General features: G+C 43.1%; 3 protein-coding genes, 1 long non-coding RNA gene and 1 pseudogene across 5 annotated transcripts; 4 read left to right on the top strand and 1 right to left on the bottom strand.

Moving 5' to 3' along the window:
- The first annotated feature begins 12569 nt into the window (after positions 1-12569).
- On the top strand, positions 12570-22938 carry LOC146711020 (adenylosuccinate lyase-like). Its single transcript, XM_085453695.1, has 12 exons — positions 12570-12791; positions 18838-19041; positions 19129-19173; positions 19488-19567; positions 19679-19850; positions 19949-19995; positions 20107-20197; positions 20308-20377; positions 20456-20603; positions 21792-21972; positions 22287-22463; positions 22608-22938. The coding sequence occupies exons 1-12, from the start codon at positions 12648-12650 to the stop codon at positions 22692-22694; spliced, it is 1446 nt and encodes a 481-aa protein (XP_085309821.1). The 5' UTR covers positions 12570-12647; the 3' UTR covers positions 22695-22938.
- A 9122-nt stretch (positions 22939-32060) lies between these two features.
- On the top strand, positions 32061-42676 carry LOC146711019 (adenylosuccinate lyase-like; annotated as a pseudogene). The gene is made up of 12 exons (XR_014920251.1): positions 32061-32184; positions 33955-34220; positions 34308-34352; positions 34668-34747; positions 34859-35030; positions 35129-35175; positions 35287-35339; positions 35443-35512; positions 35591-35738; positions 39945-40125; positions 40438-40614; positions 40763-42676. The product of XR_014920251.1 is annotated as an adenylosuccinate lyase-like (transcript).
- A 3290-nt stretch (positions 42677-45966) lies between these two features.
- Positions 45967-53478, top strand: adsl (adenylosuccinate lyase). The gene is made up of 12 exons (XM_085453693.1): positions 45967-46196; positions 47662-47865; positions 47953-47997; positions 48313-48392; positions 48504-48675; positions 48774-48820; positions 48932-49022; positions 49134-49203; positions 49282-49429; positions 51904-52084; positions 52399-52575; positions 52721-53478. The coding sequence occupies exons 1-12, from the start codon at positions 46053-46055 to the stop codon at positions 52805-52807; spliced, it is 1446 nt and encodes a 481-aa protein (XP_085309819.1). The 5' UTR covers positions 45967-46052; the 3' UTR covers positions 52808-53478.
- LOC146711017 (uncharacterized) lies at positions 53210-61279 on the bottom strand. The gene is made up of 2 exons (XR_014920089.1): positions 60938-61279; positions 53210-53502 (listed from the first exon to the last, which is right to left on the bottom strand). It is a non-coding gene; the product is annotated as an uncharacterized LOC146711017 (long non-coding RNA).
- A 4219-nt stretch (positions 61280-65498) lies between these two features.
- On the top strand, positions 65499-70998 carry tmem150b (transmembrane protein 150B). Its single transcript, XM_085455400.1, has 6 exons — positions 65499-65578; positions 68206-68265; positions 68411-68478; positions 68663-68790; positions 68916-69093; positions 70510-70998. The coding sequence occupies exons 1-6, from the start codon at positions 65499-65501 to the stop codon at positions 70719-70721; spliced, it is 726 nt and encodes a 241-aa protein (XP_085311526.1). The 3' UTR covers positions 70722-70998.
- Positions 70999-71262: the final 264 nt, after the last annotated feature.

The following is a 71262-nucleotide window of genomic DNA, read 5'->3' as shown; positions in this document are numbered from 1 at the left end:
CTAACTTTAAATTTAAAAAATTCCCATCTGTGTGTGTAAGTACCAATTGGTCCATCATTGCAAATGTTATGGAGGAGCTCTTTAACTATCTTACAGTTTTTTTTTAATTGGTTTGGCGCAGTTTTCACAAGTAATTGGTACATTTTCAAAACTCTCAGTACTTATATCACAACATATCATCAAAAGTGCACCTTTTTCTTCACACCTCCTCTATTCACCCTGCTCACTCCTCCCCACCCCCAACAACAGCATCCAATACACACTCAACACAAGGCTCCAGTCTGTGTCTCTCAACCACCCAGGTTAGGAGGGAACTGAGGAGGATTAAAGCCAAGAAGGCAGCGGGTCCAGACGGCATCAGCTCAAGGGTCGTCAGGTCCTGCGCGGACCAACTGTGTGGGGTGATGGAGCACCTCTTCAGCCTGAGCCTGAGGCTGGGAAGAGTCCCACAGCTCTGGAAAACCTCCTGTGTTGTACCAGTGCCAAAGACTTCACACCCCAAGGACCTCAACAGCTTTTCTTCTCTTATGTCAGAGCCAGCTACAGGTGGCTCTGACATCCCCCCTGATGAAGACCCTGGAGCAGTTGGTCCTGGCTCAGCTTCGGCGCCTGGTGAGCTCATCATTGGACCCACTTCAGTTTGCCTACCAACCTGGCATTGGAGCGGATGATGCCGTCATCCACCTCCTACATCGTTCCCTCTCTGTGAGAATTATGTTCTTTGATTTCTCCAGTGCCTTCAACACCATTCTTCCCATGGTCCTGAAGGACAAGCTGGAGAACTCTGGAGTGGACCATCACCTCACGACCTGGATTTTGGACTACCTCACCGACCGACCACAGTATGCGAGGGCTCAGGGCTGTATGTCGGACAGGGTCGTCTGCAGTACGGGGGCCCCACAGGGAACGGTCTGGCGCCGTTCCTCTTCACCATCTACACTGCAGACTTCTCCCACAACTCCACCCAGTGCTTCCTGCAGAAGTTCTCTGATGACTCTGCAATAGTCGGCCTCATCACTGATGGGGACGACAAGGAGTACAGAGGAATGACTCAAGACTTTGTGGACTGGTGCCAGCTGAACTACCTCCAGATCAACGCCAGTAAAACCAAGGAACTGGTGGTAGACTTCCGCAGGCACAAACATCCTCCACTGCAAACACTGAACATCCAAGGTATGGACATTGAGGCTGTGGACAGCTACAGGTACCTTTGTTCATCTGAACAACAAACTGGACTGGACTCATAACTCAGACGCCCTCTACAGGAAAGGGCAGAGCAGGCTGTACCTGCTGCGGAGACTCAGGTCATTTGGAGTGGAGGGCCCACTCCTGAAGACCTTCTATGACTCTGTGGTGGCCTCAGCCATCTTTTATGGAGTGGTCTGCTGGGGCGGCAGCATCTCTGCTGGGGACAGGAAGAGACTGAACAGGCTGATCTGAAGGGCCAGCTCTGTTCTAGGATGCCCTCTGGACCCAGTGGAGGTGGTGAGTGACAGGAGAACGGCAGCTAAACTGTCATCCCTGATGGACAACATCTCCCACCCCATGCAAGAGAATCTGACAGCACTGAGCAGCTCCTTCAGTGGGACGGAGAGATTTCGCAGGTCTTTCCTCCCCACTGCTGTCAGACTCCACAACAAAGACTTTTGCGGCTGATCAAACCCTCATACGTGCAATAAGACTGCTATATGTGCAATTCTTTCTCTGACAAAGTTGTATTTTTGTATTTTCTTAATCAGTTGTATATAGTATTGGTATTCTATTTTATTCTATTGTATATATTATTCTATTTTTATTCTATTATATATAGTATTTTATTTTTTACTTTATTTTATTGCATTCCAGTGTTTTCTAATTTCTGCTGCATAACTTTGCACTTTTGCTGTAACAAAACAAATTTCCCACCTGTGGGACTAATAAAGGTCATCTTTATCTTTTATCTTTTCAAACATTTCAGCATGTTTTCAATTGTGTTAGTACAATTCACATAATGACAAAATATCCTTTTCACTATACAAAATAAGTGTTTCATCTAAATAAATGTTTCGTTCACAGTTATTGCCTTTCATAATGTTATCACTATAAATTTTTTGATTTGCATCTCTTATTAGTCAGTTTACAGTTGTCTGTCATTTAATGCAACTGATCTTAATGTTTAATCAATGAATCATTCATTATGTCCATGGATTTTCAACTTGACTGATTGTTGTCTGGTCATTTGTAAGTTACACATTGCTGTAAGAGCTTTCAATCTAGAAATACTAATTGCTAATTGTTTCCCCCTGATCATCACAATTAGTTACCATATAAGTAGAACTGTGTTTGAGACTTTGCACTGTTCAAATATGGAGCAGGATAGACTTGTAGGGAGAGGAAACCTTCATCGAAGAGGTGGTGGTGCTCCTCGACAGAGAGGTGGTCTTCAGAGAAATGTAGGCAGAAGACAACCCACCATCATCTCTAATGAACTCTGGCCCATCATTGTTGACCATGTGGTTAACAGAGGCTTTACCATAGCTGAGGCTGCCAGGTTACAGCCTAATTTACAAAGGTCAACTGTCAGCTCTATCATCAGAACTTTTCGCCAAGAAAACCGGTATGTCTGCTATAGCAACTTCACTTCTAAAATATAGTACTCTATTGTATAGATGAACAACATGTAATTGTCAGTTTACAGTAATGTAATTTGTAATACTTCAATATTGACAGTATATGATTGTCCTCAGAATTAACAGGAAACAACCTGGTGGTGGTCGCCCACGTGTTTTGACTGACCAGCAGGAGTTGGCTGTGGTGGAAATGGTCAGGGCAAGGAAGGACATACGGCTGTCTGAAATCAAACGGGCTATTGAGAACAGCAATGACACCTTTGCCAATGTGCCATCAATTAGCCTTCCAACCATTGCCCGGCTTTTGAAGAAGCCCCTAACCCTCAAGAAACTGACAATTATTAGTTGTAAAAAAAAAAAAAAAACTAACTAAACTAGAAAGTGCATTTTCTGAAGAAACTGCAGTGTGAATGCTTGAATCTGACTGTATGCACTGAAATGAATTAATTGCTGAATTTTAAGTTAAAAATGTTGAATGAGATGAAAAATACAGAAATTTGCACTTGAAAACAAAAAAGCTGAAGTGCTAAAAGCTGAAGTTTACACAGAAGAAGTTGGAAAATAGCCGAAAATGTTTTAAATGTAAATTAGAAAAACCTAAGAAATGAGAAAACACAATTTACAGTCAGAAAACATCTGAATGGATATTAAAAGTTCATACTCTTTAAATCACTGAATGACTAAAATGACTCAAATGTGATCCCTCCACTTGGATCCACACAGTGTAAAAGTTTACATTTCTGAGCTTTGAAAGACACTTTGTTGGAAAGAGAACAACGATGGTGACATTTTGAGGGTAAAATGATGGCTGTAGAGCAAACACTGTGGACACAGCAGCAGTTGAAAGAGCAGTGTTTAAATTGTGTTTTATTTTCAGGGTGAAGTTTAAGAGTAATAATACTGTGATCTGTCAACGAAATTTGGTTCATAAGTGTTTTTTAACACTCTGGGTTTAGTAAAAAAAAAAAAATCACCATCCCTTCAGCTTGTTCGTGGCCAAAAGTGTCCATGTGTTATGTATTTGTTTCTTTACATTTACTGCATAAAGGTTTTTTCATAAATATAAACTAGTCATTACTAGTACAATGCACTTGTTTGAAGACAACCTCAAAACTCACCACCACTACTGCAAATTATTGTACAGTGGTCCCTCACAATGACGCGGTTCACCTTTCGCGGACTGTTTCAATTATTTATTTATTTATTTATTTTTACAGTACATTGTGTTGTGCGTTGATTGCTGTGGACCATTGTCAATCAACCTAGTACAGTGTCTCCTGTACAGCAGCGGTCCCCAACAGGGCCACGGACAGTACCGGTCCATTGAGTTGGTTTCCCTGGGTCTTTTCCCGTGTTGTGGTTGTGTGTCTTATTTTGAAAGAACTATTTACGCGTTACCATAGCGACCAGAGAGTATCAAGAAGCTGAGAGGAGGATGTTACTCTCAATGTTGTTGGCGCGTTTCAGGAGGACGCTGCTCATACAGTTACACAAGTACACAGCCGAATTCGTGTTTATTATTGTATTTACAAACTACCACCGTTTTTGTTTGTATCATTTTATTTTGTTGTATTTATCTGCAACACCTTAAAGGCCGGTCCGTGAAAATATTGTCTGACATTAAACTGGTCCGTGTTGCAAAAAAGGTTGGGGACCACTGCTGTACACTCAGGGCTGGACTGGGACAAAAAATCGGCCTGGGCATTTCGACTAGAGACCGGCCCACCAGGTATTATAGGAAAAACCATAAAGCCTTTGAATGAAAGCAAACGCTGTTGTCACAGTGATGTACACTGTCTTGTTGGTATATATGTATCAATCTAATAAACTTAAACCTACACCATCCTCCCTATTCTGGTATTCTAAACAGTACCCGAAAGTAGTCTGCTTGAGTCTGCTTGAGTTAACCTCCTGAACTATCTAGAACACATGGTGAAAACCTGAAATTAAGACAGAGAAGACTAGAGGTGAGACATGATAATTACAGCATGGCAGGGCAAAATATTTTTTCTAACATGGCAACCTTTAAAAAGTGAAAGGAGACAGAAAGACAGGTGAGAAAGAAAAACTTAATTGACTTTTTGATGGCATTTTACACACAGTACTGGTACAGTATCTAGAAAATGTGGGGAAATGCTGGCATCATAAACAGTACTTAGCTACTTCTGAAGAAATTATGATGGGACCCTAAAAAAAATTACTATGTACAATAATGGATTTCTATACATTTTACATCAGGTGAAAACGTTTGTTGTAAGATTCAGAGCGATAAACAAACAAGAGAGAAAAGCCGATCAGCTGATCACTGATCAGTTTCATGATTGAAGTAGAAACAGGAGAGGGAGGGCGAGAGACTGAGAGAAGAAGAGGCAGCTGTGCAGCAAAGACACAGAATAACTCCAGCTTTGTGTCTTTTTCATTGTAGCTGAAATACGGGACAAACTGTTCCTTTTCACCTCAATACGAAACGTGCAATATTTTCTCTGAATACGAAACGATTCCGTTTTTTACGGGACGGTTGGAAACTCTAATAACTAACCTTATAAATAAGATAAAACAAGTTCAACTTCAGTAATATCATAGCACCCGCCCAGCAGTATAGAAACTCCGTCGTGCTAGCTAGTACGCAGTACGAGTTATTGTAACTGACTGTAAAAAGTCAGCACAACGAAAATAAACTCCACCTAAACTTGGTTTATATCTGACCCAGACAGACTGCAGGTCGTAACTTCTTACCTGAAGTTCAGTTCACCGCCTCGGGTCTCTGCTCCTCCTGCCTTTCTGTCATCCACCTGCCAGTGTGTTGCATCTGCTGGCCTCCACCACTTGCTAATGTTACTGAATCTGTAGAAACTCCGCAATAGCCACCACCAAACAATTGAGTTATTTTTACACATCTCCCTTCATCTGGCCAATCCACCACCTTTCAGTGTTTATACCGTTACGGAAAAAAACGAAGAAAAAAACCCCATCGGCCCATAAAAACAAAAAATCACCATCGGCCCACCGGGCAAATGCCCGGTATGCCCAATGGCCAGTCCAGCTATGCAGGAGGGTCAGATGAGTGGAGACTATTATTGAGTTTCCTGTTTCTGATGTGTGGGGGAGGTCTTATCATGGCACACATCTGGTTGCATGGGGGAAAACAAAAAACTCATCATCTAATAGAATATTGCTGATGTGTGAGGTGTGTGACTGGTGGATGAAAGTTTTGGAGATTTACTGATGCATTTTCCTTTGGTACCACGTTGAACCTGCGAATTAGTTGTGTTTTGATCTATCATTCTAAGAGAGTATGCTTAGACAACTTCTAAAAAGAGGCCTTCATATTTTTTGATTTTTAACAGTGCACTGAGATTTTTTGTTTGGCAATTTTCTCTTTTTCAAGCAGGCCTGCAAGATCGGAATCGAAAGCGCTACACAACCTGTTGAACAGGGCTCTAGACTAACTTTTTGACATGGGCGCACCGGTACGCCTAACTTTAAAAATTTAGGCGTACCGGCACAAAAGTTAGGCGCACTCAAATTTTTCAACCGCATCGCTTAACACCGCAGTTTTACATGTGCACTTTCTTTGGGGGGGGGAAGTCCATACAGACAATATTAATTTCTAAATTATTAACTAACAAACTTGTGCTTAAAGTGCTTTGTCAATATTGTAGAAAATGTTAAAAACTTAATCATCATCTTGGCCTCCTCTGACGACCTGTTTGCTGCTGTCTGCTGCTGAAAGGCCGTGGGGAGAGGGGACACTTGGGCAGTGCATTTACTGCAGCATATAATGTGTTTTCTGGATACACTGTGCTTTTTCAGCATTCAAATATTGATGGCACCGTGTCAGAGCACTGGCTATGAATTTCAGACAGATCAGGCCTTAACTTAACAAAAAAGTTATCAATAGTTCTTTTCATCTTTTCTTATTACCCACAGCTACAGTACATCCACTTCTCTCAGGCCTAGGCTGCTCACTAGGGCTGGGTATCATCACTGCTTTCTATAATCCATTCAATTCCGGTTCTCAAAGTCCTGATTTGATTCAATTTAGCCTCAGACAGTCAGAAATATTATAATTCTGATCATTTATCAGTACTGATACACATGAGACTTCATCAGAATTGTGAAAATCACAGCAGATGCCTTTGTGTGAAAGTAACTGAGAATAAAACACAGGAAAACATGAAGGAGATTTTCCTGGTCTGGCTTTTTATAGCAGATAACCTTAAAAATATTCTGCAATTTTGCATAATTTTAAGAAATTTAAATTTCTTCAGTATTGAACAGCAGAAATTAGGCTTTCTTGTCCGAGGTCATTTAAGTGAAAAAATAAAAAGCGCTGTAAACAACGGTAGACTGGTGGGTAATAAGCGAATGAATAATGCAGAAAACAGATTTGAGACGGGAAACTGTTCCTGAAGTACAGAGAGAGAGAGAGCTGTGCAAGTGTGATTTTTATCGTGGTGGAAGCAAAACAGCAAAAGTCAGAGGGAATTCATGACGACATTGATCAAATGTGAAGCGCAGTTTGCTGCTTCTTTTGCTGCAGGCTCGGTGAATTTTGGTTGGAGAGAGACAAAACCTGCAGCTCAGAATCAGCGCAAAAAGACGTAAACACAGCGCGGACCCGAAGAATCGCTAAGCTCCGACAGCGTGTCCGTGTTCAGGCCGTCGGGTGAGAAAGCCGAGAAAGACGAAGCTGATTCTGATGTGTTGGGTCCGCTCTGTGTTTAGGTCTTTGTGTGGAATCCGTTAATGAATTGATATCGCTTTATTCAAGCTACTCACCTCTCTCTTCCACCTGCACTTTCAACTGGACCACGGCCAATCAGAGAGGTCCCGCCCCTGACTATCTCTGATTGGTTTAGTCCACGATAGGGGCATAATGTGTGTCTGCTGTTGACCACACGGAGAGTTACAGAGATTTTTTTTTTGTTACCGGAACAGTTGGTCGCACAGGTGCGACCAAATATTTATTTTTAGTTGCACCACTGAAAAATTTGGTCACATTTGCGACCAAATTGGTCGCACTCTAGAGCCCTGTTGAAGAATCGCAAGTGAGTTTCTCCAAAATTAAAATGGGCTCGGGAGAAAGCCACTTTTTTGGGACAATCAGAAAACAAGTCCCTGTCAAAAAGGATTCAGCGAGGTAATCCAGTCTAAAATTTTTTTTAATTTGAAATGGCGTCACTGCTGGCAGTAGAAACTTATTGCGTCACGAGAGGTTCTACTGTCAGCAAAAAAAAAAAAAAAAAAAAAAAAAAAAAAAAAGGGGACTGACTGGACTGACAAAAGCTTGACTGACTTGACACCAGTATGCAAGATTGCACCTCCACCCAGAGTGACAAAAGGGTGGATGTATGTATGTATGTTTCTTTTTACAGGAGCGGAAAGGTGATAGCAACAGGTTGCATGGGCTTTTGGGCCGTGCTGACTGAAGCTTTTAATTGCCACTTTCTGTGTCTGTGAATTTACCAGCAGTGTGTTATTCATGAACTTGTATTGTTTACAATGCAAATGTCACTGTGAGAAAGTGTGCATACAGATGCGCTGCGCTAACATCTACATCACTTTTTCCACAGCAAAGGGTTAATCGTGGGATCTAATCACATGATCTACAGCAGGACACACCACTGGCTAATGTTTTTTTCTTACGACGGGGCCTGGAGTGAAGCTACCCCAGGGGAGAGGTCCTGGAATTTTTAAGAGACAATGCGCAACTTTATTGTGCATATCTAATTGTGTTAAGTTAACATATGGTAAAAGAGGGTTTTCCGGGGAGCTTTCATTTTTAAATTGCAGAGACTGTGACATGAGGAATATGGAAGAAGAGACTGGGGTGCAAATGCAGACCATGACTGGGAGAGAAGGCTTCAAGAGGACCAGTGAGAAGCAGGGACCATCTCCAGGACAACTGACAAACGACAGTGGGCTGCACCACTGGGCTTCCAAAAGATTGTCACGAGGAGATTTTGAACAGCAAAATCTTAAAATAAAATGAAAGAGTTTCTACATTGACGTTGAGGAAGACTACAGGAGTGTACGACTTGCTCTGCTCCTAATCTACAGCCGCGTTGGAACAGAAATCGAGGGATGGAGAGAGCATGCCAAGCTCCAAAGGTGACAGCACAGAGGGAGATCAGTGTTGGAATTATGACTCTGTAAATGGCACAGACACCAGGAGCCATGACCATGACTGGGAATGACCACCTAATGCTGTCTCACTTTGTCATGCAAAGTACTTTGACACTCTGGAGAAGACCTTTCCTCTGTGTCATTGTTGTTTCCATTTGCATGTGAGAGCTTAGATTGTGGGGATGATTAAAGATGAACAAAGGGTGGTGGGAGAAAAGTGAAGTGAGGATACACAGTGTGAAACTCCTTTAAGTGAACAATAATGTTGATGTGATATACAGAATGTCAGGAAAGAAATTCTGGTATTAATGTGATTCTTTGATTTAAGAATCAAAGGGTGGGATTGTATAGGAATTTCTTTTACTTATGTATTAATCACATTATTTTATTGTATGATGCCTTGGTGCCACTGGATTTTAACATGTCTCACACTCATACAGTAAGACAAATGGTGGGGGTCTAGTAAGGAAGTTGGGGGAAGCAGACAACTCCACAGGAAGAATCTTTTGTGTCTTTAAGGACTCTGGTAGGTAGCAAGAGAGTGTGAACCTTAAGGTGTGAAACAGCTGTGTACTGTCTTTTGTTCCTGGAGAAGGTATTTAACTGAGAGCCATGCTAGGCTCAGGGAGACTGCTGACCGTCTGCCCCACGGTCATGCAGGCTCTCCACCAACTTGGTTGTCTGTTTCTTTGTGTTTTGATTAAAGAATGTTAGCTACCGCTCACCGCTCGTCTGCAGGCTTTATTTAATCGAAAACTTCCACAACAGCAGTCAACCTCTTTTTATTTTGCGCTCTCACTTCCTTTTAATGTCATTCTTTAGTTCCAATGTCTTTAAATACTAGGGGCTTAAGAGACAGTGTTAAAAAAAGATCAATATTTTTGTTCTGTAAAAATGTAAATGCAAACTGTATACTGCTACAAGAAACACTCTGTGGAGGCAGATGAAAATTTTTGGTCTAGTCAGTGTGGGGAAAGAATAATTTTTTGTCACGGTACGAACAAATCAGCTGGGGTAGCCTTACTATTTAAAAACTTTCGTAATAAAATTGAAACTCATAGGAAAGACAGTCTGGGCCATTGGCTAATTTGTGTACTCAAAGTGGATAACAGCTTTTTGATCTTATGTAATGTTTATGTACAACAATGTAGCTCAGAACAAACTTTTATTAACTGAGATCACCAGTCACCTAAAAGAACTATTCACAAATACTCCACAAACAATCTTATATTAGGTGGAGATTACAATATGGTTTATGACGAATGGCTTGATAGATCACCCTCTAAATTCCATTCCCATCATATAAATTCATTTTTACACAACTTCTGTCTAAATCTCAACCTAATAGATCCTTAAGAGATTAGCAAACCCACTTGTTCCGTCCTTTTCGTGGTTCAAGCCTGATGGTTCGGCTAAATCGAGTATCGATTTCTGGCTAATCTCAGACAGTTTAATGCAGAATAGTGTAGATGTGGGTGTCTCAGCTGAACCTTTAACCGACCACTGTGTGACACATTTCAGTGTTACTCCTCAAATTAAAAACTCTCATAATAAAGGTTACTGGAAGTTTAACTCATCCCTGCTTACCAATGAAAATTTTAGTAACGAAATACTTTGACAACTAGAACTTATTTCAACTAATGGAAACACAAGTTCTTACACAGAAAAGTGGGAATTCTTTAAGTTTCAAGTACGTCAAATCTCAATTAAACACAGTAAAATAATAGCTCATCATAACAAGCAAAAAGAAACTGAAGTTATCAGAGAACTTAATCACATCTGCTCGAAACCCTTTTTTAATGACGATATTTATACTAAAAAGGCTAAAGGAGCATATCTGAGATCCCGAGCCAAGTGGATGGAGGATGGCGAAAAAAGTACAGCATATTTCTGTAGATTAGAAAAGATAAGACAAGAGAGAAACGCCAAAAACAGTCTATCAATTGATAGTCGGCTATGCACTCACCCTCAATTAGTATCTAAAGAAATCTTTACCTTTTACAGTAATTTGTACTCCTCTTCATACTCTAGACCAGACCTTCCCAAAGTGTGGGGCCCACTAGAGGGGGGGGGGGGGGGGGGGGCGCAGCATGAAAAGGGCAATAAAAAACAAAAAACGCTAGGACACTGCTAGCAGGGGCGCCTCTACAAACGCAAAGCAGGAGATGAAGCATAGCTGAATATGTTTCCAAACCAACTTCATTCTAAGCCAAAGACTAGAAAATATGGTGAAGCATATCTTCCCTTTGGTTTCACCTGCACAAGTGCCGAGGTAGGTCTCCCCTGCAGAATTGGTTTTCCCTGCATCAGGAGCAGCGCTGGGCTGTTCAAATCACGGACAAACAGTATCCCACATTCTTGATTTTTAGTTCACAAACACTTGTTGTAATGACTAACTACTCCTGACATTTTGGAGATGTTAGCTCTTTATACAGTGAAGTTACAGTGGGATACAAATAACATCAGGCTGATCCTGCCATGATTTGTTTCCCCGGTTCAAATCACGGACAAACAGCATCCAACAGTTGCGCGAACATTTTTCTTGTAAAACAAGGGGGGCCCAGCAGAAAAAGTTTGGGAACCACTGCTCTAGACCATTGGCTGAGGCAGTTTTTCAATCTATCAAACACCTGATTCCTAAAATTGATGAAAATTTTAAAAAGACCTGTGAGGGCAAAATTACCATTGAAGAGTTAGATAAAGCCTTAAGTGCTTTACCCAAAGATAAAGGCCCAGGTTGTGATGGTTTGACCAGTAACTTTTACAAACATTTTTGGGTTCATATTAGAACCCTTGTGTTTGGAATGCTTACAGAAATATTAGAAAATGGTTCTCTCACACACACTATGAAACAATGTGTAATTACACTCATACCAAAACCTGGGAAAGATCCGACTCTTCTTGATAATTTAAGACCAATTACTCTATTAAATAATGATTAGAAACTTCTAACACATATTTTTGCAAACAGGTTAAAATCAGGCATAACTCAAATTATTTCTGACACTCAGTCTGGATTTATAAAAGGCCGCTCAATCCATAATAATATCCGCCTTATTTTGGACTTGATTGACTACAACTACCTAATTGAAACCAAGGTTTTGTCCTATTTTTAGATTTTTACAAAGCCTTCGACATGATAGAGCATGAATTTATGTTTCAAGCCCTTGATTTGTTCGGTTTTGGAAGTAACTTCATTAATGTAATCAAATTGCTGTATAGAGATACTAACAGTTCAGTGTGTCTTCCACGTGGCACCTCACAAAGATTTAGGATCTGCAAAGGAATAAAACAAGCATGTCCAATCTCGCCATTGCTGTTTATTGCAGCAACTGAAATGCTTTCCATACTGATTAAAAATGCTGAGTTTGGTAAGATATCTATCCTGGGTAAAGAGCTCTCCATCAGCCAGTTAGCCGATGATACAACCATTTTTCTAAATAACCTGAATAAAATCCCCAAAATTCTGCAGATTATTGAAACTTTCTCAAAAGCTTCAGGGTTAAATCTGAATTTAAACAAATGTGAGATCTTACCCTTAACACTAGATTTACCATTGTTGTGAGTGCGCGCTAGTGATGTGCGGATCGATCCTGAAATATCGATTCCTCCGATACCAATCATTTATGTTCTAGAATCGATTCTCACATTAAAATATTGATATTTTAGTAATTTACAGTAAATTTGTAGTTTATCATTAACAGGAACACAGTGGAAAGAAACTGTAACATTCGGATTGTCTACACTCAAAGGAACTACTTCCTCTTCCGCCTTTCATAGTCATGTGCGAAATACGGCTGTATAAATGTGGAGGAATCGCTATTTCAGGATCCATCCGCACATCACTACTTAAGATCCTGTCGCTACCCGCCGGTCTGTAGCCTCACAGTGTTCACTTTTCTAGCAACCATGGCCGGAGCCGAAGAGATGAATAGGTATCGCTCACCTCTGGTGTCCAGATACGCCAGCAAAGAAATGAGCTACAACTTCAGCGAGAAAAAGAAGTTCATCACCTGGAGGAAGCTGTGGATTTTCCTCGCCAAAGCTGAGAAGGTTTGATATAATGATCTGCTGCTACAAGCTTATGAAAGAAATCCGCGACCTTTATCAAGTTTCCTGCTCTAAACATAGTTATAAGGAGGTCTTACGAGTCGTGTGGATGCTACCCGGTGCTGACTGAGCAGACTGCTACCGTACAGTAATCAGTGTCTTTGTCTGGAAGTCATAGGTCATATTTTAAATGAACATTTGGCTGTGTCCACACGTACTCGGGTGTTTTTGAAAACGGAGATTTTTCTATGCGTTTGCACCTTTTGTCCACACGAAAACGGCGTTTTCGGTCATTGAAAACTGAGATTTTATTTGCGTGTGGACGAGGAAAACCGACAGAACGCAGCGTCAAAGGTGTGCGCCACGTTATTGTTTCGGGAAAATGAATTTCAACAATCCTGTTACTGTTAATTGTACTCTCTGCAGTGTCTAAATGCTTACATATACACACACAGTTACTGTCCCTCTACACATAGGACTCGGTTCTGCTTCTATGCCCCATCTTTGTTTACTATTTCCCACCGAGGCTTCTAGACTTCTGATTGGCCAACATTTCTATCGCCAACTGTTGCTTTAGCATGTTCCTAGCAGCGTTTTCCTTCATTTTTGCGTTTACGTGTGGACGGGATTATTTTTTTGAAAACGAAAAATCTGTTTTCAAAAATACCCGTCAACATTATTATGAGATTCTAAAATTGAAAATCTGCAGTTCGTATTTTCTATCGCAGAGCCACGTGAGCTTCGACACGCATGCGTACATGTTCTGAATCATTTGAACAGCTGCTGCTCTCTCGACAGCGAATGTTCCTGTGAACGAAAAGCTCTTCAAGTGGGAAAATTGGTAACAGTTACTCTGGCTAAATGCTGTTGTGTTTGTGCTCTCTTCTCTACTGTGGTTTTATTTGACCAGTCTGACCTATGACCCCTTTGACTGGCGCGAGGTACTTGACTATCTGGAACCTTTCTGTAGTGCTGTAGGAATCACGTGACTACGGTGTCCCAACAGAATACAGTCCAGTCTAATCAGCATATTGAGCGCCTGTGCCTCCTCATGAGGACAGCACATGATGATCAAAACTGGAGAAAAGAGATGCTGACAGACTAATGACTAATGAACAGCAGGCTGTTTGCTATCAGCTTAGCAATGCAAGTCACTGACTTTTACCCAAACATCCTTTCCATCAACAGAAGTATGGAACGCCAGGACTGCCATAATGAATTAATTAAATACACCATTAAATAATTAATTAAATGTGGCAATAATTAATTAAAATTGGAATTAATTAATTAAATAAATAGTTATGATATATGTAATTAATTAATTATTGACACATTTAATTAATTATTTATGTATTTCACGTTTTAATTAATTATTGACACATTTAATTAATTAATTATTGACATATTTAATTAATTATTTATGTATTTCACATTTTAATTAATTATTGACACATTTAATTAATTATTGACACATTTAATTAATTATTTAATGATATATTTATTTATTTCATTTTGGCAGTCCTGACGCCTGGCTCTCATCATGAAATAATTTTATCTGTCAGCCTCACCCATCAAACTCAGGGGGCGGGGTTAACGCTGATCGAGTCAAAACCATTGCTTTGGCCTGGTGGCCATTGTTTCTAGCACACAACCGGCATGTGGAAGCTAACAGAACTGAGCTTTGAAAAACCCTGTTTGTGTGTTACCAAATACAGTTTTAATATTTTTTTAGCCGAGAATGTAGTGGTTTAATCTTCATGTGTCTGGTCGGTTTGTCAAGATACAGCCTCTTTGCAAAAGTGTTTCGATGATTTCGGAGATGTCGTCCCAGTCTCACGGCAAAGCGTGGGATAGACCCGCTCGCCTCACAAGCAATCCCACCGACAAAGCGCAGGCCCCGGTACACAGCTGTAGTAACCCCCGCTGACTTCTTTTACTGAGGTTATATTTATCGGTGTTTTATTTCCTGATGTTCTTATGTGTCCTACGTGTTTCAGTCGCCAATTCTGAATTATAACTAACATTAAAAACATGTTTAAGGAGGAGAGAGAGCAAATAAATCTGTTTAACATCTGATCTTTGGGTTTTTGTTCAGTAATCAGCGTGACCTGTGTATAAACACATAAAAGAGAGAACGTTGGTGTTTCCGTCATGTAGTAACTGCTGGCTTTAACTGTACAAAGGTTGTTCGACACTATGAAACACATACAGACTTCATGATGTTCGGCTAATATTTTTATTGTGAATATTAATCATGCTGACCTCGCTCTGTACACCACGCAGCGAGGTCAGCATATCCACGATATCCTCAGCTCCATGAGTTAACACAAAGTTTCCCAGCTGACTATCTAACTGCCAACTATTCCAGAGACGTGAAAATATACAGCATAAAGAAAAGTGTAAGAGACTCAGCAGCAGATTAGAATAACAGTTTGTGGCGTGAATAAGACACGGCGGGACCACGGAGCAACGTTCAGAGTCATCTTTATTTACATCTCACCACACCACAACACCCCCAAACCCCTCAGTCCCCGTGTTTTTAACTAGGCGGGCGTGATTAAGGATGCCGTGCAGGTGCGTCCGCCCTCCCTGCACGGCACCGCAGACCACGCCCCACCACATACCCCCATCGCCCGATTGAGGCCGGGGAGCCATCCGGCCGAACCTACTCCCCCACCGCCAGTGGGAGAGGGAATCAGCCCGGACAGCTGGCACCCCCAGGCCCCGGCCAAGCGACGGGGAGGTGCGAGTTCAGGCGGCCGCCCGCGAATCCAGCGGCGCAGGCAAAGCTGGTTCGGAAGTCGGACACGTGACAGGTGCACCCGGCGCGGCCGGCACAAGCGTGAGCCCCAGCTCACAGGTGGCTGGGCAGAGGTGTGGCGTGTACAGGCCTCTGGTGGTGGTGAGGCCGTTCTGGCGAGCACGGCGATCTCAAGCGTGGCGCCCGCCTCGCTCGCCAGTTCCACTCGAGCAAGCTCCCCTGGCACTGGGACCTCCAGCTCCTTGCGCGGCCCCTCCGTCACCGCTGTCGCTCCCTGCTGGAGCAGCCCATAGCGCGACTCCTCCGTCACTACTGCTCCCTCCGCCGCCACTCCCGGCTCGAGCAGCCCCTCGTGCAGCTCCTCTTTCTCCAACCGGCGCAGACCCTCGCGCACCTCGTCTGCCGCCTCCGGTTGGAGCGGCTCATCCACCACTCCCGGCAGGAGCAGCCCTTCACCTGGCTGTTCCCCCTCCTCCGGCAGGCGCAGATCCCCGCGCGCCTCGTCTGCCACCTCCGGCTGCTGAGGTGCCTCACGCGGCTCCTCCACCGCTTCACTGTCCTCGGGACACACCTGTGGGGGTGGCGCCCAGAGCAGCGCCGCCAGCTCCCCAATCCTTTCCAGGTGCCGCTCGGACTGGTCCTGCAGCTCTTCCTGCTGGCGACGCACCTCCGCCGCCTGCTCCCGCTGGGCGGCCGCCATTTCGGCCACCCTCTGGGCCAGCTCCTCCATTCCCTGGCTCCGATATGGACCCGCCGTGCTGCCTCCTGGGTTTCGGCACCAATGTGGCGTGAATAAGACACGGCGGGACCACGGAGCAACGTTCAGAGTCATCTTTATTTACATCTCACCACACCACAACACCCCCAAACCCTTCAGTCCCCGTGTTTTTAACTAGGCGGGCGTGATTAAGGATGCCGTGCAGGTGCGTCCGCCCTCCCTGCACGGCACCGCAGACCACGCCCCACCACACAGTTATACATTTAATAAATCACCAAATGAATCCAAGAAACGAGCAAACCTGTTCCGACAATTTGAATTTGTATTCCCTCAGCTGCAGACTCGCTGCTGTTTAAATGTTTGAAAAGGAAGATTAGATATAAAAAACGTCAAACATAGACTCAGTCTGCCTTCACATTTGATATGAGGCCAGCACGTATAGTGGCCTCAGCAGGCTATTACTGAAATACACGTGCTATATCATAAACTATGATATAAACAGGGAGGTCCTATTAACATGTTTAGTTTTAAAGGACACCTTCCTGCCTTTAGTCTCATTCATGAGCAGTATTCGTTTTCTTCTAACATCCAGAAGTCTGCACAATGTGTTTCATAGTTTGTAACAAGCCTTTGACAGGTAAACATAACATGACCGAAAAAGCAAAAAAAAAAAAAAAAAAAAAAGAGAGAGAGAGAGAGAGAGAGAGAGAGAGTGTTGACATAAGAAGAGAAAATGCTCTCAATTATGGAGACAGGAAAATGGTTCATTTATGTTTGATGTGTGTTTATTCCTCCCTAAATATCGTCGGTGAAGTTTGCCATGCACGTCAGATTTTCCTGCGCATTTTTATACCTCTGCCAACAGAGAGAGAAAAAAAATCACATTCTAACAGACAGCTGGTGCTTAGAACACAGTTGAAGAACTATTAAAAAACAGATGATATTTAGATGATAGTTCAGTCTAACACATGTGCCAGTGGTTCATTAAACGTCTGTGAAACTATGCAGTTATGAAACGTAACTTTAACCTCAGCCAAACCGATTTGCTCAGTTGTAAATAAAACAGCGAAGTAAACGTGACCCGACAGACAGAACCTGAGTGAATGAAGTCCAGCGTTTAACCACTGAGAGCTAAAACTCAGCTGAGGTTTGAAAGCTGTGTGCTGGTGATTGGACATCAGCCGCTGATGAAGCTGTTCGCCTATAAAGTGCTCTGTAAGGAAACAAGCTCCAGCAGCTCTGCGCTAGGGGAAAATACTATATTTACTTATCTTGTGCAGTTAAACTGTGACTATCACCAGGTAACGTAGGCGTGTTTCTTGAATTAGCAGCAGGTGTTAAACAGCTGACAGATGAGGAGGAGGATGCATGCAGGTAAACTGAGGGTCTGCTGAGCTGATCGCTGGTTTCGTGAGAAAAATGTCAGCTCGTTCTTTATGTTACAGAAGCACAGAGACACAAGACCAGGCGGAAAGAGACGATCGTTCGGTGAAAATGAGAATCTGCGAATGCAACATGTGGAACACGGAGAGTGGAATATGTAAACAAACCGGTTAATGTACCCCCTCGGTGCGCTCTGCATGCTAACTGTTAGCAGAGCTTGTGAAATCTCTGAAAACATCTGAGCACTTTTGCAAACATGTTCTATGTTGACAACCTGACCAGACATACCGACATTCGCGGCTAAAACACTGTTAAAAGTGTAGCTGGTGACAGAAAAACGGCCTGTGATTTGATCTGCATTCTGGGATAACTGGCTGCCCCAAGTCTACACAAGCAATCGATTATCTAGGATCGACCTGTTTTGACTTACTTTGCACGGCAACCAATCAAATGTTAGAGAAGCTGCATGGGCAGCGTTAACCCCGCCCCCTGAGTTTGATGGGTGAGGCTGACAGATAAAATTATTTCATGACGAGAGCCAGGCGTCAGGACTGCCAAAATGAAATAAATAAATATATCATTAAATAATTAATTAAATGTGTCAATAATTAATTAAATGTGTCAATAATTAATTAAAATGTGAAATACATAAATAATTAATTAAATGTGTCAATAATTAATTAATTAAATGTGTCAATAATTAATTAAAATGTGAAATACATAAATAATTAATTAAATGTGTCAATAATTAATTAATTACATGTGTCATAACTATTTATTTAATTAATTAATTCCAATTTTAATTAATTATTGACACATTTAATTAATTATTTAATGGTGTATTTAATTAATTCATTATGGCAGTCCTGGCGTTCCATACAGAAGAGCCAATACCGCAAATACATGTATTTATAATAAAACATGTATTTACATAAAAACGTATTTGCATTTGTAACTGTTGATAAATATCTTAAAAGTAAAGAACTGTATTATCAAGAGTCAAAAAGCTCCACATAAAAAGCTTATAAGTAAACTCTGAAAATGAATGAAACCCTGCAGGAAATGGTTCAGAATTCATTCTGTAACTACAAGCACTTTTGTTTTGCCAGCTCTAAACTTTACGAGTTGCTTGTAGGAACTCTTCCTGTTTGTCATCATGTCTCTGTGTTCAATGTTCTCCTCCTCAGGCTCTGGGTCTGCCCATCACTGATGCTCAGATTGCAGAGATGGAGAGCCATGCAGAGGACATTGACTCTGCCGTGGCGGCTGAAGAAGAGCGAAAGCTGAGGCACGATGTCATGGCGCACGTCCACACCTTTGCACACTGCTGCCCCACAGCTGCTCCCATCATCCACCTCGGAGCTATGTCATGCTATGTGGGAGACAATACTGTAAGTATGACTATTGCATAAATAAACCCAGCAGTGATGAGTTTTGACTCTTTAAAGCTTCTCATGTTTGTCGTTTCTGTTCTTCAGGATCTCATTGCATTGCGTGATGGCTTCAACATCCTCTTGTCTAAGGTGAGACTCACCTGTTTGTCCAGAAATTCTATGAAAACAGTGCAAATGAATATATTAATATCAAACAAGCTTGTTGGCTAGTTTTTTGTTTTTACAGTGAGTCCATTAAAAAAAACAGGGCATTTTCATTGAATTGAATTCATGAAAAAATATATTTAAAGATTACAGGACAGGCTATCCAACATATTGGTCACATTTATTACGCATCTTCACTGCTTCTGGGAGCTAAAGATCAAAGTTGGCTGTTTGTAGCCCACGATGTAAAATAAGCTTGACACCCTGATTTGATCATTAAAGGCTTGTTTTTCCTGCAGCTGGCCAGAGTCATCGACCGGCTGGCAAACTTTGCAGAGGAATACGCCGACCTCCCCACGCTCGGCTTTACACACTTCCAGTGAGTCCGACTGCAGCTGCAGTGTTTTCATAGGCCTTCATCAGACTGATGGAGCTGTCTAACTTTGATGTCAAACACACCCACTGTGCCCCTCTCCTGCTCTCTGTACAGGCCTGCCCAGTTGACCACAGTGGGGAAGCGAGCGTGTCTGTGGCTGCAGGAATTGGTGATGGATGTGAGGAACCTGGAGCGAGCCCGCGATGATCTTCGTTTCCGTGGAGTCAAGGGGACCACAGGCACCCAGGCCAGCTTCCTGCAGCTCTTTCAAGGGGACCATGACAAGGTATAAACAACCATAAGAACCACGTGGGTGATTTCTGAAGTCCCACAGCACCGTATTGTGATGACTTTTTAATGTCAGTTTTCCTTTTGTGCCACCAGGTGGAAGAGCTTGACAAGATGGTGACAGAGATGGCTGGCTTTAAGAAGTGAGTATCAAACTCCTGTCTCCAATATTGGCTGACATGTTTTTATAACATGGTCCAAGTAGGAACAGTTTGAAACACTGGCTATAACTCATTTGTTCCATTCTTATCCAGAGCCTACCTGGTGACTGGACAGACGTACAGTCGCAAAGTGGACATACACTGCCTCGCCAGGCTTGCTAGTTTGGGAGCTTCTGTGCACAAGGTGAGGAAATGTCTCCATTTAGTGGTGGTTAAAGAAACTTGGGTCTTGAGCTCAGGATTTTCAAAAAGCTGATGTAACTGAGTCTAAACTTTTGCTGTCATCTGCTGTAGATCTGCACAGACATCCGCCTGCTGGCCAACCTAAAAGAGATCGAGGAACCTTTTGAGAAGGAGCAGATTGGTACGTTCGCTCATTCAAAAGCACTTTTTACCTGTTAAACTGTGCCTCAGCCTAAAGCTTTGCCTGCTCCTCTTCCAGGTTCCAGTGCTATGCCCTACAAGAGGAACCCCATGCGTGCAGAACGCTGCTGTAGCTTGGCCCGACATCTGATTGCGTTGGTGGGCGACCCCCTGCAGACTGACTCAGTCCAGTGGCTGGAGAGCACACTGGATGACAGCGCCAACAGGTCAGCCCACACAGACACTTACACTGCTGTGAATTTGGTATGATGCCGTTCTCCTCTGTAAGGTATTACAGTAGTTATGGCATTGTGATTTATGAAATATGCTGTAAACTTAGCTAACATTACTTGGCAGTAGCAGTAATGTGAGTTACTTCACTCAAGTGAAAGCTTTAAACATTAGCCTGATACTTAACTAGCCAGCTTAAGGAAATAATGGTAATAAGAGGCACTGATCCATATGGGCACAAAGAATGGCCACTTTTTTGTGCTACTGAAGTTCCCTGGCTTTCATTTAATCTGTTTATTGTGAACACCTACACATTAAACAACTTAAAAATGATAAATGGCTTCAAGCTCAGACTGAGGTCTGTGGGGCACTATCAGCCACTGAGACAACAGACAAATATGTTTAATATATGAATATTTCATACTCTAAGGCTGCCTGTTTATTAAAGCAGTGGTTCCCAGCCTTTTTTTTTGCTAGGCCCCCCTTTGTTTTACAAGAAAAATGTTCGTGCCGCTCCCCCGCACGCACTCATCCTCCAACCCCACACACCCATATTTTGCTCCATTGGAGTTTATTTCACACCTCAAACATCTAGTAAACAGTTAAGCAAATAAAAGTAAAAAATTAGAGGTAGTAAGGAAATAAACTACTAACTCTTTTATGCTACGTGCACTCATACAGTTATTTTTGAAAACGCAGCTGTTTCGTCCACAAGTAAACGGCGTTTGGAATCATCGAAAACAGATTTATTTATTTTTTTAACACCCATTTTTTGGGTTTACGTGTGGACGAGGAATACAGAGTTTGTCACGCAACGTCAAAGGTATGTGCCTTTTGTCACATCACGCGGTGTGCTACGTTATTGTTTTTTGTTTATTTTTTTGTGAGGAGACTGTTTTTAAAAGTGGATTTCTCCTTCATTTTTCCCACTGACACTTCAGGAAATCCATGAGAGTTTGAGGCCTTGAACAAAGCCAAACAGCTAAGAGAGGAATTGTGGCCATAAAGGGAAAAAAGAAATCAAGAGTAAAAGGCGATGTACATAATTGCGTTAATGGTTAAAGAACTACACATCCTACAATGCATTGCACATTGTTACCCAGGATTCAGTGGTTGAGTAAAAAGCTGTTACTTGTGATTACTGATGGTTTCTTTCCTCTCTTCTCTGCCTTGCTCCTGTGCAGGAGGATCTCCCTGCCCGAGTCCTTCCTGACAGCAGACATCATCCTCAGCACGCTGCAGAACATCACAGAGGGTCTTGTGGTCTACCCCAAAGTCATTGAGAGAGACATCCACCACGAGCTGCCCTTCATGGCCACAGAGAACATTATTATGGCGATAGTGAAGGCAGGAGGCAACAGACAGGTAGGAGAAAATGCCCTGTGAGGAGTTCTCCTCTGTGAGTCAGAATGGACACATTAATAATAGTTTTGAACATAACTGGATGAATGCATTTTTGCTTGATCAGGAGAGATGGTTTACTGGGCAGAAGATGCCAGTGGTAACCAGAAAAACAGATGACTGAAGTGAGATCATCTTACTGACTAGTAACCAGTGTTTTGACCATTTAAATGAAGAAGCTGATTACCAATAACCAGACCTGACATGGAGACCCAACAACATGGCTGTTAAAGTCAGCTCCACCTTAATGTTTCTGTTTTTTCCTGTGTCTCCTTCAGGAGTGCCACGAGAAAATCCGTGTTCTCTCCCAAGAGGCAGCAGCTGTGGTTAAACAGGAAGGTGGAGACAATGACCTGCTGGCCAGAATCCAGCGAGACCCCTACTTTGCACCCATTCTAGGGCAGCTGGATGCTTTGCTGGACCCCAAGACCTTTACTGGGCGTGCTCCACAGCAGGTACAGCATGAACAGCCTTATTTTTGTTCAGTCTGACAACAGATGAATGTTTACAGCCAAGCTGCAGCTCCCCTATTACTGCAGCTGTGTCTGCTGCCCCCTTTGATGATAGTTTGTTTTCTTGTTCCTGCTCCTCTTCTTCAGGTGAAAACGTTCCTGGCTGAAGAAGTACGCCCCCTACTGGAGCCGTATAAGGCCAATATGGACGTCAAGGTTGAGCTTGTGCTTTAAAACATCAGTGATGTCTTAAGCTGGTTTTATGGTCGAGCAGAGTTTGCTGTCCACTCCACTCTAGGGACTGACCGTCTGTCTGCCTGGAGCGAGCTCTGTTGTCAGATGGAGGCAGCGCACAAAGTGTGTGGTACAACCAGCGTGTGGCCCGCTCTTGCTTGTACTGTTGTTGGTCAACCAGCCGCGGTGGAGAGAAGTTATAACAGATGAGATGAAGCGAGAGCATTAAAAACAGTAAAATGTCCACTGCAGCCACTGTGTTTTTTGTTTTTATCTTTGAAGTTTACACAGACGGGCCATGAGACAGCATTACTCACACTTAGGGCTGGGTATCGTCACTAATTTCTAGAATCGATTCGGATTCACAAGGTCCTGCTTCAATTCTATTTAAATCTGGGAAATTTTGCCTCAGACAGTCAGAAATGTTATAATTCAGATCAGTACATTTACATATTTTTGTATCTATAAAAATGATGCTGACACTCGCAAGACTTTATCAAAGGTGTAAGCATCACAGCAGATGCATTTGTGTCAAAGTAGCTGAAGATAAAACACGAAGGTGATTTTTCTGGCCTGGGATTTCATAAAAATATTCTGCAGTACATCAAAAATGAAAGAAAACCATTAATCAACATGAACATTACCTCTGAAGTTACGGCGGTTTTATTAGAGACACGGCTGAGCGTTTTGCATTTTGCATAATTTTAAAAAGTTTACATTTGTTCAGAAGCCTATTGAACAGCACAAATTACTTTTTCTTTTCGGAAGTAAAAGGGAAAGAAAAGCGCCCGACAGCGCTGTAAACAACGGTAGACTTGTGCGTAACAAGCAAGGGAATAATGCAGAAAACCGATTATTAGACGGGAAACTGTTCACGTATACTGAGAGAGCTGTGCATGAAGTGTGGTGGAAGCAAAACAGCAAAAGTAAGAGGGAGTCCATGACTATGTTTATGTGAAGCTTAGTTTGGATCTTCTTTTGCTGCTGGTTCGGTCAATATTGTTTGGAGAGAGCTAAAACTAACAGCTTTAGAATCAGCGCAAAAAGGGCGTAAATACAAAGCACGGACCCGCCGAAACATCAGAATCGGCGAGCTGTCGGCTTTCAGCCCCGACCGTGTCCGTGCCGTCAGGTAAGAAAGGCGACATCTCACTGATTCTGATGTTTCGGCAGGTCCGTGCTTTGTATTTACGCCCTTTTTGCCTTTCTGCTCTCATTTACTATTTTAGCTGTTTGGTGGTTCTTGAAATTTTGTGAGGTTTAACCTGAGATTCTGGCGTTTCGGGCAAAATAAATTTATATTTAAAAAATCGATTCAGGATTTTAATGAATCGATATCACATTATCCAAGCGAGAATCTATTTTAATCGATAAATCTATCATCAAAACCCACCCCTACTCACACTGACATGGGGAACACTTTGAGTGGCACATTTTGCAAATATTCTGAAGTAAATTCTGCGACCTTTAAATAGCCCTATCAAGTCTCCTGGTCTTAATAGACTGTTAGCGCACAGTAAAAAGAAATGTTGTATAAGTCATGAAACACTCAGCAGTTCCAGAGTTGCATTTTATTAAAATAATATCAAGAAAAAAATCATAAAGAACCCTGTGTATATACCTATACAGCAATACACTGAAAATTTGAAGAAAAAAAAAAATGGGTGAAACTGCATTTTTTTTTGTGAGTGGTAAGAGATGTATTCTTAAACACTTCTTCAGTTGAGAATCAGAGAGGAGAAACACACAGGTTTTCTTGCTAGCAAGGGCAGCACAGAGCACTCACACTGAGAGTGAGAGCTCTGAGACTCGCAGCTCTGAGACTGCCCTGGTCTTTATTTATACATCAGTAGCACTGTTGCCGCACAGCAAGAAGGTCCTGAGTTCAATTCCACCATCAGGCCGGGGTCTTTCTGTGTGGAGTTTGCATGTTCTCCCCATGTTTGCGTGGGTTCTCTCCGGGTATTCCGGCTTCCTCCCACCGTCCAAAGACATGCAGCTTGTGGGGATAGGTTAATTGGATAATCCAAATTGCCACTAGGTGTGAATGTGCGAGTGAGTGTGAATGGTTGTCTGTCCCTATGTGTTAGCCCTGCGACAGACTGGCGACCTGTCCAGGGTGTACCTCGCCTTTCGCCCTATGACAGCTGGGATAGGCTCCAGCGCCCCCCGCGACCCTGAAAAGGATAAGCGGAAGCGAATGGATGGATGGGTGTTTGTTCCTTACATCGAAGTGTGTGTGTGTGTGTGTGTGGGGTCAGAATGTGACCCCACAACGACTTCACTAAACCTGCTTCCCTGAAAGTCCAGTACCGTTTCAGATAAAAAGGTGATAAAGTCCTAATGGTTTCATAAATCTTCCTAATTATTATTATTTTTTTCATATAAGCATCAGGGACAAGGCTGTCTTGCAATTGTTGAGGTCCCTAGTGTGCGCCCTATTTCTTCCAGGATCACTCTTCATTTGTAGGTTTTAGTGGACTCTTAGTCCTGTGAAGTGGTTTTCATGGGCCAAAGGCATTGTATTCCAAGATCTGGGAGATTGTAGAAATGAGCAGTAACCCCCTTCTTGCCATCTTTCCAGAAATATCAGTGATCTGGAAGCTGTTACGCTTACTTACAACAGCAGCAGTACTTTCTGCACCTGCATAAAGTCTAGGACACATTTACTAACGTGTTGCAGCTTTGAATCTTTTAATATATATTTTGTTAATATTTTGGCTATGGTGTCTTGCTATGAAATATATAGAAGAGTAACAGTGTTAGCATGTGGTCAAAGTTAAGTTTGACTGGGAAAGTCAAAGCTCAATAGTCTGTATCAACAAAAACTCACTGCAGCCTGTGTAATATTTGATACGTCATATTATATTCCAGTCTATCTTGCAAATACATATTAGCATTGCAAATGTCATGCACAAACACACACAACTATTAGATCCTTAAGATCAAACCTGTGTCATTCTTTTGGTCCACTGCAGTGTAGTAGTCAAAAAGAAAGAAGTGAAGTGGCCACAAATGGCCAGGATAGAGCCCAGAGGGTTAATTTGTAAAATGTCTAAAAATATTGATTACAGGATAATACATTAATGTTAATAGCAACTGTAAGCTTTTTATTTTGAAGTTACAAGTATAAACAATGCTGTTACATTTACACTAAAAATATTTTACTATAAGTATGGACATAAAACAAGTGAACAACATTTTATAATAAGCTTAATTTGGAATTCTGTACACTGCAATAAAAAAAAACTCCCACAACAACAAATAAAAAAACAAACAAACAGCCAGTGCCTTCATCTGTCCATTAAGTGTCAAACATCGCATTGACCCGTAGTCTCTGCTCGTCAGCACATTTAAAAAGAGCTCCATCTCCTCTGCAAACTGAAAAACAAAGAGGAAAAAGTCCCTCTACACAAAAACACTGCAGATGACAGGCCAGGCAAACATCTATTGACTTGTTTGAATGCCTCCTCATCATGTGAGCCTTGAAGTTTTTTGTAAGAAGACTAAGACCACAGTGAGAGCATTTCATTTTCATGGACTTTCCACAAGCCGCAGTTTCATTTAGCACAGACGGTAGAGCACATGAATGTTCTACCAAAGATTCAGAAAATGGTTTAGATGCTGGAGAGAAGACATCGAGAGGGAGATGGGGCTCCACAGAGAGTTCAGTGGGGAGCAGTCCTGAATGCTGACATGACAATAATTGCCTTGCCATATCCCCACGCTGTATGACTGTCATGTTACAGACAGGGCAGTGAAAGTGCACCAGCATATCATTTTGTCTGTAAGAGAGAAAAAAGGAAAAAAAACAACAACAACATGTAATTTAAATGTAGTTGTATAGAATGCTGTCAGTTTATCTAACAATCAGATTGTACATATTAACAAAAATATCCAAGCCATTCTCAATAATGAAAGCAAAATGCTATGGATCACAAGAGCTGTCAAGAAAAAAATATTCAATGAAAACACTTTTTTCTCTTGCTGATGAATCCACTGAACTGTACAATGTGAAAAGCAACTTTTAAGTCAACAAAGAGACTGCAAAGGTGCTGAAAAGAAGTGCATATTTATAACTTTAACTATGAGTTATATTTAATACCAACATACCTTTAAAGGCAAAGCATTTTTAATGTGTCCATTTATATGCTCCTCGATCTTTGCCCTGACAGGGCTGAAAGCGGGGCACAGATGGCAGTGAAAGAGTCTTCTGCAACACGTGGTGCATTCCTGCAATTCTGGCTTGGTGGCAGAATTCCAAATTGATATGTGCATCTAAAACAGAGAAAAACAGATGAACACCATATACACATTTAAATTCAGGTTTTAGCAAAAATAACACGTTACAGTTAGCATTTAAGAGATTGAAAATTCTTTACAAAAACATAATTTACAAGACACTTTTATTTGTGACATACGTATCTATTGACATGTAACAGACAATTTAACAAAGGCTAACTAAAATCTGGGCAATAAAAAAGCAGAACAGAATGGAATAGAGAATATTAGTATTTATAAATGTATAAATCTCTTTGTGACAAACTTTACAATGTTGATGCAGGTGGAATGAGAGACATGAGTAAAGTGCAGTAAATGGAACAATGTGCATTGATGTCAGATAGTGAAAAGCAGTGAAGTGAATTTGTTCAGTAACAAGCAAAAATCAAATACGTTTGAAAGGGACCACTAAATGCTAACCAGAGGTGTCAAAAGTACACGCATTCCTTACTAAAGTTTAGATACCTCGGGGGTATGACGGTTGTTGTAACGCTAACAAAGTGCCAACGTAATCAGTGTAAGCAAAGTAGATGATTCCTAGAATTATATAATTATTAACGGCGAATTTATACATGGAAGACTCTGCACCAACCTTTACGATCGATTTGCAAGGTTAATGATCCTTGCAGTAGTGATGGGTCGTTCGCGAACGAAATGGCTCTTAGAGCCGCCTCTTTGAAGTGAACGACGGGAGCCGGCTCCTTATTGGGAGCCGTGGGGGTTTGTATTCTTTCTCTTGCCCTCTCACTAACCTTTTTCGCTTCACGCCACGTGAGCCTTGTGTTTGCGCTGAGCAGAGGGGGGAGGGGCGGTAGTTACACTCACAGTAGCAGTAGAACACGAACAGAGCAGGAGGGAGAGAGAGAAAGAGAGCAACAACAAGAGACAACCTAGTCAATTTGGAAAGGTACAGTAAAGAAAATGAGTGAAGCAACCAAGAAAACAAGCAAAATCTGGAACCACTTCAATTTTATTGACAGTACAAAGGCAGAGTGTAGAGTCTGCAAGAAAAGAATTTCATATAGAGCTGGCTCCACAAACAATATGCATAGGCACCTGAGAACTGTCCACCCATCAGTGCAATGGGAAAAAAAACCCACAGTCGATATAAATGAAGGTGCTAGTGTGTCTACTGCAACTGTTGCTGCTCCTTCTTCTGCTGCAGTAACTGAAGCGTCATGCAGTATACCACCTAAACCAAGCCAGAGTTCAATGAGACAGTTTTTGCAGAAGTCAGAGACCCCAGCAAGACAGAACACAATTGATGAAGAACTGGCAAAAATTATAGCACTTGATTTCCAACCATTTTCTGTTGTGGATGATAAGGGATTGAGGACTTTTATACATGCACTGAATCCCATGTATGTAATTCCAAGCAAGAAGGCTCTCTCCCAAAAAAAAAAATAATCCCAGGCATATATGAAAGAGAACGTGCATCACTGCAAGAGAGGGTTAAAAAAGCCACAGCAGTGTGTCTAACAACTGACAGCTGGACATCCCAAACCACCACATCCTTCTTGTTAGTTACATGTCACTTTATTGAAAATTATAAAATGGTATCCTGTCTTCTGGATTGTTTTGAGTTCAGCGACAGACACACTTCTGAGAACTTAGCAGAAGAGCTGCTTAAAGTGGCAAAAGAGTGGGATGTGGAAAAGAAAGTGGTTTGCTGTGTTACTGACAATGCAGCTAACATAACAAAAGCAATTAAAATCCTGAAATGGACCCACCACCCATGTCTTGCGCACACAATTAACCTTGTTGTGAGAGATGCTTTGAAGGTGATGAAGCCAGCTGTGGACAAAGTGAAGGCAATAGTGGAATTTTTCCACAGGAGCACAACAGCCACACACAAGCTCAAATCTACCCAACAACAGATGGGCATGCCTGAGCTAAAGCTCAAACAAGAATGTATCACAAGGTGGAACTCAACCTTTCATATGCTAAAACGGATTCTGTATTCCAAGGATGCAGTCATCTCTACCCTGGCAGTTATCAATGGACCGGTCGACCCTCTGAGCCATGAGGAATGGGAGGTACTACAGGAGGCATGCACTGTTTTGGAGCCATTTGAGCAGGTCACCGTGGAAAACAGTGCAGACAGGTGAGTGTGCAAATGTTATTGTATTATTATTATTATTATTATTAGTAGTAGTATTAGTAGTAGTAGTAGTAGTAAGTTGCATTGCTGGTTGCATTGCTGGTATGAAAAGTAGATTAGACATGATCATAAATAATAATAATATACTGCTGAATTTTAAATATAGCATAATTTTGAAACTTGTTATGTACTCTTTTTCAGCCATGTCACAGCCTCCAAAATGTTAATCCTGTGCAAGGGTCTGCAGAGAGTGACAGCTGAACACCAAACCAGAGTAACTACTGGAAAAGTGAAAGAGTTGGTGGATGCTCTCTGTGCATCCATGGACAGAAAATTCCACAGAATGGAATATAATGCTGTTCTCTCTGAAACCACCATTCTTGATCCAAGAAGCTGGTCTTTAATGACAACAGAGCGGTGGATGAAGCTCTTCAGAGAATAACTGCAGCAGCAAGATCCAGCCAACCAACTCCACTGCCAGGGAACCAAGAGGGAGAAGAGGATGAACAAGCTGTTTGGAGGTTCTTTGAAGAATGAGCAAGTAGAGACACTACCAGAAGGAATCCCTCAGCAGATGTAATACTGGAAGTGAGATCCTACATTGATGAGCCCCTTTGCCAGAGAAGTGCAGATCCACTGAGCTGGTGGGAGACAAAGGCTTATACTTATCCACGTCTTACCCAGGTGATGACACAGAGACTTTGCATTGTAGCAACATCAGTCCCCTCAGAGAGAATCTTCTCCAAAACAGGACAGATAATGAATGACAGAAGAAACCGGATCAGCTCCTCAAAGCTAAGGCACTTGATATTCCTGAATGCCAACCTTTCCGTCAATTAAAGATCTGGTTGTTCATTTTTTCTTTTTGTTTTGCATATTTTAATTGATATTTTATTGTGTTGTGTAGTGTTTTGTGTTCTTTTGTTTTGAATTGGTTTAAAAGGGAAAAAGCTGAAAATTTAAAAGGAAAAAAGTTGAATTGTAAATAGTTGGTTTTTGTACTTATAATTTATTTATTTTTTTACATTTTGTGTGCTGTGAATAAATACAAGAATACTTATATGATAAACATTTATAAATAAAAAAGACATTTTTTATATTAGTAGTTCATTGTGTGCATGATTTTATATTGTTGTTAATACCGTATTTTCACGACCATAAGGCGCACTGTGCTAAAAGGCGCAGTCTCAGTTATGTGTGCCATTACTGTATTTAACACACACATAAGGCGCACTGGACCATAGGGCGCATACAAGTACCGTATGCGTATTTAAAAATAAAGCGGGAGCAAACCTGAATTCGGTATCTTACTCACATTTCTATTGCCGGTAATCGTCATCATCAACAACACACAAGCATACAAGTGTGCATATTTAACAATAAAGCAGGAGCAAAACAAAGTTTGGTACTCACATTTTTATCATCAATCAAACCCATCGAAGTCCTCATCCTCTGTGTCTGAATTGAACAGCTGCGCTAAATCTCCATCAAACATGCCAGGTTCACTGTCTTCACCGTCAGAGTCACTTTCCGTGCCGTGCGGCTCCTCGGAAACGATGCCGGCTTTTGCGAAAGCTCGAACAACAGTGCCAGCAGACATGTTAGCCCAAGCATCTACAATCCATTGGCAAATTGTGGCGTAACTCGCCCGGCGCTGCCTTCCACTCTTAGTGAAACTGCGTGGAAAAAACCACCTGGTCTCCTTACATACACCTCCCTCAGCCAGTCTTTCATCATTTCCTCATCCATCCAGCCCTTTTCATTTGCCTTAATGATGATTTCTGCTGGAAACTTCTCTTTAGGCAAAGTCTTTCGCTTAAAAATCACCATAGGCGGCAGTTTCTGTCCATTAGCATGGCAGCCAAGCACAACAGTAAAAGAAGACTTTTCATACCCCGTTGTGCGTATCGCTACCGTGCTGGTCCCCTTCTTCTCCACAGTGTGACTCACTGGGATGTCAAAAGTGAGCGGGACCTCGTCCATGTTTGTGATGTGGCTGGGCTGGATGTTTTTGTCGCCGATGTGTTTGCTGCAGTAGGAGCGGAAGATGGCCAGCTTTTCCTTATAATCCGCTGGAAGTTGCTGCGCTACCGTAGTCCTGGTCCGGATGGAAAAATGGCACCGTTTCATGAAACGAAAGCACCAAGACGGACCTCCTTGGAAATGTTCAATGTTCATCTCTTCAGCTAGTGAAACTGCTTTTAGCCGAATGGTGACCGTCGAAACGCTTCTCCCGCTCGCTCTTTGCTCGATGATTCACCGCTCGAGTCTTTCCTCCAACTCGGGCCACCTCGCCTTATGTCCGCGGAAACTCAGCTGCGTTTTCTTGACCTGCCGGAGCTTGTTTTCCAGCTTCCTCCATTTGCGAACCATCGATTCGTTAATCTTAAATTCTCTCGCCGCTGCTCGATTTCCATGTTCCTCCGCGTAGCTGATGGCCTTCAGTTTAAACTGTGCTTCGTAAGCGTGTCTCTTTGCCATTTTCAGGGTTGTTAAAACAACGATGTCCTGCATAATGCACATACCTGTTCTTTTATACAGGTATGTGCGATTGTCCCGGTATATACGATCAACGCCCACACTTCACCCTTTAACGTTCTCATGGTGTTCTCTACTACGTCCTCCTTACAACACATAGGGCGCACCACGCTATAGGGCGCGCCGCACTTTTTGAAGAAAATCTAAGACTTTTAAGTGCGCCTTATGGTCGTGAAAATACGGTAATAAATTACTTAAAGCAACAAAACAACCTGAATCAGAATCAGAATCGTGTTTATTGACCAAGTATATGTGCAGACACATACAGGGAATTTGGTTCCGGTAAATGGTGGCTCTCAAGCACAGTAATGTAAATCACACACACACACACACTCCTGAAGAGCCAGTTCGGAACCGAAAGAGCCGGTTCTCTAAAAAGAGCCGGAAATCCCATCACTAGTCGCTACCCGGCCTGTAGCCGCACAGTGTTCACTTTTCTAGCAACCATGGCTGGAGCCGAAGAGATGAATAGGTATCGCTCACCTCTGGTGTCCAGATACGCCAGCAAAGAAATGAGCTACAACTTCAGCGAGAAAAAGTTCACCACCTGGAGGAAGCTGGATTTTTCTCGCAAAAGCTGAGAAAGTTTGATATAATGATCTGCTGATACAAGCTTATAAAAGAAGTCCGCGACCTTTATCAAGTTTCCTGCTCTAAACATAGTTATAAGGAGGTCTTACGAGTCGTGTGGATGCTACCCGGTGCTGACTGAGCAGACTGCTACCGTACAGTAATCAGTGTCTTTGTCTGGAAGTCATAGGTCATATTTTAAATGAACATTTGGCTACGTCCACACTGTTACGTTCCCGTGAGGGGTCTAGGCAGTGAGGGGGAAGTAACAAAATGTAAGTCAAAAAGAGAGCAGCTCACTAGCTGCAAACAGCACACACGCACAAAGTTCACTAGCTGCAAACACCACGCACACAGCTCACTAGCTGTAACCACTCACATGGCACTCTGGGCAGAGCTCACCTTTCCCTGGGCTTAAATCTCTTTAATTACTGACGAGAGTCAGCTGCACAAAAGGGAAAAGGTGGCACCTCAGGCAGAAGAGGTAGTGGGACACGCCCACACAGGTATTTTTGAAAACGGAGATTTTTCTATGCGTTTGCACCTTTTGTCCACACGTAAACAGCGTTTTCAGTCACTGAAAACGGAGATTTTTAAAAACGCCTGCCAGGGTGGATATTTTCGAAACCTCAGTTTTTGTATTTATGTGTGGATGAGGAAAACTGAGAAAAAGGTGTGCGCCATTTTTGACGTCACACTGTGCGCCACGTTATTTTCGGTGAAATGAATTTCTACAATACTGTTAATTGTACTCTCTGCAGTGTTTAAATGCTTACATATACACACACAGTTACTGTCCCTCCACACACAGGACTCGGTTCTGCTTCTATGCCCCATCTTTGTTTACTATTTCCCGCCGAGGCTTCTAGACTTCTGATTGGCCAACATTTCTATCGCCAACTGTTGCTTTGGCATGTTCCTAGCAGCGTTTCCCTTCATTTTTGGGTTTACGTGTGGACGGGATTACTTTTTAAAACGGAAAATCTCGTTTTCAAAAATACCTGTCAACATTATTACGAGATTCTAAAATTGAAAATCTGCAGTTCGTATTTTCTATCGCAGAGTCACGTGAGCTTCGACACGCATGCGTACATGTTCTGAGTCATTGGAACAGCTGCTGCTCTCTCGACAGCGAATGTTACTGTGAACGAAAAGCTCTTCAAGTGGGAAAATTAGTAACAGTTACTCTGGCTAAATGCTGTTGTGTTTGTGCTCTCTTCTCTACTGAGGTTTTATTTGACCAGTCTGACCTATGACTCCTTTGACTGGAGAGAGGTACTTGATTATCTGGAACCTTTCTGTACTGCTGTAGGAATCACGTGACTACGGTGTCCCAACACAATACAGTCCAGTCTAATCAGCATATTGAGCGCCTGTGCCTCCTCACGAGGACAGCACATGATGATCAAAACTGGAGAAAAGACACGCTGACAGGCTGACTAATGACTAATGAACAGCAGGCTGTTTGCTATCAGCTTAGCAATGCAAGTCACTGTGACTTTTACCCAAACATCCTTTCCATCAACAGAAGAGCCAATACTGCAAATATGTGTATTTATAATAAAACATGTATTTATATAAAACGTATTTGCATTTGTAACTGTTGATAAATATCTTAAAAGTAAAGAACTGTATTATCAAGAGTCAAAAAGCTCCACATAAAAAGCTTATAAGTAAACTCTGAAAATGAATGAAACCCTGCAGGAAATGGTTCAGAATTCATTCTGTAACTACAAGCACTTTTGTTTTGCCAGCTCTAAACTTTACGAGTTGCTTGTAGGAACTCTTCCTGTTTGTCATCATGTCTCTGTGTTCAATGTTCTCCTCCTCAGGCTCTGGGTCTGCCCATCACTGATGCTCAGATTGCAGAGATGGAGAGCCATGCAGAGGACATTGACTTTGCCGTGGCGGCTGAAGAAGAGCGAAAGCTGAGGCACGATGTCATGGCGCACGTCCACACCTTTGCACACTGCTGCCCCACAGCTGCTCCCATCATCCACCTCGGAGCTACGTCATGCTATGTGGGAGACAATACTGTAAGTATGACTATTGCATAAATAAACCCAGCAGTGATGAGTTTTGACTCTTTAAAGCTTCTCATGTTTGTCGTTTCTGTTCTTCAGGATCTCATTGCATTGCGTGATGGCTTCAACATCCTCTTGCCTAAGGTGAGACTCACCTGTTTGTCCAGAAATTCTATGAAAACAGTGCAAATGAATATATTAATATCAAACAAGCTTGTCAGCTAGTTTTTTGTTTTTACAGTGAGTCCATTAAAAAAAAAACTAACAGGACATTTTCATTGAATTCATGAAAAATTATATTTAAAGATTACAGGATAGGCTATCCAACATGTTGGTTACATTTATTATGCATCTTCACTGCTTCTGGGAGCTAAAGATCAAAGCTAGCTGTTTGTAGCCCACGATGTAAAATAAGTTTGACACCCTGATTTGATCATTAAAGGCTTGTTTTTCCTGCAGCTGGCCAGAGTCATCGACCGGCTGGCAAACTTTGCAGAGGAATACGCCGACCTCCCCACGCTCGGCTTTACACACTTCCAGTGAGTCCGACTGCAGCTGCAGTGTTTTCATAGGCCTTCATCAGACTGATGGAGCTGTCTAACTTTGATGTCAAACACACCCACTGTGCCCCTCTCCTCCTCTCTGTACAGGCCTGCCCAGTTGACCACAGTGGGGAAGCGAGCGTGTCTGTGGCTGCAGGATTTGGTGATGGATGTGAGGAACCTGGAGCGAGCCCGCGATGATCTTCGTTCCCGTGGAGTCAAGGGGACCACAGGCACCCAGGCCAGCTTCCTGCAGCTCTTTCAAGGGGACCATGACAAGGTATAAACAACCATAAGAACCATGTGGGTGATTTCTGAAGTCCCACAGCACCGTATTGTGATGACTTTTTAATGTCAGTTTTCCTTTTGTGCCACCAGGTGGTAGAGCTTGACAAGATGGTGACAGAGATGGCTGGCTTTAAGAGGTGAGTATCAAACTCCTGTCTCCAATATTGACTGACATGTTTTTATAACATGGTCCAAGCAGGAACAGTTTGAAACACAGGCTATAACTAATTTGTTCCATTCTTATCCAGAGCCTACCTGGTGACTGGGCACGCTCGCTGGTTTGGGAGTTTCTGTGCACAAGGTGAGGAAATATCTCTATGTAGTGGTGGTTAAAGAAACCTGGGTCTTGAGCTTCAAAAAGCTGATCTAACAGAGTGTACACTTTATGCTGTTATCTGCTGTAGATCTGCACAGACATCCGCCTGCTGGCCAACCTAAAAGAGATCGAGGAACCTTTTGAGAAGGAGCAGATTGGTACGTTCGCTCATTCAAAAGCACTTTTCGCCTGTTAAACTGTGCCTCAGCCTAAAGCTTTGCCTGCTCCTCTTCCAGGTTCCAGTGCTATGCCCTACAAGAGGAACCCCATGCGTGCAGAACGCTGCTGTAGCTTGGCCCGACATCTGATTGCGTTGATGGCCGACCCCCTGCAGACTGCCTCAGTCCAGTGGCTGGAGAGGACACTGGATGACAGCGCCAACAGGTCAGCCAACACAGACACACTTACACTGCTGTGAATTTGGTATGATGCAGTTCTCCTCTGTGAAGTAGATATCACATCAGTGTGGAAGCGTACAATAAATAGTAGTGAACAATGATTCCCAATTACAGGGTTTGTACGGGTGCTTGAAATCCTTAAATGCTTGAATTTTAATATTGTCTTTTCAAGGTTTGAAAAGTGCTTGAACTTCAGATGTGGAGCTTAAACGTTCTTGAAACTGTATTTCACTCACCACAAATAACTCTGAATAGTTTTCTTATCAGATAGAGAAATTAAATGAGTTGCAAAGTGTAAAAGCAACATTTCTCCGCCCGGGCTGCCGTGCACCTCTGCATGTCAGTCCGTTTCTAATGTCTGACTCCGCCCCGCACAGTCAGGGATGAGTGCACTAACATGTTGGTGTTTTAATGAGTGTTTGATGGAAAACGACAATGGCGGAGTTTGCGCTCTTGAGACACATGACAGGAGAGTCCTAGTAAATAATTTTCGAGAATGTGTACATGACACATGCCAATTTTTTAAAACTATTATTATTTTGCTGGCTATCAAATTTTCTGGAGAAATAATTGAAATGCACTGAGTGTAATGCAGTATGGCAGCGCTATTACAGTAGGTAGTTATGGCACTATCAGCCACTGAGACAACAGACAAATATGTGTTAATATATGAATATTTCATACTTTAAGGCTGCCTGTTTATTAAAGCAGTGGTTCCCAGACTTTTTTTTGCTAGGCTCCCCTTTGTTTTACAAGAAAAATGTTCGTGCCCCTCCCCCGCACGCACTCATCCTCCAACCACACACACCCATATTTTGCTCCAGTGCAGTTTATTTCACACCTCAAACATTTAGTAAACAGTTAAGCAAATACAAGTAATCTGCAATAAATTACAGGTAGTAAGGAAATAAACTACTAACTCTTTTGCGCTACGTGCACACATACACGGGTATTTTTGAAAACGCAGCTGTTTTGTCCACAAGTAAACGGCGTTTGGAATCACCGAGAACGGAGATTTTTTTAAAACTTCTTTTTTGCGTTTAAGTGTGGACGAGGAATACAGAGTTCGTCACGCAATGTCAATGGTATGTGCCTTTTTTCACGTCACGCTGTGCGCCACGTTATTGTTTACATGAGATGAATAGCAGAATGGCAGATAGATTAACAGTATTTTGTCTCTGACTATCTTCAGGTTTTACACGCTTACATATATACACACAGTTACTGTCGATCCATTTAGAAAGGCAGAGGCGTCACGGTGTGATTATTTTACGTGTAGCTGGTTTGTTTTTTTGTTTGTTTGTTTTTCCTGTGTAATAATATTACACAGGAAATATTATTTTCTTGTGTAATAATATTCAACATTTCACAAGCGCATGGCACAACACAGAAGAGCCACCTCCACAGGACAAGACTCAGCAGTCCATCTGCATCTTAAGGATAAAGGACACTCTTTCGAGGATGCCAATGTTCACATTTTGGACAGAGAGGACAGATGATTTGAAAGAGGAGTGAAAGAAGCCATCTATGTCCACTGTGAGTGACCATCTTTGAACAGAGGTGGTGGTTTACGACACCAACTCTCTGCCATCTATAATCCAGTTTTGAGATCCCTTCCCAGACGCCTTAACGCCCACTCACATCCTGGGCCATCTGATCTCAGGAATTCGCATGATAAGGTGGGGCCAGGTTTCACAATGAACACACCCGAAACTCTGGCTGATTGGGACCCACACCCAGTTTCACACCTTGGCTCAGGCGATTAGAGGATCATCAGGGGGTCCTTTTGTCCCTCTGTGGGGGGAAACTCCCACTAGGTTTATATCTGGGACTCTCCACCATTTGACCTTAGAACTGAAGAAGCTTCTCGGATGAGAGGTGAAACGTCTTCAAGTAACTTAAAGAAGTCCAGACGCTTTTCTTTGCAAGCTCCTTTGACTACGATGACCTGGATGACTGAGAACCTTCACAGAAATATTCAACATTGCTATCAATACATTTTTCAAAAAATGCCTCTCTGTGCAAAATGGGTTTAAACACATAAACAGCTGTGGGATCCTGTTTGTCTGTGATTTGAACCGGGGGAACAAATTGTGGCAGGATCAGCCTGATATTATTTGTATCCCACACTAACTTTACTGTATAAAGAGATAACATCTCCAAAATATCAGGAGTAGTTAGTCATTACAACAAGTGTTTGTGAATTAAAAATCAAGAATGTGGGATACTGTTTGTCCGTGATTTGAACAGCCCAGCGCTGCTCCCGACAAAGGGAAAGCCAATTCTGCAGGGGAGACCTACCTTGGCACTTGTGCAGGTGAAGCCAAAGGGAAGATATGCTTCACCATATTTTCTAGTCTTTGGCTTAGAATGAAGCCAAAAGACTAGAATGAATATGTTTCCATTCCATAGCTGAATGGAAACATATTCAGCTATGCTTCATCTCCTGCATTGTATTTCTGTAGGCGCCCCGTGCTAGCAGTGTCCTAGCGTTTTTTTTTTTTTTTGTTTGTTTGGTTCCCCCCCCCCCCCTTTTCATACCGCGCCCCACACTTTAGGATGGTCTGTATTAAAGGGAGATGAACAATTCATTATGTTCAAAGCGTCTCCCAGTCAGTGCTGTTCTCCATGACTGTCTTACTGTGCATGATGTTATTAGCACAAACACTTTAAAGATAATCATTTAGGACTTTAACAATTATACAGACAACAGTGTAGTTAAACAACTTACAGTTAGTTTTATTGGGAATTCACTTTAACCTGTTAGGCCTCCAGGGGTTTTCTGAGCTTTCTGCTTGAAAATGAAATGACTAAAATAAATGGAGTATTTCTCTACAGTTACAAACTGTGTATGCAATCTTGCTATCAAAATAAAGCTAACACTTGTGAGATGTCATCAGAGGTGTAAATATTACTGCAGATGATACTATGTTATAAGTTACTGTGACTCAAACATAGAAAAAAATGATTTTTTTTTATATCTCACACCTAATTAAAGTATTTTAAAGCATTTAACACCTTTGAAAATATGCTTTGGTTCACATTCAACTCCAGAAAATCATATATCAATATGGATATTACCTGTCCACAGATTCATGGTGAGGTAACTGCTCTTTAACGGTTTGGTGTCTTTGCTTTGTTTGGTGGTTTTAGAAAATGGTCTGAAATTCAGGTTTCTGTGGACACTACTCATGTCAGCATTTATATTGTCTTATCCCTCCTCGTGTTAACCGATTAAACGCGATCTCCTCCCTTTTGCCCTCGTTTTTGGGGGCGTGAGTGCTTAACTAGTTAAAATAGGAGACAGATGTTTTTTTTTTTTTTTTGTGTAGCGTAGGACAAATGTCAATATCTGATGAGAAGACTTATTAATTTGGCCTTGCTGTGTATTATTGTGATGTTTGGTGCAGTTTTTTTGTTTGGTGGGGTTGTTGTTGTTGTTGTTTTGTTTTTTTTCTTCTTAAAGTGGAAATGAATATCTCTAACAAGTTGATTTGTTCACATTTGCACATCTTAATTTCTAAGAGAAATGTGTTTTTGTTTTTTTTGAGTTTGTACACTGTATGCATTTAAGACGACCATTTCCTTTTTCAGTATTTTTGTGTGGTGCATTTTTCTGTTTTTAACAAAAGGGGAACAAAAGAAGTTTAAGTTGACCTAAGATGATTTATTTTAATTTTTACATGATCTTCCTAAGGTGGTGCTAAGTGAAACATGCGTCATTGAATTTTATTTTGGTAATGTACTGGAAATGCTTGAAAATGGACCTAGAAAGTGCTTAAAAAATGCTTGAATTTGACCCTGAAAAATGCATATGAACCCTGCAATTAGGAGTGAGTAGCCCAAGTGGAGTGCCACAGTGACTGCCCACTTTTTTTTAAGTGGATTTCTCCTTCATTTTTCCCACTGACACTTCAGGAAATCCATGAGAGTTTGAGGCCTTGAACAAAGCCAAACAGCTAAGAGAGGAATTGTGGCCATGAAGGGAAAATGGAAGAAAACCTAAAGGGGGGAAAAAAGAAAAGAAAGCAAGAGTAAAAGGCGATGTACATAATTGCGTTAATGGTTAAAGAACTACACATCCTACAATGCATTGCACATTGTTACCCAGGATTCAGTGGTTGAGTAAAAAGCTGTTACTTGTGATTACTGATGGTTTCTTTCCTCTCTTCTCTGCCTTGCTCCTGTGCAGGAGGATCTCCCTGCCCGAGTCCTTCCTGACAGCAGACATCGTCCTCAGCACACTGCAGAACATCACAGAGGGTCTTGTGGTCTACCCCAAAGTCATCGAGAGACACATCCACCACGAGCTGCTCTTCATGGCCACAGAGAACATTATCATGGCGATAGTGAAGGCAGGAGGCAACAGACAGGTAGGAGAAAATGCCCTGTGAGGAATTCTCCTCTGAGTCAGAATGGACACATTAATAATAGTTTTGAACATAACTGGATGAATGCATTTTTGCTTAATCAGGAGAGATGGTTTACTGGGCAGAAGATGCCAGTGGTAACCAGAAAAACAGATGACTGAAGTGAGCTCATCTTACTGACTAGTAACCAGTGTTTTGACCATTTAAATTAAGAAGCTGATTACCAATAACCAGACCTGACATGGAGACCCAACAACATGGCTGTTAAAGTCAGCTCCACCTTAATGTTTCTGCTTTTTCCTGTGTCTCCTTCAGGAGTGCCACGAGAAAATCCGTGTTCTCTCCCAAGAGGCAGCAGCTGTGGTTAAACTGGAAGGTGGAGACAATGACCTGCTGGCCAGAATCCAGCGAGACCCATACTTTGCACCCATTCTAGGGCAGCTGGATGCTTTGCTGGACCCCAAGACCTTTATTGGGCGTGCTCCACAGCAGGTACAGCATGAACAGCCTTATTTTTGTTCAGTCTGACAACAGATGAATGTTTTCATCTAAGCCACAGCTCCCCTATTACTGCAGCTGTGTCTGCTGCTGCCCCCCTTGATGATAGGTTTTTTTTCTTGTTCCTGCTCCTCTTCTTCAGGTGTCAAAGTTCCTGGCTGAAGAAGTACGCCCCCTACTGGAGCCATACAAGTCTAATATGAACGTCAAGGTTGACCTTGTGGTTTCAACAGTGACGGGCAAATGAAGCTATCTGAAGTATTGAAGGTTATATTGAAAAACTGTTCATTACTCAAAGCTTTTCACACACTGTTGTTTGGTGACATCTGGTGGCCAAAAATATGAAGAGCGGCTTGAATCTACAACTTATAATGAACTGCTTCATTATGATTGGCCACTTTACAGCGCTGAATTGACAGCCTCTGTGTAACATGAGGCTGATATGGTGCTTTGAACATATATAATGCTTTTGGCTGGGTGAAAAAAAAATGCTATGCTAACCTTCATGAGGGCATCTGCAACTTGAACACGGAAGTCAAGAAGTGGCATATACTTCTTCTCCTGCTTCTGGGTGAGATGACGGCGATAGAGGAGCCAGCCATTGACCAATGATAGGTCAATCAAGTAGTACAAGATGCGCAGGTACCAACAACTTGGGCGGATGTCAATGTGATAGAGAGCTGCAAACATGTCTGCTAAGTCTACTCCTCCCATATTGTGGTTGTACACCTTGACAATGTGGGGTCTGTCCACTTCCACATATTCCTTCTTCTCTTTCGACCACCTTCTGCATCTCTCAACAGGTTCAGGGCCAATGAAGGATGATGCCAGTAAAACTGCCTTGTTATCATACCACTTCACGATGGACTTCCCACTTGTCTTTTCATATTTCACTTCATACGCACCACGCCCATCCTTTGAGAGTTCCTTGTCACTTTTGAGGGTACATCCACGGAGACGGTTACGATTGATGGTAGAAGCTGTTAGAATTCCCATTTTCTTCAGTTCCACAACGAGTTCAGGGGAAGTGAACCAGTTGTCGAAGAAGCACTTGTAGTTTAGACCTTTTGGAACTTCTGACACGAGACGAAGCACAACTTCTCCGGCAACACCAAGTCCACGCTCATTGGTCACAGTCCCTTTTCCAGTGTATACTTCAAAGTCATAGACTAGTCCAGTGACACCTGTACAAGTAAAGACCTTGATTCCCCATTTTTGCGGCTTTTTCTTGATATACTGTTTCATTCCAATCTTTCCTTTGAAGGGGATCATCAGCTCATCAATGGAGTGGTTCTCTTCTCTTCAGTTCTGGGCCATTCTTCATAGCTGCATACAGGTTAGATTGGTGAGAAATATGTTCAAACACGGATTTGTCCATGAACTGATCACTTTGGACTTGGTATTTCGTCTGGTGGAGGTGAGAATGCAGGTCCTCGGAATGAAGAGTCTATGTCAGCTGCTGCGGGTTTCCTCTGCCTGGTTCCGCTCCTTGTTGACAGGAGCTGGGCCTTGCTGAGGTGCATTGTCATCTGGGATCTCAGTGTCACTGTCTGCATGTATGAATTTCAACATCAAGGTGGTTGGGATTAGCTTTTGCTATTGCTGCCAGTGGCTCATCATCATCAAGGCTGGAGTCAGACTCGTATGCTTCAGGAGTATCCTCAAAATCTGGATCAGCAATTTTATCATCTGAAATGGATTCTGTGTCAGATAAAGCCCCATCAGGAAGGCAAATCAACTCAATGGCTTCCCTCACTGAGTAAAATTTTCGTCTGCCTGCCATAACACACTGCAAATCCTGCAAATAGAGTATTCTGTAAGATAGTTTGCCAAAAAATGCCTTAACACATTGATCTGTAGTAATATATGTGCCATGGAATTAGGCTACATCAGTTTTCATTACTGCACAGTAAAATGAACATCGTATTGTGCCATTGTTTTTGATCAAATCTGCCTCAGATTGTTTGTAACTTCACTCTAAATTATTTAATTTTCCAAAGGATATACCCTCAGTGACACCTCAAAGTAATATGTAAACATTGGTGATATGAAAATAACCCTAGTATGAACTGTTGCTCAAAATATAGGCAAACTATTAGATAAAGCATGTGGCATCCAGTGTAGGGATGGGTATCGAAAACCGGTTCTTGTTGAGAACCGGTTCCCACTGTTTCAATTCCTTGGAATCGTTTGCCATTTTTGCAAACGATTCCCTTATCGATTCCAGTCGCCCCGAATGACGTCACCACGTTGCGGAGCGTCATTTACCTGGCAGGGAACACGGCGCCTAAGCGGCTCAAACGCTCAAAAGTTTGATTATACTTTATGAGAACCGATGACAACAGGGCAACTTGCAAAGTAGATATTTCATTTAAGGGAGGAAACACTACGAATATGCAAAAGCATTTGCTCACAAAACACGCGTTTTTAATTCCGCTCCGGACTCGTGACTCTCAACCCAGCAGCAGCGCTAACGTTTGCACGTCCTCTCCCGTTAATGCGGCAGGTAAATAATCAACTAACAGTGCATATTATGTTAGCGCAATCTGCCTTATTACAAGACCTGCCATTACTGTACATGTAGGTGACCATGATGAGAGAGAGAGACAGACAGAGTCTGGCTGGCGCTCGCTGGCAGTTCTCGCTGCAGTCTACCGGTAGCGTCTCCTTTCAGGCCAGGATAGACTAATGTCACCGAGCAGTGTCTAAGTTTGTGGTCAAAGGCTTGCACCCATTTGCCACAGCAGATGCCCCCGATTTTTGGTAAGTGAATGTGTTTAATTGTGGGCAGGGACATTACTGGATATTCTTGTGTAATTGCCAGAGAACAATTTATGTTATACTTTGTTATTGCTACAGAAGAATGTTGCAGCTTTAAGGCAGGGATGACTCCTGGAGTTGCTTTCTCACTGCATATGCTTTATTTCACAATCAGATCGATTCGATAACAAAAACATACAGCAGCTCCTCTCCTACTCCTAGCCCTTCGCTGCGGTGGAAAAAAGAACGACTTCAATCCCCTTCAAGGAACATACGTACAAAATAGTTTTCCTGATACACCAATGGGGCGTTCAATGCCATCTTGTAAATATGAGTACTCTGGCAGAGTAACAGTTCAAATGAAAAATACACCAGAACAAACAAGCAAACAAAAAAAGAAGTGTGGGGTACCTTTGAACCAATGAACAAAGTATAACAATTTATACTTTTTAACATAACCCGACCCCGTCAATATGTGATATGTCTCACAAGAATATTTATTTTATTATTTTACATTTACAATTTTTTTTCCTGGGGACCCTGTGACACCCCATTGAAGAGCCGTAGGCTGGATCTCTCAAGATCTCACTGTTGGGTTTGTAAGGCCATGTTACTCCTAAATTTCTATCTTGTTCAAAGAGAAGATATAAAACAAAGCTCTGAGCTAATCGACCTTAGTGTTCTCCTTTTTTAAAAAAAAAAAAAAGAATCGATAAGAGAATCGATAAAGAATCGAATCGTTAAACAGAATCGAAAATGGAATCGGAATCGTTAAAATCTTATCAATACCCATCCCTAATCCAGTGGTACCTATCTGGCCACACATTGCAAATCTGCTACGTTGAAATAAAGCTGCCCCAGGGGAAAAATCCAGAAGAGATAAAATCCACTAATTGGCATTTACTGTATCTATATACACTCATGATTCTTCTGATGCAGTTTTGGTTTCAAATTAATGGAGGTTGATAGTGATACTTACATGAAATTGACGCCAAGAAAATCAGTGTCAGTGAACCCAAGGAAGCAGACGTGTTGGAAGTGGGATAACACTGCCATCTGGTGAGCAAGTGGGAAACTTTTTGTTGCTAATGCACAACCAAGTCCTGCAGTGGTACTTCTGAGTAAAAAAAAATCATAAAATATGTATGTGGGGTAATCAGGTTGTTAGTTTTTAACTGTTGCAAATCGGCAACGCCTGCCTCGAGAGGGTTAATCTTTTTCTCTTCCACAGCATGTCTTCATCCTGTCTTCCTTCTCTCACCCCAACCGGTCGCAGAGGATGGCCGCCCCTCCCTGAGCCTGGTTCTGCTGCAGGTTTCTTCCTGTTAAAAGGGAGTTTTTCCTTCCCACTGTCGCCAAAGTGCTTGCTCATAGGGGGGTCATATGATTGTTGGGTTTTTCTCTGTATGTATTATTGTAGGCTCTACCTTACATTATAAAGCACCTTGAGGTGACTGCTGTTGTGATTTGGCCGTATATAAATAAAATTGAATTGAATTGAAAATTGAATATAAATAGTTTTTCAAACAACAAACAACAAATTTTATTTTCCAAAATAACAACAACAGAAGGTAGTTGTTTCAAATTTTTCTTGAATATTATACGTATTAAAAAAAGCTCAAGACACTACAATAGGCCAGCAGGAAGAAATTCACACATTGAAGGAAGCTGTAGATCCACATATGATAAAGCTGAAATTTTTGTTGAAATAGTCCTGATTTATCTGTTTCTTTTGGGGACACTCGGCAGTTCCAGAGTTGCATTTTATTAAAATAATAATAAGAAAAAAAAATAAGGAACCCCGTGTATACCCTATACAACAATACACTGAAAATTTGACAAATAAAATAGATGAAATTGCATTTTTTGTGAGTTATTTAATATTAGATAAATGCAACTGATAAGCACAGATTTTTCATCATTCTTATATGCTTGGGTCAGCGGTAATGGTAGCAAAGCTGTCTTTGCCTGCAGGGGTGCGGAAAGGATTTTCCAGGGTGCGGAGCTGGGTCTCCAATTTAGTGAGCCTGACCTCCAGAGCTGCAAATATGCAATATGCCTTAAAAGTATCATTATTACCTAACGAGGCAGAGAAGTAGCGAAAGATCTGACACACTGAGCATTGAGGAAAATACAGGAGCAACAAGTGAAGGAGCCACTGGCTCAACTACAATCTATAATAAGCTAGAAAATTCAAAAGGACAAAGTGAATAAATAATGTGAATATAATTGCCAAGTGATTCAACGAGTTTGACTTTTTGCTGGCAATGTGGACCAAGCTCTCATAATGTGCCAGAATATCTTTCTGGAGCTGTGGCATCACCCTCAGATGCCACAGCATCTTGTGGCATCATTTCATGGACTCACCATAAACAGCTGTGAGAGTGCCACTAGGGATGCCACAGCTTGGTGCTGAGGGCACAAAGAAGAAGCAGAGCCGTTTCACATAGAAAAGTCTACGAGATCAAAGGCTGACTTCTTGGCACAAAATGCATTCAAATTACACGAAATAAGGTAGGTGTTACTTTCGCAGTCCACTAGGGGCCAGTAATGCAACTGTAAGTTTGTTCAACTGCTATAAAGAACCCCAGAGGAAGAAGAAAAAGAGCGGGGCGGGGGAAAGAAGCTGAAGACCCTGTCGCTACCCTGCAGTGTTCACTTTTCTAGCAACCATGGCTGGAGCAGAAGAGATGAATAAGTATCGCTCACCTCTGGTGTCCAGATACGCCAGCAAAGAAATGAGCTACAACTTCAGCGACAAAAAGAAGTTCACCACCTGGAGGAAGCTGTGGATTTTCCTCGCCAAAGCTGAGAAGGTTTGATATAGTCCGCGACCTTTACAGAGCCTTATCAAGTTTCCTGCTCTAAACATAGTTATAAGGAGGTCTTAAGAGTCGTGCGCATGCTACCCGGTGCTGACTGAGCAGACTGCTACCATACAGTAATCAGTGTCTTTGTCTGGAAGTCATAGGTCATATTTTAAATGAACATCTGTCAACATTATTATGAGATTCTATAATTGAAAATCTGCAGTTTGTATTTTCCCATCGCAGAGCCATCGTGAGCTTCGACACGCATGCGTACATGTTCTGAATTATTTGAACAGCTGCTGCTCTCTCGACAGCGAATGTTCCTGTGATGAACGAAAAGCTCTTCAAGTGGGAAAATTAGTAACAGTTACTCTGGCTAAATGCTGTTGTGTTTGTGGTGTCTTCTCTACTGAGGTTTTTTTTTTTTTTGACCTGTCTGACCTATGACCTATGATATTTGCAACTTTTCATATTTAAAACACAATGTTAAATCTAAATGTTAAATATTAAATCTAAATGTGTAGGCTAACATGCAAATTTATTGTATGGATCAACGGAAATACCAAAATAAAAGCTTTCCGAAAACCTCCGGTGCAAAAGTGTGCCGGTAGTGGTCAGACACGTTCTCACTCCCTAAGCCTAATATTTTACGCTAGGTGACAAATCGTCAACATTATATGCTTTCTGGTACCCAACACATTCCTAAATGACGGCATCGGAAAAAGGAGAGCACATGAGAACCGTTTGGACTCAATCTACACATGTTCGTTCATTTTCTGAAAATCGCTTTGGAAAACACTATTTTACGTCATTTAACAGCTAGTTATGGTTAGGGATAAGTTTGGTTTAGGGCTGGAACACATAGCTGGAACGTCTATTACGACGGGACCGTCATTCCACTGGAATTCAGCCATAACCCGGCGGGAAAATTAGTAACAGTTACTCTGGCTAAATGCTGTTGTGTTTGTGCTCTCTTCTCTACTGAGGTTTTATTTGACCAGTCTGACCTATGACCCCTTTGACTGGAGCGAGGTACTCGATTATCTGGAACCTTTCTGTAGTGCTGTAGGAATCACGTGACTACGGTGTCCCAACAGAATACAGTCCAGTCTAATCAGCATATTGAGCGCCTGTGCCTCCTCACGAGGACAGCACATGATGATCAAAACTGGAGAAAAGACATGCTGACAGACTAATGACTAATAAACAGCAGGCTGTTTGCTATCAGCTTAGCAATGCAAGTCACAGTGTGACTTTTACCCAAACGTCCTTTTCATCAACAGAAGAGCCAATGCTGCAAATATGTGTATTTATAATAAAACTTGTATTTATATAAAAACATATATTTCCATTTGTAACTGTTAATAAATGAATATCTTAAAAGTAAAAAACTGTATTATCAAGAGTCAAAAAGCTCCACCTCCATTCCTGTTTGTCATCATGTCTCTGTGTTCAATGTTCTCCTCCTCAGGCTCTGGGTCTGCCCATCACTGATGCTCAGATTGCAGAGATGGAGAGCCATGCAGAGGACATTGACTTTGCCATGGCGGCTGAAGAAGAGCGAAAGCTGAGGCACGATGTCATGGCGCACGTCCACACCTTTGCACACTGCTGCCCCACAGCTGCTCCCATCATCCACCTCGGAGCTACGTCATGCTATGTGGGAGACAATACTGTAAGTATGACTATTGCATAAATAAACCCAGCAGTGATGAGTTTTGACTCTTTAAAGCTTCTCATGTTTGTCGTTTCTGTTCTTCAGGATCTCATTGCATTGCGTGATGGCTTCAACATCCTCTTGCCTAAGGTGAGACTCACCTGTTTGTCCAGAAATTCTATGAAAACAGTGCAAATGAATATATTAATATCAAACAAGCTTGTCAGCTAGTTTTTTGTTTTTACAGTGAGTCCATTTAAAAAAAACTAACAGGACATTTTCATTGAATTCATGAAAAAATATATTTAAAGATGACAGGACAGGCTATCCAACATGTTGGTTACATTTATTACGCATCTTCATTGCTTCTGGGAGCTAAAAATCAAAGCTGGCTGTTTGTAGCCCACGATGTAAAATAAGTTTGACACCCTGATTTGCATCATTAAAGGCTTGTTTTTCCTGCAGCTGGCCAGAGTCATCGACCGGCTGGCAAACTTTGCAGAGGAATACGCCGACCTCCCCACGCTCGGCTTTACACACTTCCAGTGAGTCCGACTGCAGCTGCAGTGTTTTCATAGGCCTTCATCAGACTGATGGAGCTGTCTAACTTTGATGTCAAACACACCCACTGTGCCCCTCTCCTCCTCTCTGTACAGGCCTGCCCAGTTGACCACAGTGGGGAAGCGAGCATGTCTGTGGCTGCAGGATTTGGTGATGGATGTGAGGAACCTGGAGCGAGCCCGCGATGATCTACGTTTCCGTGGAGTCAAGGGGACCACAGGCACCCAGGCCAGCTTCCTGCAGCTCTTTCAAGGGGACCATGACAAGGTATAAACAACCATAAGAACCACGTGGGTGCTTTCTGAAGTCCCACAGCACCGTATTGTGATGACTTTTTAATGTCAGTTTTCCTTTTGTACCACCAGGTGGTAGAGCTTGACAAGATGGTGACAGAGATGGCTGGCTTTAAGAGGTGAGTATCAAACTCCTGTCTCCAATGTTGGCTGACATGTTTTTATAACATGGTCCAAGTAGGAACAGTTTGAAACACAGGCTATAACTCATTTGTTCCATTCTTATCCAGAGCCTACCTGGTGACTGGACAGACGTACAGTCGCAAAGTGGACATAGACTGCCTGTCCAGGCTCGCTAGTTTGGGAGCTTCTGTGCACAAGGTGAGGAAATGTCTACATTTAGTGGTGGTTAAAGAAACTTGGGTCTTGAGCTCAGGATTTTCAAAAAGCTGATGTAACTGAGTCTAAACTTTATACTGTCGTCTGCTATAGATCTGCACAGACATCCGCCTGCTGGCCAACCTAAAAGAGATCGAGGAACCTTTTGAGAAGGAGCAGATTGGTACGTTCGCTCATTCAAAAGCACTTTTTACCTGTTAAACTGTGCCTCAGCCTAAAGCTTTGCCCGCTCCTCTTCCAGGTTCCAGTGCTATGCCCTACAAGAGGAACCCCATGCGTGCAGAACGCTGCTGTAGCTTGGCCCGACATCTGATTGCGTTGATGGCCGACCCTCTGCAGACTGCCTCAGTCCAGTGGCTGGAGAGGACACTGGATGACAGCGCCAACAGGTCAGCCCACAAAGACACACTTACACTGCTGTGAATTTGGTATGATGCAGTTCTCCTCTGTGAAGTAGATATTACATCAGTGTGGAAGTATACAATAAATAGTAGTGAACAATGATTCCCAATTACAGGATTTGTACGGGTGCTTGAAATCCTTAAAAATGCTTGAATTTTAAAATTTTTCCAGGTCAAGTTATATAAGAATCAGTCCATTCACTGTCTGAACAGAGTTTCGTCATGTTACTTTTGCACTTTTTTGCATGTTCTGGCACATGTTGTTATTACATGGCTTGATTAAGGTACACATTAGGCTGATATCTGGGGCCAGAGCTGAAACTGTTCTTGGCCAGCAGTGTGTCTACAACTGGCCCGTGGCTGCACACCACCTATGGATGGCCCACACACCACAAAGAATGACTGCCTTTTTGGTGGCCCAGCTCAGGTTTGCCAGAGGTAATCCACACATGGGCCAGCACAGGACCACCAGTGTGTATGCAACTGGCCTTGTGCTGGCCCATGTGTGGGCCACCTCTGGCAAACCAGGTCTGGTCCACCAAAGGGCCGTCATTCTTTGTGGTATTCGGGCCATGTGTAAGTACATTGTGTGGGCCTGATCCGGGCCATACCAATTTTGCTATGTGGGATTATGTTCAAAGCCTGTTCCAGTCAGTGCTGTTCTCCATGACTGTCTTACTGTGCATGATGTTATTAGCACAAACACTTTAAAGATAATCATTTAGGACTTTAACAATAATACAGACAACAATGTAGTTAAACAACTTACAGTTAGTTTTATTGAGAATTAACTTTAACCTGTTAGGCCTCCAGGGGTTTTCTGAGCTTTTTTTTTTTTTTGTTTCTTCAAGTGGAGATGAATATCTTTACAAGTTGATTTGTTCACATTTGCACATCTTAATTATTAAGAGAAATGTTTTTTTTTTTTTTTGAGTTTGTACACTATATGCATATAACACAACCATTTCCTTTCTCAGTATTTTTATGCAGTGTGTTTTTCTCTATTTTAAAGGGGGGGAAAAAAGGACATTTAAGTTGACCTAAGACAGATCTTCCCAAAGTGTGGGGCCCGCAGAGCCATTGCAGGGGGGGCGCGGTATGAAAAGCAAAAAAAAACCAAAAAAAAAAACCCAACGCTTGGACACTGCTAGCAGGGGGCGCCCACACTAACGCAAAGCAGGAGATGAAGCATCGCTGAATATGTTTTCCCACGCTGGGCTCTCCAAATCACAGACAAACAGTATCCCACAGCTGTTTATGTGTTTAAACCCATTTTGCACAGAGAGGCTTTTTTGAAAAATGTATTGATAGCAATGTTGAATATTATTACACAGGAAAAAAACAAACCAGCGACACGTAAAATAATCACACCGTGACACCTCTGCCTTTCTAAATGGATCGACAGTAACTGTGTGTGTATATGTAAGCCTGTAAAACCTGAAGATAGTCAGAGACAAAATACTGTTAATCTATCTGCCATTCTGCTATTCATCTCATGTAAACAATAACGTGGCGCACAGCGTGACGTGAAAAAAGGCACATACCATTGACATTGCGTGACGAACTCTGTATTCCTCGTCCACACGTAAACGCAAAAAAGGAGTTTTAAAAAAATCTCCGTTCTCGGTGATTCCAAACGCCGTTTACTTGTGGACAAAACAGCTGCGTTTTCAAAAATACCCGTGTATGTGTGCACGTAGCGCAAAAGAGTTAGTAGTTTATTTCCTTACTACCTGTAATTTATTGCAGATTACTTGTATTTGCTTAATTGTTTACTAAATGTTTGAGGTGTGAAAGAAAAACGCAATGGAGCAAAATATGGGTGTGTGTGGTTGGAGGATGTGTTTATGCGTGTGCGCGAGAAGGGGGGGGGGGGGGGGGTCGCGAACATTTTTCTTGTCAAACAAAGGGGACCTAGCAAAAAAAGTTTGGGAACCACTGACCTAAGATGATTTGTTTTAATTTTTACATGGTCTTACTAAGGTGATGCTAAGTGAAACATGCATTATTTTATTTAATTTTTTTTGGTAATCTACTGGAAAAGCTTGAAAATGGACCTTGAAAGTGCTTGAATTGGACCCTGAAAAATGCATATGAACCCTGCACTTAGGAGTGGGTGTCCCAAGTGGAGGGCCACAGTGACTGTCCACTTTTTTTTAAGGAGACTGTTTTTAAAAGTGGATTTCTCCTTCATTTTTTCCACTGACTCTTCAGGAAATCCATGAGAGTTTGAGGCCTTGAACAAAGCCAAACAGCTAAGAGAGGAATTGTGGCCATGAAGGGAAAAAAGAAAAGAAAGCAAGAGTAAAAGGCGATGTACATAATTGCGTTAATGGTTAAAGAACTACACATCCTACAATGCATTGCACATTGTTACCCAGGATTCAGTGGTTCAGTAAAAAGCTGTTACTTGTGATTACTGATGGTTTCTTTCCTCTCTTCTCTGCCTTGCTCCTGTGCAGGAGGATCTCCCTGCCCGAGTCCTTCCTGACAGCAGACATCATCCTCAGCACGCTGCAGAACATCACAGAGGGTCTTGTGGTCTACCCCAAAGTCATCGAGAGACACATCCGCCATGAGCTGCCCTTCATGGCCACAGAGAACATTATCATGGCGATAGTGAAGGCAGGAGGCAACAGACAGGTAGGAGAAAATACCCTGTGAGGAATTCTCCTCTGTGAGTCAGAATGGACACAATAATAAAAGTTTTGAACATAACTGGATGAATGCATTTTTGCTTGATCAGGAGAGATGGTTTACTGGGCAGAAGATGCCAGTGGTAACCAGAAAAACAGATGACTGAAGTGAGATCATCTTACTGACTAGTAACCAGTGTTTTGACCATTTAAATGAAGAAGCTGATTACCAATAACCAGACCTGACATGGAGACCCAACAACATGGCTGTTAAAGTCAGCTCCACCTTAATGTTTCTGTTTTTTCCTGTGTCTCCTTCAGGAGTGCCACGAGAAAATCCGTGTTCTCTCCCAAGAGGCAGCAGCTGTGGTCAAACAGGAAGGTGGAGACAATGACCTGCTGGCCAGAATCCAGCGAGACCCCTACTTTGCACCCATTCTAGGGCAGCTGGATGCTTTGCTGGACCCCAAGACCTTTATTGGGCGTGCTCCACAGCAGGTACAGCATGAACAGCCTTATTTTTGTTCAGTCTGACAACAGATGAATGTTTACAGCCAAGCTGCAGCTCCCCTATTACTGCAGCTGTGTCTGTTGACCCCCTTTGATGATAGTTTGTTTTCTTGTTCCTGCTCCTCTTCTTCAGGTGAAAACGTTCCTGGCTGAAGAAGTACGCCCCCTACTGGAGCCGTATAAGGCCAATATGGACGTCAAGGTTGAGCTTGTGCTTTAAAACATCAGTGATGTCTTAAGCTGGTTTTATGGTCGAGCAGAGTTTGCTGTCCACTCCACTCTAGGGACTGACCGTCTGTCTGCCTGGAGCGAGCTCTGTTGTCAGATGGAGGCAGCGCACAAAGTGTGTGGTACAACCAGCGTGTGGGCCGCTCTTGCTTGTACTGTTGTTGGTCAACCAGCCGCGGTGGAGAGAAGTTATAACAGATGAGATGAAGCGAGACTGATAAAAACAGTAAAATGGGGGGGGGGGCGGCTATCCATAACGTGAAATTTCAAGTTGTGTATTTCAAACTAATTTCAAGCTAAAATTTAGTCATGGCTCTGCCAATCAGGAAGGTCTGTTGAAGGTATGTTGTGCTTTTCTATTTTTTTATTTTTTTATTTTTTTTTGGTTACCGGGAAGAAGAAGGTGGAAAGCATCAGCTGCACAATACTCCAGCTGCTGGTCATTAATGAGTTAACCACTGTGTATTTTCACACTGGATTTACAACTGATGAAATCTTGTGTTGCTAAAAGAATCGCATGACATTATCAGCACAACAGTAATTTGTTCTTGTTGACTATACATTGATAGGCAACTGGTGCTATTGCAACCTGCCTGGTTGTTTCATTTGTCATTGACGCAGTATTATTGTTTGCTTGAAATAAATAAAACATAAATGCTAAAACTGTTTGGGGTGAATTTATTAAAGCTATGTGTGGCACCCCTGTGAGGGAATGACCACATTAATGTTATTTTGTGTAAAACACTCATGTAACGGGACATTTTTCATTGCTATATGTATTTATCTTCAGTTCTTTAAGAGGATAGAAAATCCATGTAATAGGGATTCATTTTATGTTAGAAAGCAGTGAGGGCGGAACTTTGGTGCTTGCTCCGGGGTTTGGGGGTGCAGTAAGTGGAGCCCACCTTCCGCTGCTTCCTCAGACACGTTCTGGAGGAAAGCAGAGACGCATCGTGTCTTCCTTACTCCGCTCTTCACCTGCTTTTACAGGTAACATATTGTCATCGTGGTCTTCATCCTTGGGACCCGTAACAAATCTTGGGGGCTCGTCCGGGATCGGCGCCACCTTGTGGTCGGGGCTGATCCATAAATGACATCTGGGACCAGGACGCGAGCTGATGCTGGCTGAGCGAGCTGAGAGTTGGAGCCGAGACTGATCCATCGTCGTGCTGAGTGGCCCATTGAGAGGGACAGCAAGGAGTTGCAGCCATGGCCGAGGGAGGGAGGAAGAGCCTAGTGTGGGACATTAGGAGAAGCCTACTCACCCTGTCAGTGGGAGAACTCTACAAGATCGCTAAGAAGGTGGGTCCAGCGGACCCGGGTCAGCCAGAGCTCGACGCAACAGACCAGGAGGGCTGCTTTGACCACATCAGTTCTTTCATGTACAGTAAGCCACTGCTTGAGGCAGAAGATGGTGGGATGGTGGACTTGTTAATGTTAAAGGACTTATTGATGATGTGATTGAAAATCGACAAGTATGTGATGATAGTGTGTACGCAGATTCACCTGTTACACAGACACTTACACAAACTCTGCAACCAGCTCACCCCTCAAGTGGCATGGGTGATAGTCCTACGCAACCTGTTCCGGTGACCACGATAGCTAACATGGTTAACCGGCCGCCAGTTGCAGGTACAACTAGTCTTACTGGCCTAGCTAGCTCTATCTCTGATATCACTAACACTGAGCTGCAGGAGATGTTAAATAGCTATGAGGCGCTTGGTAAAAAACTGAGACAAAGTGTAATGGTCCCCACTGAACAGTCACCTCGACAGCCAACAGGTTTGCTAGTTCAAGCTAACCTAACACAGAGCGACCCATTTCAACCCAACCCACCCGGGCAGTCACGGGCCCAGCCCACTCGTGAGGGGATGATCTCTCTGAGAGACCTCTCTTATCTCCAGAGAAGAGAATTTAGAGTACAAGGGGGTCAAGTTGGTGACCATTCATCCGACATTAGCTACAACAACATTTGCAAACAGATGGATGAGGGGATTAGAGAAGGCTTCCCTGACGCAGAGATAGTTCGTGGAGTGCTCAGGATAATAAAGCCTGGAACTTTTAAAGATATGCTAATCAATAAAGACGATTTGACTGTACTTGAACTGAAGGGGTTCCTCCAGGCCCACCTGAGAGAGAAAAATAGTACAGAACTCTTTCAGGAATTAATGTGTGCCAGACAAGATGAGAGTGAGACACCACAGCAGTTTCTCTACCGGGTGATAGGGTTGAAGCAGCGGGTCCTCTTCACCTCCAAAATGTCTGATGCAGGCATAAAGTACAGTCCAGCTACTGTTCAGGATGTTTTCTTGCACTCAGTCTACCAGGGGCTTGGGTATAAGCACAGTGACATTAGGCGAGAGTTAAAACCTCTGTTGTCAAGCGGAGAGGTGAGTGATGAAACAATTTTGCGCCACATAATGAGAATCACTTGTGAGGAAAGTGAGAGGCAAAAGAGAATAGGCTCGTCCCGTCGACAGAACACAACTAACGCACATAGTGCTCAGTCTGAGCTCAACACCATCCAGGAATGTAGTAAGCAAGACCGACCAGTTGACATAACTAAGACTGACCCGATTAAAGAACTCACAGCTAAAGTTAATGAGCTCGCTGGGCTGGTGGAGGCAATGAGACAACAGACTCTAGCACGAGCCTCAGACCTAGCGAACCCATACTCACAAAACAGGTCAAGAAACAGAAAAGACAAAACCTTTGGGTGTCCAAACTGTGTTGAACAGAACCGTCCAGATTGTTGCCATTGCTTCATCTGTGGGGAAGAGGGTCACAGGGCGGTTGGCTGCTTAAAAAAATCTAAGAACCAGGGAAACGTGAACCGGTCTCTGCAGCGGGGCGCCCAGTGACCGAGTCCAAAAGAGAGCCCCACAGTGAGCGCTTAAGGGAGGTGAGGACCCAACCTAGCCTTAACAGTAGCAAACCCAGTCTCCCCTCACCAGTCACATCAGGAGTTAACCGGCAGCAGGGTGAGGCACTCGCTACGTCTGGTGTTATGACACCCCACACTAAACGTGGGGCAGTTGCTAAGCTAATCGGTAAGAAAGCTCTCATACAGTGTAATTTGAATGGCTTAGCAGTGAAAGCACTACTTGACACAGGTGCTCAAGTTAGCATCATAAGTCGAGATTGGAAAGACAGATACTTGCCTGACTTAGTCATGCGACCTCTGTCAGAGATCATCGAGGAAATTGATGAGTTGAAAGTGTGCGCAGTCAATGGGGAAACCATACCATTTGATGGCTGGGTACCCATCATGATCAACTTACCGGGGGGTGAAGACCCCAGCCTCTCCGTCAGTACTCCGGTCCTCGTCAGTACTTTGCCAATGGACAAACCATTGATCGGTTTCAATGTCTTGGAACAGATCATTGAGGGGCAACCAGAGCGGTTGATACCTACTCTTGTTACCTTGCTGTGCAATGCCATCTGTCTTCCCCCTGAGAAAGCTGAGGTGGTCGTAAGCTTCATCCAGACAGCAGAGCCAAACATGAAGCAAGGGCGCTTGAGAACAGGTGAAAGGGATGTGATTATCCCTGCTGGACAGGTCACCTGGGTAAAGTGCCGGGTTCCATCATTCATGAATCCACCTGATTGTTTGGTGCTGTTTGAGGCTGATGAGGGTAATCAGGCCCTAGAGCAGTTGGATGTTTGGACGGGGTTAGTTGAAATACAGAATCCAGCTAAGCCGTACGTCGCCATTGCACTGAGTAACGACACCAAACATGATATCACCTTGACGAGGAAGACTGCCCTGGGCACCCTACAGCCGGTTGAACGTATTGTGGAGGCCGAGGCCCCAAACGAGTCCCAACCTACCGTAACAGTTCGCGAGGTAACGGTGGAGCCAGCTGAACCTCTCCCAACGTCATGGCATCCGCCAGTGAACCTTGAACATTTGGAGGAGGAACAAAAAGAGATTGTGGAGAGAATGTTGTTCGACGAGTGCAGGGCCTTTGCGAGGGATGGGAATGATATTGGTTGTAATCCTGATCTGAAAATGGTGATAAACCTAAAGGATGACATACCAGTGCAGAGAGCATATACTTCCATACCTAAGCCGCTGCTACGGGAGGTTAAAGAGTACGTGCAAGACCTCCTGGTGAAGGGATGGATAGTAAGATCCAAGTCCTCTTATGCTGCTCCCATCGTGTGTGTACGGAAGAAAGACGGTTCACTCCGTCTTTGCATAGACTACCGTCTATTGAACCAGAAAACTGTTCCGGACCGACACCCACTACCTCGGATACGCGACCTGCTTGACACCTTAGGGGGATACTCCTGGTTCAGCATCCTTGATCAAGGCAAGGCTTACCACCAGGGGTTTGTGGATGAAGGCTCCCGCCATCTCACCGCCTTCACCACACCCTGGGGCCTATACGAATGGGTGAGAATCCCGTTTGGGCTCACTAATGCACCCGCCGCCTTCCAGAGAAGTATGGAAGAGATCTTAGGTTCGCTGAGGGATGACTGTTGCGTACCATACCTTGACGACATCCTCTGTTACTCACAGTCTTTTGAAGCCCATGTCGAGGTGGTCCGCAAAGTTCTTCAGGTCCTACAGGTCCACGGTGTGAAGCTGCGGCCTGAGAAGTGTGAGCTTTTTAAAGCAGAAGTTCGTTACGTGGGGCGCTTAGTTAGCGCTGAGGGCGTCAGGATTGACCCAAAGGATCTGGAGGCTGTCTTGGCCCTGAAGACCAAGTCACCGCAGACGGTGGGTGATCTGAGGCGGGTCCTGGGCTTCCTTAGCTACTATCGCTCTTTCATACAGAACTTTTCGAGGATAGCTCAGCCACTGTACGAGCTACTCCAGAGCAAGTCTTCAGAACGGCCCACTCGTAGCCATCAGAGTAAAACCAAAGGGCCTCAAATGCCATCAAGGGCGCCCATAGACTGGACTCCTGAGCATCAGAGGGTACTGGAACAACTGGTCGACATGCTAGTCCATCCTCCAGTGCTAGCATATCCAGACTTTGACCAACCCTTTGTTTTGCACACTGATGCATCCGAGCAGGGACTGGGCGCTGTACTCTACCAACAGCAGGGCGGGAAGTTGCGCGCCATTGGCTATGGGTCACGAACCCTGTCGCCTGCTGAACGGAACTACCACCTGCACAGTGGCAAGTTGGAGTTCCTGGCTCTTAAATGGGCGGTGTGTGAAAAGTTCAGAGATTATCTGTTCTATGCACCACACTTCACCATTTACACAGACAATAACCCGCTTACGTATATCATGAGCACAGCTAAGCTGAACGCAGTTGGTCATCGATGGGTTGGGGAATTGTCTGATTTCCGATTTAGCATCAAATACAGGCCAGGAAAAACAAACATAGATGCCGACACGCTGTCCCGCGTTCCTCTGGATGTGAACAACCTTGCGTCAGTGTGCACCGAAGAGTTGTCACATGAGGTGGTGAGAGCGGCTTGGGAGGGAGCAAGAGTAGCCCAGCAGAAAGAAGTTGCGTGGGCGGCTGTCCTTTTAGCTTCCTCCCAGGATGTCATGCTGCAGCCAGGCGCGGCTCTCCAGGAAGTCAAACCTGATGACCTGATGCAGGCACAAAGGGATGACCCCACGATGAAGGAGGTCATCAGACTTAAAGAGTCTAATGTCAGACTCAGTGAGAGTATCAGGAGGTCGTTAGAAGGATCTGCTTGTAAACTCCTCCGCGAGTGGGACCGATTACACCTCGAAAGTGGAATCTTGTACAGACGAACACCCGAACGGAAACAACTAGTCCTACCTCTCCTGTACCAGCCTATGGTCTTGAAACATCTTCATGACCAGATGGGTCATGTCGGTACTGAGAGGGTCCTTCATCTCGCACGAGAGAGGTTCTATTGGCCTCACATGAAGAGGTGCATAGAGGACTACGTCACTAAGAAATGCTGTTGCATTAAACAAAAGAAACCCACAGTTCATGTGCGTGCACCCATGGGCAACCTGAAGTCCAACTCACCACTTGAACTTGTCTGTATAGACTACCTACATCTTGAGAAAAGCAAAGGCGGGTATGAATACATTTTGGTGGTGGTCGACCACTTTACACGGTTCGCTCAGGCCTACCCGACCAAGAACAAATCCGGGCGGACTGCAGCCGAGCGGATCTACAATGATTTTATACCTCGCTTCGGGTTCCCCAACAAACTCCATCACGATCAGGGGCGAGAGTTCGAAAATGAGCTCTTCCGAACTCTTGGGCAGCTCTCAGGGGTTGGTCATTCTCGGACATCCCCATACCACCCCCAGGGTAATCCTGCAGAACGATTCAACCGCACCTTGCTGCAGATGTTGCGTACCCTGACAGACAAAGAAAAGGAAACATGGAAAGATCATCTCCCACAGGTTGTACACGCATATAACTGTACTCGTCATGAGTCCACTGGTTATTCCCCACATTTCTTGCTTTTTGGCTGTCACCCCCGCCTTCCGGTCGATCTGCTGTTCGGCCTGGTTGAGGAAACTGAACCAGTGTCGCACGGGGGGTATGCTGAAAAGTGGCGTAAGAGAATGACAGAGGCCTATCAGGTTGCCACCAAAAATAGCCTTTCGGCTAGTGCTAAGGGGAAGTCGTACTATGATCAGAAGGTGAGGGGAGTGGTACTGAAACCAGGGGACAGAGTGTTGGTGAGGAACTTAGGCGAGCGGGGTGGACCTGGCAAATTACGCTCCTACTGGGAGAACAGGATATATGTGGTCAAGGAACAGGCTTCGGATAACCCAGTGTATGTCGTCCATCCAGAGGGTAATGACCAGGGAAGGACTCGGACCCTGCACCGGAACTTGCTCCTCTTGGTCAATGATTTGCCAGTAGAGTTCCCACCACAACCAACTAAACTAACCTTAAGATCGACTCACAAACAGACCAATGCTCGAGTGAGGGGTAAAGACAGGGAAGGACGGATAGAAAATGCTGAGACCTCTGATTCAGATGATGACCCGGGTAGTGGCTACTGGCTGAGGGTACCACCAATCCAGGCTGAGTTCAGAACAACCGTCCCTTCCGGGAAACAGGCTGTCAGCCAGGACAGATTGGAACCGGGTAGGCAGACGCAGGCACAGTTTGAAGGAGGATCTGTTCTGAGCCCGAGAGATCTTGAAGAGCCAGGACGAAGGACACCTGTGATAGATGCCGAGGACATTGTTGAGAATCTGTCAGAGGTGGCTGGAGCCCACGAAGGAGGTCCATTAGGAAGAGGGGGTCCCATGGCACCTGAGAATGGAGATGAAGTTGAGACTCACCAGTGTGACCGCGAGGGGAGTAACAGTTCGGCAGCCCTTAGCTTGCCTCAGTCAGAAGTGGAACCTGAGTTACCTCGACATGAGTGCTGTGATGAGCAGGTAGGAGACTCTCAGTCTAGCTCACCTGCCCCACTGAGGCGATCCACCCGACAGAGGCGTCCAGGCCAAATGCTCACCTATTCATCTCTAGGTCATCCAACATACCAGTCACGGCCCACTGTAAACATGGTAGATACTTACCTCGTGCCTTCGGCCACCCTGTGGCCCCCACAACCAAGCCTATCTTCATTCCAAGGCCCACCGGTCGTCCAGGTCCCATATATCTCTCTTCTCTACCCCATATGTAGTTATTAGGAAGAAGCCCTAAACTATGGTGGTTGCTTAATCCTAGAGAACCAAACATTCCTAAGTGCTTGAAGTTTTAATTTAAGGGTTTGATTATTCACTGTCCGAGATTTGACGAGAATACAGAGATTGGGAGTGTAAATTTGTTTCAAGTGTCAGGAGCCACTTTTGTTGTAGGGGAGTGTGTGGCACCCCTGTGAGGGAATGACCACATTAATGTTATTTTGTGTAAAACACTCATGTAACGGGACATTTTTCATTGCTATATGTATTTATCTTCAGTTCTTTAAGAGGATAGAAAATCCATGTAATAGGGATTCATTTTATGTTAGAAAGCAGTGAGGGCGGAACTTTGGTGCTTGCTCCGGGGTTTGGGGGTGCAGTAAGTGGAGCCCACCTTCCGCTGCTTCCTCAGACACGTTCTGGAGGAAAGCAGAGACGCATCGTGTCTTCCTTACTCCGCTCTTCACCTGCTTTTACAGGTAACATATTGTCATCGTGGTCTTCATCCTTGGGACCCGTAACATATGCCCTCTTTATAGATGGGAAGCAAACGTTCTGAGTGCATGATGGGGTTTAACAACATTCGTCATCAGCTGTATCCTTTTGTGTCCAAATCTATCATAACACTGACTCGAAGTCCTTTAAACAGATGAAGTCAAGTTGCTTTATCTCACACTCCACTACATAATTTGCCAGTAATCCATTTTTTGTGTCTATTATGCATTTTTTGACTTGTTCATCACCATAATAATGTTCTCTGTGGCCATGAAGGGCAGCTCGTGGCGGATGTGTCTCTCGGTGACTTTGGGGTAGACCACAAGACCCTCTGTGATGTTCTGCAGCGTGCTGAGGATGATGTCTGCTGTCAGAAAGGACTTGGGCAGGGAGATCCTCCTGCACAGGAGCAAGGCAGAGAAGAGAGGAAAGAAACCATCAGTAACGACAAGTAACAGCTTTTTACTCAACCACTGAATCCTGGGTAACATTGGGCGACCTTGGCTCAGGAATCGCATCTGTAACCGGAAGGTCGCCGGTTCGATCCCTGGGCTCTCTGTCCTGGTCGTTGTGTCCTTGGGCAAGACACTTTACCCTACTTGCCTACTGGTGTTGGCCAGAGGGGCCGATGGCACGATATGGCAGCCTCGCTTCTGTCAGTCTGCCCCAGGGCAGCTGTGGCTACAACTGTAGCTGCCTCCACCAGTGTATGAATGTGAGAGTGAATGAATAGTGGTATTGTAAAGCGCTTTGGGTGCCTAGAAAAGCGCTATATAAATCCAATCCATTATTATTATTATTATTATTATTATTGTGCAATAAACACTGTATCACAATCATGAGTCTTAATTGTAGAGATTTACACCAACTCTGGACTCCATATTCATCAACACAATCTATCATGACGTCATTTGAAGCTCAGCCAAGCATGTCTCACTTATAGCTGGTTAAATGTTTTAGTTATAATCTCACCACTTCAACCAGTAATCTACTACTTCCAGCTGGTAAACCATTTAACAGCTTTGAGTGACCAAATTCACCTTTCATGATGTTTACTTAATAAATAAAACAGTGTTTGCACTTTTATCTTGCTTTTAGTTAATGTTAACCCATATTGCCACTCATAGCTATACTTTTAGCAAATCATACTTTTTTCTTTTTTTTTTTTAACCACCCAGTCATGGTTTATTTAACCAATACCATTTTCAAATTTGTTGACTTTCACTCAGGTGTTCAAACATTTTTTACAGTAGAGAAAATCTCTTCATGTAAAACCTGGCTAACGCAGAAGCTAAACTTGAGCTACCTAATCCTAATTAAGAATCATTGTTCCCTACTTATTGTATGTGTCTACATTAATGCAACATCTTTTTCAAAGTTCAGAGTTATAGCATCACATCAAATTCACAGCTGTGTAAATGTGTCCGTAGTATCTGTACAGTCAGGACCTGGTAGCATGCACATGATTATTAAGACCTCCTTTATTCTCTGCAGACCCAAGAAAAAAGACATGTGGACTGCATCATATTTTCCTACACTCTCATCTGGTTGGGGCTTCCTTTTCTTGATTTCTGGAGAGAACGTATTTATCAGTTCCTCGGTCAAAAGGAGTTTGAACTCCAGGTACTGGGAGGAGTTCTTTTTAGAATTTCAAAGTTCTCTCTGAAGCCACGAGTTGGAGTAAAAGCTTCGCATGTTTGTTGTTTGTTTTCTTCTGAATCTCATTGCACTGCATGATGGTTTCAGCATTCTCTTGTCTTAAGGTAAGACTCACCTGTTTGCCCAGAAGTCACACAGGTGAGTTTGACATCCAGTTATGCATCCCTTAGATTTTGGAGTAGCAACAGCAGTATTCTTTCTTCTTCTTTTTTCTCCTGACAAAAACAAGACGATAGTTAAATACTAATGTACGAGGACAAAACCTGTGATGAAACTATCGCTGATTTAAAAAAGAGATGAGAATGTTCTACAGGGATGAGATCCAATCAGAATTGAAAGTGTGTAGAGAAGCGGGGTGATTTTAGAAGTTAGCCATGCACAATTTGATCTGTTGCCAACAAACAGGGTGGTGGAAACTCCTATGCTCCCAGTTTCTCATGAAAAGTTGCCTACCATAGCAGTATAGTTTTGCAACATGGCATTTGGGTCTTCTAACTAAAATAGGAACATAAATAGCACCATCATTGCCAGACCTGGCTCACATCTGGTTGACATACACCCTGCCATGACACCAGTCAGTCAGAAGTGCCAGCTTGATGCCGGATCTGGGCCAGACCTGTTTTCTATGAGCCTGGGCCACATAAACCAAACCAAAATCGGCCAGATGTGGCATGCCATTACACAAACAGTGCCATCTACGCCAGGCCTGGCCCATATCTGGATGACATACCACTTACCATGCCAGAAGTCAGCCAGCAGTGCCAGGTTGACTCCAGCTCCGGGCCAGACCTGTCTGCTATGTGGGTTCAGGAGTGCCATGAGATGATCATGTTCAAGAGGCAGCAGCTGTGGTTAAACAGGAAGGTGGAGACAATGACCTGCTGGCCAGAATCCAGCGAGACCCCTACTTTGCACCCATTCTAGGGCAGCTGGATGCTTTGCTGGACCCCAAGACCTTTACTGGGCGTGCTCCACAGCAGGTACAGCACAAAAAGCCTTATTTTTATTCAGATTCTGGCAACAGATGAATGTTTTCAGCCAAGCTGCAGCTCTCCTATTACTGCAGCTGTGTCTGCTGCCCCCTTGGTGACTGTGAGGACTGTTAACAAACTAATGGTATAAAAATGTTTTTTTTTCTCCCTGCTCTTCATCTTCAGGTGGCAAAGTTCCTGGCTGAAGAAGTACGCCCCCTACTGGAGCCATATGAAGCTAATTTGCACGTCAAGGTTGAGCTTGTGGTTTAAATCCTCTGCAGTCAGGGGATGTGCCAGCGTGTCTCATGACTGATTAAAGATTTTTATTATTTTATTATGTTATTTTATTTATTACTTATTTATTTTGTCCATTTCAACTGTTTTTTTTTTAAATGACAAAAACCAACAAAACAAACAAACAAAAAATACATATATCAATCACCTGGATCACCTGTTGAGAAAGGAAAAAAAGAGAAAACAAGCAACAAAAAAAAAGAGAGCAATATAATAAACAACATCACGATGATCTATGTGAATATAACAGTAAATACTAAATATTGAATATTATTGTAAGATTGACAGCACACAGTGTGCTTTGAGGTAGGAGCCAAAAAGGGTGTAGTTTGTGTGAGCACCCGTGTGTACACCTGTGAGCATGAGCGCACTTGTATGTAACAGGTTCCTTCATGTAATGATCTGCTAGAGGGGGTGTGTGTGTGTGTGGGGGGGGGGGGGGGGGGGGGGCACAGCCCCGTCCTCCAGGGCATGAAGCAGGTATGGAGGAGATCAAGACTCCAGACATCCAGAGGCCCCCAGAACACAAGAGACCAAGGAAGACCAACAGAGGGGCAGCTGCGCCACTGTCCCAGTAAGAGCTGAGGAGAGTCCCAGATGAGGGGTCACTCAGCAGCTGTGGAGCAGAAGCCAGGGGGGGTTGCAGTGACGCGCCCATGAGCTCCGCCGGCAGCCAGCTGCGCCAGAGTGACCGAGCCCCAGGCCGAAAAGCCAAGGGCACCCCGAAGGGGCCCTAGCGAGCCCCAGGCTCCAGGCCCCTACAAGCAGCGACCAGGAGTGAGCCGGTGCGTACCTGGACGCCCATCCCTGGACACAAAGAACCACCGATGTCTGAGGGCATCTGGAGACATACATAAATAGACACTGTACACACAATCACACTCCCCAAGCGTAGTCTATAACCCAGGTCTAGGTACCCTTGCCCCTGGAGGGGGAAACTACACCCAGACCCAGGTAGTGTTACCCTCTTCCCTGGGGTGGAGAGAAGCAGACCACCCCGACTTCTGCAGCAGCAGGGAGGCCCCACAATCAGACGGCCAACTCCTCCTCCTAGCCCCCCCGCCCCAACAGGCAACAGAGAATGGGGTTGTGTGAAGACTCCAAACCTCCCTCAGCCCGCTCATATGTAGTGTTGATGCATGTGTGTTCTAAGGTGCATTTAAAACCCAGGAGGGCATGGAGCTACCTGCCCGAGAGCAGCAGGTAAGCGCATAGCCCCTCCTGATAGCCCTCAATGTCTACGTGTATTTAAAATTGAGTAATACACATCACATATTCTCCATAACCAGTGTGATCGTATTTGCTGAATGTTGTTGGAGAAAGTTGAGTCATGATTTTGATTGTGCAATGTCATGGAATAGCGTCCAATATGTCATGTCCTAGGGTCATTATGGGAGTGGTGAAGTTACTGAGTTACTATTTAAAAGCTAACAGAGAGCTACCATTCAACCTGCAATCAGTCATCCCTCATCACAGAGTGAGTACAAATGCCTCCTCTTTCACTCATTGTTACTCTAACTTAATGTTTTGGTGTTGTAAAACTGTTACTTTTAGCCACGCCTTCTGCTGTAGTCGATATGTTCTTTAATAGGTTTCTTTTTTACAGTTCAAACTTTGTTTTGTAGAGAAGGTTGCTTTGATTTTGTTGTATCTATCTCCACATGCTCTATAGCAGCATGCAGCTGTGGGCATTGCTCCCCGTCTGCCTGGCTTTCTTTGGCACTGCAGGCATTTGGACTGTGTGAGTGTTTCATTTCCTTTCTTAACTCACTTCTCATAAAATGTTTTACCTTATTTCTCAAACCCAAACACATTGGCAGTGGTCTTTATTCAGACCTCTTGTCTGTGTAAATCAGTACAGCAAATGTGGACGTATTCACAACCCATGTGTTGTGCTGGTGTCAATAAATGCAACTATTCATGCCTTGAGGTTGAGCTCAGTCATGCCTCTGTGAAAAGCTGTGGGCAAGCAAACTGATAAAGACATAAAACATGCAGTATAGGTTATCTATAAGGTTTGTCTTCAGTTTAAAGTACATATTTAGCTTAGGATAGGTGCCTAAAGGTACTTTATATTAAACATCTTGCTTCCACGCCTGCAGGATTTGCACTACATCTCTCTGTGAACTTTCATTTTGATGTTAGCTATACAATTGTTGATTAAAATATATTTTATAAGATGTGTTCCAATCTAACCAAGACCACATTAAAACTAAAAATAAGAAATATTACATGTTTTTTCTTGTAGTATATGCATGTGTTAGGTATCCCTCAGTTAGTTATTTAGTTGATTACCACCATGTTGGACCAACTTTTACTCTCAGAACTGCCTAGGGTCTTCATGGTATAGATGCATTATACATTAGCTTTAGCTAATGTATAAACACACTAACTGCAACAGTTTAGCTAATATAAATGATATTGCTAAAAGTATTTACACGTTTAGCTTCACATTCATGTGAACTTGACTGATATCCCATTTTTAATCCATAGGTTTTAAAATGATGTTGGCCCACCCTTTGCAGCTATAACAGCTTCAACACTCCAGGAAGTCTCTCCATGTTTATGTGAATTTTTGAGCATTTTTCTTTTTTTTTGTGTCCCGTTTGGATCTATAGCCATCAGAATTGTTGTCTTAAGGCCATGAAAGATGCCAAGCGGATTTATTTTACCAAGTGGATCATCATGGCCTTGCCATATTGGTCCATTTGATTGACCTTTATTATAATTATGAATTTATTTTATTTTCAGTTGCTACAAACGGGACAGACATGACTGGGGGATAGGACAGGGAGAAAGAATGAAAGAAAGAGAGGGAGAGAAAGAAAACCAAAGGGGAGAAGAGACGGTGAGAAAGGGGGGAAGAAAGAAAAAAAAACAAAAAAAACAAAAAAAAAACCACCTGGGTCACCTGTATGGAGAAAAAAAAACAGAAGAGAAAGCAAACAACAAAGAGCAACATAATAAGAAAAAAAAGCACCATCACAATAAACTAGCTAGCAGTAGATAGCAGTAGATACTAAATAATAAACGATATTGTGCAGCACGCAAGATAGACAGCGCACAATGTGCTTTGAGGCAGCAGCCAAGAAAGGTGTAGTCCGCGTCTGTGAATACCCGTGTGTACACCTGTGTGCATACCTGTGTGGATCAGCATGCTTGTATTCCAAAGGTTTCTCCATGTAATGATCTGCTAGGGAGTGTGGGGAGCCACAGCCCCGCTTCCAGGGTATGAAGCAGGTATGGAGGAGATCAAAACTCCAGACATCCAGAGGCCCCCAGAACACAAGAGACCAAGGAAGACCAACAGACGGGCAGCCGCGCCACTGTCCCAGTAAGAGCTGAGGAGAGTCCCAGATGAGGGCTCATTCAGCAGCCGCGGGAGCAGAAGCCAGGGGGAGTTGCAGTGACGCGCCTGTAAGCTCCGCCGGCAGCCAGCTGTGCCTGAGTGACCGAGCCCCAGGCCAAGGAGTGAGCCGGTGTGTACCCGGACGCCCACCCCCAGACACCATTTTTCTAGAAGCACATTTGTGAGGTCAGACACTGATGTTGGACGAGAAGCCCTGGCTTGCAGTCCCTGATCGAATTCATCCCAAAGGTGTTCTGTTGGGTTGAGGTCAGGACTCCTGTCAGGCCAGATATGTTCTTCCACAGCAAACTCGCTCACCCATGTCTTTATGGACTGTGCTTCGTAAACTGGTGTGCAGTCAAGTTGGAACAGGAACCATCCCCAAACTGTTTACACAAAGTTGGGACCATGAAACTGTCCAAAATGTCCTGGTATGCTGATGCATTATGAGTTTCCTTCAACGGAACTAAGGGCCTGAGACCAACTCCTGAATAACTATGCCATAATCAAAACCACCAAACTTTGCACCTGGCACATTGCAGTCACAGTCGTTCTGCTGGCATCTGCCAAACCCAGACTTGTCCATCAGATTGCCAGACGGAGAAGTGTGATTCGTGTCTCTAGAGAACATGTCCTCATGTCCTTATGTTATATTAAATTCTCTCACAAATGTTTGTAGAAGCAGTCTGCCTGCCCAGGTGCTTGATTTTTTTCTACTCGGTCCTGGTGGTTTTCAGGTGTTTACACATCTGTCTGTGTGTGCACTGAGTTTAACATGAGAGCATGACAACTATAAGGGAAAATGACTAAACTTATCAGATTTGGGGATGACATTAAAATGAAGACTGTGCAAGAGCTTGGCATGGTCACAAGCAGTTTTACTCAAGTTTGGGAATCTGCAATAATAAGTATGCTTGGCTTCTCAAACAGTTATATATGTATATAAAAAATGTTTAATCATACCCTTGCAAAGGCACAAACATTCAGCAGTCACCAACAGCCTTATTTCTTTCCATCAGATTTGCAGTAGCTGTAACAAATGGATCAGTCAACCTAACAGAGGGAATCCCGTACATCAGGTCGGTGTAAATCCTTTCTGTTCCAAGAGCCGAGTACAGAATAAAGGACTTAAACTGAAATAACGGTGAACTGGCAGGCTGCTGTCGTCATGTTCACAGCCTTAAAGGAACCTCGTGATTCACTAATTTGTCTTTCTGCTGCTAGCCAGTGTGGCACTTCCAACCCACAGAGCTGTCTCTTCTCCCAGGTCTGCAACATCTGCTGCTTTTTAGGTAAAAATTATTCAAATAAATATCCCAATATAGAGGAAGAGTGCTTGCTATCTGATTTCCCTAATTAGTTCATTTAAATTCAACAGCAGCTGCCATTTGTCAGAGCTGTAGTTTCACTTTGATTCTCTGCAGCTTTGGTCATTTTTCGCTCGTTTCGTAACCACCTTATGTCCGTGTTTCTCAGCCCTGTGGGTCGTGGCGATCCGTTTCCAGCAGGTCAGAGACTATGGTGATCACGGAAAAGGCAACATTGCCAGCATTGTTTTAGGATTCACCTCCTCCATATCGATCTCCGTCACCGGGAACTTCCAGGTAGCACTTTTATCTTGTGAACTTGTTTTACTCTGTTAAAGATTAAAACTTTATCCGTGAAAAATAACATGAAGATGACTGTATGCTAATCAAACTCTCCACTCCCCTCTGCTTGTCCTGTGTAGCAATCAGTTTTAATGATTATTCACACTGTGGGAGCAGTCCTGGCTTTCTTCCTTGGCCTGGCCTACTTCTGGGTACAGCTGTATCTAACTTATCGGGCTCAACCATCGCAGGACCGATGGTGGGTGGGGCCTGTCAGGGCGACCTTCTGCATCATCTGTACCGTCACGGTTATTGTTAGTATCCTTCCTGTCTTCAAACTCCTTCATGCAATCCAAGATAATGCTTTTGCCCATAGTAAGAATATTCAGTTGTGGAGAATTTTTAAATTTGTATTTATTTATTTATTTATTTATTTTAATTTTTTTTACATTTTAAGAACATTTTCAGTTATTTTAATTTTAAAGAATATGTCCAGAATGAGCTACCTATTTCTATATCACCTAACTTCAAAATACATCTATTAAATTAAGATTTTTCTTTAGTTTTTTTTAAAACTTATTGTTAATGCAACTATCCAGTTGTCCAACCACATGGTTGCCACTTAATGTATTTAGAAGACACGGTAAAGACAACCTGTAAAGTTCAAACTGAGCATCAGAAAGGGGAAAAATGGCGATTTAAATGTCTTTGAACATTGAATTGTTGTTGTCGCCAAACATGCTTGTTTGAGTATTTCGGAACCGCTGATCTGCTAAGAATAGGAAACTGAGGGTATGATTCACGTGGCTCACCAAAGATAGACAACAGAAGACTGAAAAAAACGTTGTCTGGTCTCAATTTCTGTTTCTATTCAAATGGTAGGGTCAGAAATTGGCACAAATAACGTCAAAGTGTGGCCCAATTCTTCTTTGTATCAAAGGTTCAGGCTGCTGGTGATGTAATGGTTTCTGTTGCTACACTTTGGGCCCATTAGTATCAAATGACCATCATTTGAATCCTACAGTCTACCCTTTTTCACCACAGCGTACTAATTTTCACTTTATCCTACCAGTGCCATGTCACGAAGCTCAAATCATCAAAAATTGGTTTGTTCAACCAATTCTCTCAAAACACATGAACAATCACCAGATCTCAATAAAATAAAGCACCACTGCATGTTGAGGAAAGGGACATTTACATCATGGATGTGCAAACGACAAATCTGCAGCCACTGTGTGATGCTGTCACGTCAATATGGAAATCTGTACTATGAATACAATTTAAGCGGATAAAATGGGTCCAACCCAGTACTTGCAAGGTGTACCTAATAGAGTGGCCAGTGAGTGTTGATACGTTTGTTTTAACACTGTATTTCTAGTGCATTGCAATAAGTGTTGAGGACCGCTGTAGATTCATGAAAAAATACTGATACATGCAGTATTTGCTGTGACTGTGGTTTCCCATTTCTTTGAACTTTTTTAAATGACTGAATTCTCATTGAGCTCATATTGAACCGTACTGTGTGAAGAGCTATTTCTCACATGCATTTTAAATGAGCCCTCTCACTGCTGTGACTATACATCCCTATACACAGACAGTGTTTGGGCTGAGAATAAACACTATAGTGTCTGAAAGCATCAATGAAGCAGCAACTAGTGTTAGGCTTACTATTGAATTTACTCTGATGTGCGGTTGTTCAGCATCGTGCTCCTTAACTGCTCTTCTCTCCTTCAGTGTCCATTTTCCACATCACAGGCTTTTCCTCTGGAGCTGCTGCGTGTGAATGGATTCTGGTGATGTCGTTCTTCTGCCTCTTTGGCCTTTTTGCGGCCGAGTTCAGACACATCGACTGCCACAGCCTCACCGTACAGAAGCAAATGTTTACGAATGACCGCAGCCACGCATCAATAGAAATGAATGGTTATGTTATAAATACAATTAGCTAAAAACACTGTACTGGATCTGTGTGCTAGTACACATGGTTCAGAATGCATTATGTTCGGTCATTATATATAGAACTGCTTTTTAATTTATTTGCATGTTTTCCATTTTGAAGACTCAGTACGGCAGATCTGTTTCATGATCTATGACAGCATCTTTTGATGTGATTCATCATGTTTATGTCATTACTATCATTAGTAAATTATTTTACTATTACACAGTCAACTACCATACGGGCAGCATTTTCTATTTATAAATTTTTAGAAGAATTTCAAATAAATAACTTGGGTACAGAGACGCGTGTCTATCCTTTTATTATTTTGAAAATTTTGTGAATGCTAGTTTTAGGTTTTGTTCTCGTGTTAAATACAGAAAATAGACAAAAATCAGGTACTTCTTCGTCCCATACAGCAATAACCACAGACTAACACATGATGGCGCTGTTTAACAATCTTAATCTGCTACAACAGCCTCTACATGATCCCTCTCTTATTATTTAAGCCACTTCTTAAAATCATTCATATACCCTCTTTTCCTCTCTTGCGT

This window comes from Copadichromis virginalis, linkage group LG4, assembly GCF_057382275.1.
Source record: "Copadichromis virginalis isolate Kocher_CV1m ecotype Utaka linkage group LG4, C_Virginalis_male_GT1.1, whole genome shotgun sequence".
In the NCBI taxonomy this organism is placed as follows: domain Eukaryota; kingdom Metazoa; phylum Chordata; class Actinopteri; order Cichliformes; family Cichlidae; genus Copadichromis; species Copadichromis virginalis.
Note: the sequence above shows the minus strand (reverse complement) of the source record. Positions and strands in the feature narration are given on the sequence as shown.

Excerpts from the sequence above, each read along its gene's own strand:
- LOC146711020 (XM_085453695.1), top strand. The coding sequence starts at position 12,648 with ATGGCCGGAGCCGAAGAGATGAATAGGTATCGCTCACCTCTGGTGTCC. Across the intron at positions 12,792-18,837 it reads TCCTCGCCAAAGCTGAGAAG|GCTCTGGGTCTGCCCATCAC; the intron begins GTTTGATATAAT and ends TCTCCTCCTCAG. Across the intron at positions 20,604-21,791 it reads CTGGATGACAGCGCCAACAG|GAGGATCTCCCTGCCCGAGT; the intron begins GTCAGCCCACAC and ends GCTCCTGTGCAG.
- adsl (XM_085453693.1), top strand. The coding sequence starts at position 46,053 with ATGGCTGGAGCAGAAGAGATGAATAAGTATCGCTCACCTCTGGTGTCC. Across the intron at positions 47,866-47,952 it reads GCTATGTGGGAGACAATACT|GATCTCATTGCATTGCGTGA; the intron begins GTAAGTATGACT and ends TCTGTTCTTCAG. Across the intron at positions 49,023-49,133 it reads TGGGAGCTTCTGTGCACAAG|ATCTGCACAGACATCCGCCT; the intron begins GTGAGGAAATGT and ends CGTCTGCTATAG.
- tmem150b (XM_085455400.1), top strand. The coding sequence starts at position 65,499 with ATGCTCTATAGCAGCATGCAGCTGTGGGCATTGCTCCCCGTCTGCCTG. Across the intron at positions 68,791-68,915 it reads CCGTCACCGGGAACTTCCAG|CAATCAGTTTTAATGATTAT; the intron begins GTAGCACTTTTA and ends TGTCCTGTGTAG. Across the intron at positions 69,094-70,509 it reads TACCGTCACGGTTATTGTTA|TGTCCATTTTCCACATCACA; the intron begins GTATCCTTCCTG and ends TCTCTCCTTCAG.